The sequence below is a fragment of the Notothenia rossii genome (genome assembly GCF_949606895.1).
Source record: "Notothenia rossii genome assembly, chromosome: 2".
Lineage (NCBI taxonomy): Eukaryota > Metazoa > Chordata > Actinopteri > Perciformes > Nototheniidae > Notothenia > Notothenia rossii.
This window is the reverse complement of record NC_136904.1, coordinates 95,728,957-95,801,045: the sequence shown is the minus strand read 5'-3', so window position 1 is coordinate 95,801,045 and position 72,089 is coordinate 95,728,957. Positions and strand designations below refer to the sequence as shown.

Genomic DNA, 72,089 nt, shown 5'->3' with positions numbered 1-72,089 from the left:
TAAAGGTGTTTGTCTTTGTTTGTTTTTGTACTCCACATAGACAGGCAGGTGTTCAGCACCGCGGGCCCGCTGCTGCTGCTGCTGCTGCTGGAAGGTGGAACACTTTGAGTCTTTTTATTTTCTCTTTTCTCCCTGCTCCTGCACACACCTTTTGTTCCCCTCCTCTGCCTTACACATCCTCCCACGCTCGAGCACTCCTCACTCGGACTAAACCCCTCCATGCACACCGCCAGAACCAGAACCTCACGACCCTGGTGACCTTAAAGGTGTTTGTCTTTGTTTGTTTTTGTATTCCACATAGACAGGCTGGGGTTCAGCACCACGCACAGAGCCTACCCGCTACCTCCAGGGCGCATCACCACATTTTACAAGCCAGGAAAGGTGCATGGATCCTGGGTAAACATTGATTAAGTGTTTTTAAATGTGTGGAACAGTGTTTTGTCACTTTCAAAACTCTCCTGTCATTGACCGGAGAATTTGGGTCGATTTTGTATTCAATCTGGCCATTAATATTCCAGTGAGACGAAGTACGTACATTGACCGGAGTGATCCCATGTTAATGTTGTCCAAATACCGGAACATTCCCTAACTCCAGTGCGGTGTTGCGGCCATGCGCCTCCGGGTACCAGACTCCCCTGCCTCCTCCGTGTTGCGTGGGCTGCGTGGGGGTAACCCTGCGTGTCCGTTACCCTGCGTGTCTCTTACCTCCCAGGCCGACCGATATGAAGCGTTTCCAAGACGAACCGTCTGACTCAGGGGTCCCACCACAGGTTCCGTAGCGGGGTGGAAGTTCCACCTCCCCTCTTTGCCGCGGAATGCAAAACAAACACCTGTTTCTCTCATCCTCCACTGTGGCATAGCGGCCTTAGTCGGCTGCGGCATTCAGCAATTGGCCTTGCTCCGGGCACAGGACCCTACTTCATCAAACTACCTATTTGATCCTGCGTAACAACCACATATATGCTTGTCTGCAAAGACATTGATCGAATGGCAAACGTGACCCGCCATCGGAGGGCCTCCGCCGGCCCGGCCTCGTGCCGGTGCTCTGGCGGTCGGTTCCTCCGAACTGCGGGTTCGACTCTGATGGCCGGGAGGGACGAGGGAAACGTCGGGGGGGGTCTGCTGGAGGCTCCTGCTGGAGTCTTGCGTTCACTGGGACCTGGCTCGAAAAACTCGAAACCCTGACTCCAGTGCGGTGTTGCGGCCATGCGCCTCCGGGTACCAGACTCCCCTGCCTCCTCCGTGTTGCGTGGGCTGCGTGGGGGTAACCCTGCGTGTCCGTTACCCTGCGTGTCTCTTACCTCCCAGGCCGACCGATATGAAGCGTTTCCAAGACGAACCGTCTGACTCAGGGGTCCCACCACAGGTTCCGTAGCGGGGTGGAAGTTCCACCTCCCCTCTTTGCCGCGGAATGCAAAACAAACACCTGTTTCTCTCATCCTCCACTGTGGCATAGCGGCCTTAGTCGGCTGCGGCATTCAGCAATTGGCCTTGCTCCGGGCACAGGACCCTACTTCATCAAACTACCTATTTGATCCTGCGTAACAACCACATATATGCTTGTCTGCAAAGACATTGATCGAATGGCAAACGTGACCCGCCATCGGAAGGCCTCCGCCGGCCCGGCTTCGTGCCGGTGCTCTGGCGGTCGGTTCTTCCAAACTGCGGGTTTGACTCTGCTCCTGGGAGCACATATGCTTGTCTGCAAAGAGGGACATGCCTGGTCCCGCCCAGGTGTTCTTCTACGGCTAGTGTCCAGCCAGCTGCGGTATCATCAACTTTGACCCGCCATCGGAGGGCCTCCTCCCCGGGTCCAGCTTCCGGTGCTAGGCGGTCGGTTCCTCCGAACTGTGTGATTGACTCTGCTCCTGGGAGCACATATGCTTGTCTGCAAAGAGGGACATGCCTGGTCCCGCCCAGGTGTTCTTCTACGGCTAGTGTCCAGCCAGCTGCGGTATCATCAACTTTGACCCGCCATCGGAGGGCCTCCTCCCCGGGTCCAGCTTCCGGTGCTAGGCGGTCGGTTCCTCCAAACTGTGTGATTGACTCTGCTCCTGGGAGCACATATGCTTGTCTGCAAAGAGGGACATGCCTGGTCCCGCCCAGGTGTTCTTCTACGGCTAGTGTCCAGCCAGCTGCGGTATCATCAACTTTGACCCGCCATCGGAGGGCCTCCTCCCCGGGTCCAGCTTCCGGTGCTTGGCGGTCGGTTCATCCAAACTACGGGTAATCCTGGAGCGGACATAAACAAAGAATGATATTTTACAGGACATGATGGATATGTGTTTTTTCCAGGCTTTTTGGAAATAAACCAAATGTGATTTTGCAGTGCATGATATAGCTCATTTTACCCATGTGATGTTGTGCAGTACATTACTGAGCTCATTTAACGATATTGGTCTACCAGGTGAAGTGGGATGCTGCCATTTCCCAACTGGTCTCCGGAGGAATATAAGGAGAGTTGACAGGGGACTCTGCCCAGTGCTCATGAACCAAATGAGGGGTGTGTTAGAGGGGAAAGGCTCTGGCTGTTTCTGCAGCCTCTGCATCTACCTTCTCTCCCCACCCCGATACCAGCGCGTGCCTGCTGTAAAAGGCAGGTGCACGGGCTCTCACTTCCACTAACTCTGAGCCTGGCTCCCGAGCAGCACGTTCTCCCCGGCAGTCCGCCAGCAGATGAAAAACACCCACCTCTCCGCCTCTTCCGAGGGACGAGGGAACCGCGCGGGGGGGTCTGCTGGAGGTTCCTGCCGGGTGCTCCGTACTGCGTTTCACCGGGACCTGGCTCGAAAAACTCGGAACTCTGACTCCAGTGCGGTGTGGCGGTCTCGCCCTGGCCGTCCACCGTGCGCCTCCGGGTACCTGACTCCCCTGCCTCCTCCGGGGGCAGGTGCGAGGGGTTCAATGCCTCCTCCCCCCGCTGCGGCGAAAGCCGGAGCGGGACGGAGCGCCCGGAGGTACTGTTACCCCCACGTTTTGTACCCAAAACTGTCTTGTGAGTTCGTGGCAGAACCATGAAACAAAAAACAATCAATGTATCGGACCCATCGCCAGTCGCGTTGGTGCGGAGGTGGGACCATTTTAACCAGGTGGTAACCCAAGTCCTCCCCTTGGTCCGTGTTCCCTGCATTGAAGCATCGGACCCATGGTTGCAATCAGCAGTTGGCTAACGCATATAAACGGAGAAACAGAAAACCATTTAAATATAATTCATTGTGTGTGTTTTTGGAAGGATGTTGACCGAATGCCCGGTGTGCAGCCTCCGCTATCTGGCTTTGAATAAGCACCTTAAGCACAAACATGCAGTGCGGAACCTGGATGAAAGAGGCATCATTCTTAAAATGGCCAGTGGTAGAATAAATGTTCGGACCAAACCCTGTCCCATCACAGGGTGTTCGTATGCTGGGAGGAAACTACACCGTCATGTAACTCGTGACCACCCTGAGTTCTCCCGAGATGAGGCACATCAGGTCATGGCAAGGCTGAAGCATAGTGTGGCCCTGCAGTTGCTCCATGACCTCCGAGAGACTAATCCCATCATTGGAATGGCTACATCATTGGATATAGACAATGAGGAGGAATACCCGGTGCACCCTCCACCCTTCTCCCCACATACCGAGTGTGACGAAGAGGACTGCATGCAGGTGAGGCTGGACAATGTGGCATTGAGGGCTCAGAAGGATGCCCTCATTGATGAGGTGAAGACCCTGCGCTCCAGGCTAAAACAGGGTCTAAAACCCAGGAAGCAGAATGCCACTGCTGCTCTGCTTGAGGAAGACGAAGAATGTATACGATTTAAGGGCGTAGCAATCCCAAGTACCCCCGACATGAACTCAGTAGCCTCCGGCAGCAATACCCCTCTCAAGACCCCGGTGAAGACTGTCATGCGGTCCATAGAAGCCTCTGCGAGTGAGACCCCCCTCAAGTCTGTGATGCGGTCCCCAGAAGCCTCCGGAAGCAAGACCCCGGTGAAGACTGTCATGCGGTCCGACAAAGCCTCCGGTAGTGAGACCCCGGTGAACACTGTCATGCGGTCCCCAGAAGCCTCCGGAAGCAAGACCCCGGTGAAGACTGTCATGCGGTCCAACAAAGCCTCCGGTAGAGAGACCCCTCTCAAGTCTGTGATGCGGTCCCCAGAAGCCTCCGGAAGCAAGACCCCAGTGAAGACTGTCATGTGGTCCCCAGAAGCCTCCGGTAGTGAGACCCCAGTGAAGACTGTCATGCGGTCCATAGAAGCCTCTGCGAGTGAGATCCCTCTCAAGTCTGTGATGCGGTCCCCAGAAGCCTCCGGAAGCAAGACCCCGATGCAGACTGTCATGCGGTCCGTAGAAGCCTCCTGTAGTGAGACCCCTGTATGCCAGAAGACCCGTGCGTCTGTCTCCAATAAGCTGAAAGCTAATCTGGCTAAGGACTGGCCCTCTTCCCAAAATCAATGGTGCACTGGGAAGGGACTGCGGAATACCATGCGTGAAATCACGTTGCCTAAAAGCATGGAGACGTACATTCAGACATACAGAGGTCATTGTGAGGGTCTTGCACCGACAGTAAAACGGAAAGAGAATTGTATGTCCAATGTCAGCCGGATAAAGAACTTCATAGTATTCATGGCCCATGGTTTTGACCGGCTGTCAGACTGGCTGTTTCTAAAAGACACAAAGAGGGTCCGTGGCTGGAGCAAGTATATTTCAGAGTCGGGCCGGACAGTCACAACATCGCTGTTGTTCCTGAAGACTGTGAACCATTTCCTGAGGTACTTGTCTGCATCAAAGCTCCGGGGGTGCAGGCTCACCCAGTCTGATATGACCCACATCATCAGAGAGGTGAAAGCCAACATTAACGATTTGAAAAAGTCTGTCACTCTCCACCAGTTTAAGGTGAAGAGGGACAAGCTGGATCGTCTGCCGAGCCAGGCGGAGCTTCTCGCCGCCATGGCGGCCGCTGAGAAGCGCATCCCTGATCTCCTTGACCTGATGGCTAGCAATCCGACCACAATCACCCAGTACCTGCTATATGGCTATCTAACCCTCCATTGGAGCCTCCTGTATGGCCACCGTCCGGGTGTGTATGCAAACATGACCAACACGGAGGTCTTTGAGGCGGACAGAAGGGGCACTGCTGAGGGCTACATCATCCACGTGCAGGATCACAAGACTGCCAAGACATTTGGTGAAGCACAGCTGGTGCTTACAATAAAGGAGTTTAGCTGGGTCATGCGGTGGATGGGGATAAAAGAGGGCTTGTCGGGTCCTCAGAATGAATTCTTCCTTTTCACATCGGGGAAGCAGGCTTCCAAGAACCTGAACGCTCACTTGAAGAGGGCTTGGGCTGATGCTGGGCTAGAAACAGCCGTCACCTTCACCATCTTGCGCACTGCCCTGGCTGACAATATCAAGCATCACCAAGATCCAGAAAGCAGGTCGATTCTGGCTAGGTTTATGTGCCACGACGTAAGCACTGCAGACCGGTTCTACGCGAATACGCCTGGAATAAAGGAGGCATTGAAGATCCGCTCCATGTTCAGGGCGGCGGCAGCAGCTGCAGCAGCATCATCATCAGAAGGAGGTCTACCACCGTCAGCTACCTCCGAAGAGGATTCAGGGGCGGAGAGCAGCGATACCTCTTCTTCAGGACCGATTGGTACTCCTGATGAGGGGAAAGGGGCCGTGGACTCAACCTTTTTTCCCCGGTGCACTGTACAACTTAGACGGCTAATATGGCCCCAAGGCCCCTGTTAATCATGTTGTTATTATGTTTATTTTGTATACTGTTTTTGTAAAATTGGTGTGATAATTAAATAAAAAATAAAAAAAAAACATTAGTATAACCTTGAAGGTTCCCAGGGGCAAATACAGTGCCTGTCATTTTGCAGGATATAATTTAACATGTAACCTCTCCTGGAAATGGACATACTCTGTGCATTTCCAGGAGAGGTTCCATGTTAAATTATATCCTGCAATATCCTCCAAAGAAGGGGTGGTAGTGTCATGAATAAGGCCGAATATGTATGCCGATGTGCGGACGGTAAAGCACCGCAAAATCCACCCCTTTAGGGTAACCAGGGGCATGAAGTTCTGTAGGGTGTGAACATCTGGGTTTAGTCCGAGTGAGGAGTGCTCGAGCGTGGGAGGATGTGTAAGGCAGAGGAGGGTAACAAAAGGTGTGTGCAGGAGCAGGGAGAAAAGAGAAAATAAAAAGACTCAAAGTGTTCCACCTTCCAGCAGCAGCAGCAGCAGCGGGCAGGCTCTGTCCGTGGTGCTGAACACCTGCCTGTCTATGTGGAGTACAAAAACAAACAAAGACAAACACCTTTAAGGTCACCAGGTGCGTGAGGTTCTGGTTCTGGCGGTGTGCATGGAGGGGTTTAGTCCGAGTGAGGAGTGCTCGAGCGTGGGAGGATGTGTAAGGCAGAGGAGGGGAACAAAAAAAAACGAATACAAATAAGTTAAAGTGTGAACCTCCAGCAGGGCAGGTGCTGCTGCTGCTGCTGCTGCTGCTGCTGCTGTGAAGGAGGACGAATATTGATGCTTGTGTTCGGACGGTAAAGCACCGCAAAATCCACCCCCCCTTAAAGGTGACCAGGGGCATGAGATTCTGCAGGGTGTGAACATCTGGGTTTAGTCCGTGGGGGAGTGCTTAAGTCCGGGGGCCCGGGGTCTCACGGTGCACGAGGTTATGGAAGTGCAGCAGGGCAGGTGCTGCTGCTGCTGCTGCTGCTGCTGCTGCTGCTGCTGCTGCTGCTGCTGCTGCTGTGAAGGAGGACGAATATTGATGCTTGTGTTCGGACGGTAAAGCACCGCAAAATCCACCCCCCCTTAAAGGTGACCAGGGGCATGAGATTCTGCAGGGTGTGAACATCTGGGTTTAGTCCGTGGGGGAGTGCTTAAGTCCGGGGGCCCGGGGTCTCACGGTGCACGAGGTTATGGAAGTGCCACTGTTGCCGGAGGTCCTTAGTCCGTCCTTTGGGGCTCTGTCAGGGGCTACAGAGAGGTGGTTTTCCCGGTCCCTCTCCTGGAGGTATGAAATAACCTGAGCTCCATGTGAGGGAGCCGTGCTGGAGCTGCTTAGTCCGTCCTTTGGTGGTCTTTGAGGGGCTAATGAGAGGTGTTTTCCCCGGTCTATTTGATGGAAGTCTGACACGAGCAGAGTGTGCATGCTTTGAAACTAATCCACCCACACTTAGCATGCTATTTTAGGGTATAAATCGTACCTTGTCACCATGTACTGTGCTCCCTGGGACGACGCGCCCTCCTGTGGGGACACATGAGAACTGCACTCAAATCACTTTGTGCTTTTTAAACAGTTTAACATATTTTTTTCCACATTTAAAAAACGCTTTCTGCCCTGGAAATCATTTCTAATCATTATTACCGTTATGGAGGGGCTGCAGGAACACTTTCCCCGCCTTGCAAACATTTATTCCTGGTTCAAATAATCAATTTGTTCCGCCTGCTTTGCGTCAGCACCTCTGCGGCTGTCGGATTAACACAGATGAATGCACTTTTAACACTCACGCAGCCAGAATTCCTGCTCTTTTCCTGGGTTACAAAGTGAGGTGACGCAGCCTGTCCTCTGAGTCTCCCCGCCTCTCATAGACTTATTTCTGGGTAAAAAAAGCCATGTGCTCCGCCCCCTGGATCTCTGCATGTGTGTGTGTGCCTGTGAGTCTGTGGCTACTGTCCACATGCCCGCATTAGGAGGCACTATTTTCGGATACATTTTCTCATTTTCACCACTTTTCATGTTTTTATTATGTATATTGTTATATTATTATTATTATTATTATTGTATATATGTATACTGTGTATACTGTTTTTGTAAAAATCATGTGATTATTAAATAAATAATAAAACATGAATATAACCTTGAAGTTTCCCAGGGGCAAATACAGTGCCAGGTGTCAGACTATTTAAACAATGTTTACCCAGGATTCCGACACCTTCCCTGGCTTGTAAAATGCGGTGATGCGCCCTGGAGGTATCAGAGTATTTTAAACAACTTTTCCCCGCCTTTCAAACACTTTTTCCTGGCTTATAGCCTGTCATTTTGCAGGATATAATTTAACATGGAACCTCTCCCAGGGGCAAATACAGTGCCAGGTGTCAGACTATTTAAACAATGTTTACCCAGGATTCCGACACCTTCCCTGGCTTGTAAAATGCGGTGATGCGCCCTGGAGGTATCAGAGTATTTTAAACAACTTTTCCCCGCCTTTCAAACACTTTTTCCTGGCTTATAGCCTGTCATTTTGCAGGATATAATTTAACATGGAACCTCTCCCAGGGGCAAATACAGTGCCAGGTGTCAGACTATTTAAACAATGTTTACCCAGGATTCCGACACCTTCCCTGGCTTGTAAAATGCGGTGATGCGCCCTGGAGGTATCAGAGTATTTTAAACAACTTTTCCCCGCCTTTCAAACACTTTTTCCTGGCTTATAGCCTGTCATTTTGCAGGATATAATTTAACATGGAACCTCTCCCAGGGGCAAATACAGTGCCAGGTGTCAGACTATTTAAACAATGTTTACCCAGGATTCCGACACCTTCCCTGGCTTGTAAAATGCGGTGATGCGCCCTGGAGGTATCAGAGTATTTTAAACAACTTTTCCCCGCCTTTCAAACACTTTTTCCTGGCTTATAGCCTGTCATTTTGCAGGATATAATTTAACATGGAACCTCTCCTGGAAATGGACATACTCTGCGCATTTCCAGGAGAGGTTCCATGTTAAATTATATCCTGCAAAATGACAGGCAACAACTCTCTTCCAGACGTTTAAAAACACTTTTCCGACTATTTTAAACAACTTTTCCCCGCCTTTCAAACACTTGTTCCTGGCTTATAGCCTGTCATTTAGCAGGATATAATTTAACATGGAACCTCTCCTGGAAATGGACATACTCTGCGCATTTCCAGGAGAGGTTCCATGTTAAATGATATCCTGCAAAATGACAGGCAACAACTCTCTTCCAGACGTTTAAAAACACTTTTCCGACTATTTTAAACAACTTTTCCCCGCCTTTCAAACACTTTTTCCTGGCTTATAGCCTGTCATTTAGCAGGATATAATTTAACATGGAACCTCTCCTGGAAATGGACATACTCTGCGCATTTCCAGGAGAGGTTCCATGTTAAATGATATCCTGCAAAATGACAGGCAACAACTCTCTTCCAGACGTTTAAAAACACTTTTCCGACTATTTTAAACAACTTTTCCCCGCCTTTCAAACACTTTTTCCTGGCTTATAGCCTGTCATTTTGCAGGATATAATTTAACATGGAACCTCTCCTGGAAATGGACATACTCTGCGCATTTCCAGGAGAGGTTACATGTTAAATGATATCCTGCAAAATGACAGGCTACAACTCTCTTCCAGACGTTTAAAAACACTTTCCCCGACCATTTAAACATTATTTATGGCTTGTAAAGTGCGGTGATGAGCCCTGACAGTATCAGACTATTTAAAGGGTTACCAGGAGCATGAGAATATCCTCCACAGAAGGGGTGGTGGTGCCGTGAATAAGGCCGAATATGGATACCGATGTGCCGACGGTAAAGCACCGCAAAATCCACCCCCTTTAGGTTAACCAGGGGCATGGAGTTCTGTAGGGTGTGAACATCTGGGTTTAGTCCGTGGGGGAGTGCTTAAGTCCGGGAGTCCGGGGACTCACGGTGTGCAAGGTTATGGAGGTGCCCATGTCAGGGACACATGCTGGAGGTCTGTGGTCCGTCCTTTGGGGGTCTTGGAGGGGCCACAGAGAGGAGATTTCCCCGGTCTCTGTCCTGGATGAGTGAAATAAACAGAGTCTCCATGTCAGGGACACATGCTGGAGGTCTCTCTCCCGAGAGTGGACGTCCATTGCCTGTAAATTGGTCTAACATTAGGTCTGTCACTTTGGCTAACCGCACCACTGTCTGTCGTCTCCCGCAAGTGGACATCCATTGTCACTTTGGCTAACCGCACCACTGTCTGTCGTCTCCCGCAAGTGGACATCCATTGCGCCTAAATAGGGTGAGGGGGTCTCTACTCAGGGCCATCCAATCTCTGTACTCCCAAAGCGAGAGCTGTGTCCGGGTCCTCGGCAGTAAGTTGGACCCATTTCAGGATAGGGTTGGCCTCCGCCAGGGCTGCGCTTTGTCACCAATCCTGTTTGTAATATACATGGATCGGATTTCGAGGCGTAGTCGTGGGGGAGGGGGTCTGCAGTTCGGTGGACTAAGGATTGCACTACTGCTTTTTGCAGATGATGTGGTTCTGATGGCTTCATCGGTCTGCGACCTTCAGCACTCACTGGATCGGTTCGCAACCGAGTGTGAAGCGGCTGGGATGAGGATCAGCACCTCCAAATCTGAGGCCATGGTTCTCAGCAGGAAACCGATGGACTGTCCACTCCAAGTAGGGAATGAGTCCTTACCCCAAGTGAAGGAGTTCAAGTATCTCGGGGTCTTGTTCTCGAGTGAGGGAACAATGGAGCGTGAGATGGGTCGGAGAATCGGAGCAGCGGGAGCGGTACTGCAGTCGCTTTACCGCACCGTTGTGACGAAAAGGGAGCTGAGCCAGAAGGCAGAGCTCTCTGTCTACCGGGCCATTTTCGTTCCTACCCTCACCTATGGTCATGAAGGATGGGTCATGACCGAAAGAACGAGATCGCGGGTACAAGCGGCCGATATGGGTTTTCTCCGCAGGGTGGCTGGTGTCTCCCTTAGGGATAAGGTGAGAAGTTCGGTCATCCGGGAGGGACTTGGAGTTGAACCGCTCCTCCTTAGCGTCGAAAGGAGCCAGTTGAGGTGGTTCGGGCACCTAGTTAGGATGCCACCTGGGCGCCTCCCTAGGGAGGTGTTCCAGGCACGTCCAGCTGGGAAGAGACCAAGGGGTAGACCTAGAACCAGATGGAGGGATTATATCTCTTCGCTGGCCTGGGAGCGCCTTGGAATCCCCCAGTCAGAGCTGGTTGATGTGGCCAGGGAAAATAAAGTTTGGGTTCTCTCTGCTGGAACTGCTACCTCCGCGACCCGACCACGGATAAGCGGGAGAAGATGAATGGACGGATGGATGGATAATGGGGCTATATAAATCTAATTCCGGGTAATTCGGAGCACAATTGTACCGTTTACTATTTAAATGTATTTGTATTATATATGTTTGGGCTATAAAAGTGACATTTGTGGGTGACTTTGTGAGTTTATGGAGCTTATCCCACAAATCCTGGAGGTTCCAGGCCGAATTTGGGAGCTCATAGGCGGCCTGCCATATGCCCCCACCCGTGGAAAGAAGATAAAATGAAAGAAAACGGTCAATTATATCTTAAAATAATCAAAAATGAAGTTGAAGTGCCAACGGAGAAGGGGCTCCGAAATGTTCAACCCTTCGGCGCTTTGGGCCGAAGCCGCGGACACTTTTCCACCCCAAATTACAACGGAGAGGGGAAACCAAGCCTCCCCTACTCTGTTAAAAAAAATTAATTCATCATTTTCAGACTAGTGTCTGCACGAAATCGGAAACCCAGTTTTTCAGAGGACTCAGAAAAAAAACGGCTGTGTAACTTCATGGAGGAATTCATCCACTACATGTGCACTCTGGCTCGGATACATTTTGTTGCCCGGAAACCCCCAGCATGGTTCTTACCAAACTTTAAGTTTTTGAACTGGTCTCTGGAGGAATGCAAGGAGAGTTTTCACGCATTATGAGGCACTATTTTCGGATCCTTTTTTTCATTTTCACCCCTTTTCTATGGATCTCCAAAAAGTTAACTCTGACTTTTGTGACTCTTGAGAAATGCAAGGGGAGTTATCAGGGGACTCTTGCGGGCATATGAGGCACTATCTTCGGATACATTTGTTGCCCGGAGACCCCCCAATCATGGTTCTTACTCAACTTTAAGTATTTGAAATGGTCTCTGGAGGAATGCAATGGGAGTTTGATGGGACTCTACCTGCATTATGAGGCACTATTTTTGGATACTTTTTTTCCATTTTCACCCCTTTTCTATGGATCTCCAAAAAGTAAACTCATACTTTTTTCTGATTTCTCACTGATCGAATGGCAAAACGTGAACCGACATCGGAGGGCCTCCGCCGGCCCGGCCTTGTGCCGGTGCTCTGGTGGTCGGTTCCTCCGAACTGCGGGTTTGACTCTGATGGCCGAGAGGGTGTGCTGTGTGGGGGCAACCCCGCGTGTCTCTTCCCTCCCGGGCCGACCGATATGAAGCGTGACCAAGACGAACCGTCTGACTCAGGGGTTCCACCACGGGTCCCGCAGCGGGGTGGATGTTCCGGGCTGGAACCTCCCCATCTCCGCCGCAGTGCGCCTGGCAAACACTGTTGTTTCTTGAACCCTCCACTGTTGCATTGCGGCCTTCGTCGGCTGCGGCATTCAGCAATTGGCCTTGCTCCGGGCAACGGTTCCCCCGGGGACCGGTGTTCGGTGGCTTCACATGATATAGGATCGACCCTACTTCATCACAGGCTACTTATTTGATCCTGCTTAACCACATATGCTTGTCTCAAAGGAGTAATGGCCTGGTCCAGCCCGGGTGTTTCTCTACAGCTTTTCCAGCCTTAAACTCTGATAGGAGCAATTGGTCCTGCGGAAGCTGAAGATGACGGCAAACTGAAACTTCAAGGAATTGACGGAAACGCACCACCAGGAGTGGAGCCTGCGGCTTAATTTGACTCAACACGGGCCACCTCACCCAGCCCAGACACGGAAAGGATTGACAGAGACCATCTTCTAACTGACATTGCTTCTAATAATAGCGCACCACCAGGAGTGGAGCCTGTGGCTTAATTTGACTCAACACAGGCATGACCTCACCTGGCCCGGACACGGAAATGACTGACAGACCATGGGACTCTACCCAGTGCTTGTCTGTAAACATCCAAATGAGGGGTGGGTCTGAGGTGAGGGCTCTGGCTGTTTCTGCAGCCTCCGCTTCTCTCTTCTCTCCCCCCCGAGAGGTGAGCTCGTGCTCCCGCTGTAAAAGGCGGTTGCGCGGGCACCCACTGTCACTCACTCTGAGCCTGGCTCCTGAGCAGCTCGTTCTCCCCGGCAGTCCGCCAGCAGATGGAAAACACCCACCTCTCCACCTCTTCCGAGGGATGGGGGGTCTGCTGGAGGCTCCTGCCGGGTGCTCCGTGCTGCGTTTCACCGGGACATGGCTCGAAAAACTCGGAACCCTTACTCCAGTGCGGTGTGGGGGCTTCGCCCTGGCCGTCCACCGTGCACCTCCGGGTACCTGACTCCCCTGTCTCCTCCGCGGGCAGGTGCGAGGGTTTCAATGCCTCCTCCCCCCGCTGCGGCGAAGGCCGGAGCGGGATGGAGCGCCCGGAGGTACCGTTGTCCCCACGTTGTCATGTTGTCTGGAGGATAGAACCTATAGATGACATACTCTCTACCCGGGTTACAAGTCACTATTTTCGGACTCTTTCTTTGCTTTACCCCCGGTATGGATCAACTCTCCTCAACTCAATCTTCTTCCCCAGCCCCCCGGTTCTCCCTACTGACGCCCGGTTACGCGTCAGTTTGTGAGTCATTTGCTGGGTGAGTAACATGAATTGATGGCTCGTATATGAGTGTCGGCCTTGTACTTCGGGGCACTCTATAGCTCAGTGTTGATATTGGAGTCGGAGCCCCCCTACTCCGGGTAAATATGATTTACCCAGCAATGTTGAACGCAGATGGAGCCTCCCATCTTCCGAAATAGCGTACTTTTCAATTGATTTTAATCGATTTCAATCTGCTTGGGTCTCAAAAGGTTCGGCTAATATGACTTCCAAGATGCGGTCCAAGATGCAGTCCAAGATGACGACAGAATGCCCGCTCACCTGAAATACCGCTCTCTCCCAAGACACTTGGTGTTCCGGCACCTAGTCCGCAACAAAACTGAACGCAGCATTCTCCTACGCATGGCCAATGGAAGAATAAACATTCGCCTGGAGCCCTGCTCTGTTGTTGGTTGTGCATACCATGGCACAAGGCTGGACCGGCATCTCGAAACTGAGCACCCGGAGCTCAGCCAACAAGAAGCAGACAAATGAAACGCATGGTGGGGCTTAAAATGCTGAGGGAGCTCCGGCGGATTGACCCCCCAGTACACATGACAACGACACTTGATGTGGAATATGGTGCTTATGATGAACACCCAGACTCATTTTCCGGGGAAATTGACCTCGACTCCAATGAGGGAACAACACACAGACTGTTAAAACTGGAAAACGTTGCACTGAAGGCTCAAAAAGAGGCCCTCAATAAGGAGGTGTGATTTCTACGAAATAAGCTGAAGCAGTTGAAGGCTTCCAGTTCTACGGTAACAAAAGGATAGGAATGTGATGGTAAGGTGCTCTGCTGCAAAACACAACAACATCAATCCTCTCCAAGCACCTGCAGAGGCAACATGCTAACACCAACTAGTAGCCAAAGACCCCGAACCCACAGTGATGATGATGAGTGAGTGCAGACTCCGAACATCCAGCAAAAACTAGAATCTTTACCGTTATTAACTTGTGTGATGTCTTCCTTATTACAATAGTAATTGTTATATGTGTGCACATGTAGGCCTACATTTTTTATTTTGGCTAGGCTGTTGCTGAGTAACGCAAAAGTAATATAAGGAGTAACGAGTTACTTTATGTAGAGAGTAACGAAGTAAAGTCATATATTACTTTTTTAGAGTAACGACCCCATCTCTGCCTGGGGCCCCCACCTACTCTAGGATCGCCACTGAACATTTCTACAGTAGAAAAGACAATATCACAAATAACACACAATATTAAAAATACTGGAAAAATGTAAATGTTGTATAAAAGACATTTATTGTTTATGTACTCTTTACATGTGGAACCTTTGTCCTTTGTTAGGCGGGTTAACTGAATCCCTGCTCCACTTTACTGTCTCTCTACAGGTCAGGACAATCTGAGGTCACAGGCTCCTGAGCAACACAATAAAACAGATACACAGAAAAAAATAGAGCAAGTCAATACAAAAAGTATAATAATAAAATAGTGCAATAAGAGTATATATACATGTGATTGGAATATGATATATTAGATCAATAATTTCTAAGTTGCAACCAGATTAATGTTATGGATGCTGTTTCAAAGTGCAGGTGTCTAACAGTCTTATGGCCTGTGGGATGAAGCTGTCCCTGAGTCTGGAGGTTTTAGTTCGACATGTTTTAGAGAGTTTCAGTAAGTTTGGAGCATTTTTTACATTTATAAGAGGAGAGGAAGTACATTAGCTCCATGAAGATGACTTTGCACTTTAGTTACAGTGAGATATAAACTCAAACAATCTGCATTTGATAAAGAAACAATGAATGCAGCTGCACTTCCTAATATGAGATGTTATAGTCATATGTCCTCCTGCAGTCACTAACAGAGGATGCTATAAGCCATCTGATCAACTCAGTGTAGCTGTGAATGATCTCTAATACAACTCACTATTTACAAAGCTGCTAGAGCAAAACCAGAAGAACTATCACATGGCTGAGCTGTCCTCCCTGCTGTACCACAGCTCCTTCAGTGAGGCTGCTGCTCCACGGTGTTTCAGAGAGAGATACCACAGCTCCTTCAGTGAGGCTGCTGCTCCACGGTGTTTCAGAGAGAGATACCACAGGCCCTTCAGTGAGGCTGCTGCTCCACGGTGTTTCAGAGAGAGATACCACAGGCCCTTCAGTGAGGCTGCTGCACCACGGTGTTTCAGAGAGAGATACCACAGGCCCTTCAGTGAGGCTGCTGCACCACAGTGTTTCAGAGAGAGATACCACAGGCCCTTCAGTGAGGCTGCTGCACCACGGTGTTTCAGAGAGAGATACCACAGGCCCTTCAGTGAGGCTGCTGCTCCACGGTGTTTCAGAGAGAGATACCACAGGCCCTTCAGTGAGGCTGCTGCACCACGGTGTTTCAGAGAGAGATACCACAGGCCCTTCAGTGAGGCTGCTGCACCACGGTGTTTCAGAGAGAGATACCACAGCTCCTTCAGTGAGGCTGCTGCTCCACGGTGTTTCAGAGAGAGATACCACATCTCCTTCAGTGAGGCTGCTGCTCCACGGTGTTTCAGAGAGAGATACCACAGGTCCTTCAGTGAGGCTGCTGCTCCACGGTGTTTCATGGAGAGATACCACAGGTCCTTCAGTGAGGCTGCTGCTCCACGGTGTTTCATGGAGAGATACCACAGCTCCTTCAGTGAGGCTGCTGCTGCACGGTGTTTCAGAGAGATACCACAGCTCCTTCAGTGAGGCTGCTGCTCCACGGTGTTTCAGAGAGATACCACAGCTCCTTCAGTGAGGTTGCTGCTCCACGGTGTTTCAGAGAGATACCACAGCTCCTTCAGTGAGGCTGCTGCTCCACGGTGTTTCAGAGAGATACCACAGCTCCTTCAGTGAGGCTGCTGCACCACGGTGTTTCACGGAGAGATACCACAGCTCCTTCAGTGAGGCTGCTGCTCCACGGTGTTTCACGGAGAGATACCACAGCTCCTTCAGTGAGGCTGCTGCTCCACGGTGTTTCACGGAGAGATACCACAGCTCCTTCAGTGAGGCTGCTGCTCCACGGTGTTTCACGGAGAGATACCACAGCTCCTTCAGTGAGGCTGCTGCTCCACGGTGTTTCACGGAGAGATACCACAGCTCCTTCAGTGAGGCTGCTGCTCCACGGTGTTTCACGGAGAGATACCACAGCTCCTTCAGTGAGGCTGCTGCTCCACGGTGTTTCACGGAGAGATACCACAGCTCCTTCAGTGAGGCTGCTGCTCCACGGTGTTTCACGGAGAGATACCACAGCTCCTTCAGTGAGGCTGCTGCTCCACGGTGTTTCAGAGAGAGATACCACAGCTCCTTCAGTGAGGCTGCTGCTCCACGGTGTTTCAGAGAGATACCACAGCTCCTTCAGTGAGGCTGCTGCACCACGGTGTTTCACGGAGAGATACCACAGCTCCTTCAGTGAGGCTGCTGCTCCACGGTGTTTCAGAGAGAGATACCACAGCTCTTTCAGTGAGGCTGCTGCACCACGGTGTTTCAGAGAGATACCACAGCTCCTTCAGTGAGGCTGCTGCTCCACGGTGTTTCAGAGAGAGATACCACAGCTCCTTCAGTGAGGCTGCTGCTCCACGGTGTTTCAGAGAGAGATACCACAGCTCCTTCCTTCCTGCAGCGGTCGGACTGTACAACCACCACGGCCCCTAGTAGACCACCTCAAATGCTGGAATACCCCTGATGGGGAATGTCACTGTCTGTAACAATATTTGAGGAACAGACTAAATATGTTTGAAGAATTCTGGGAACCTTTTCCTTAGAAATGCAAACCTCAAATATACGTTTAACATAAGTAAACAATCTTCTAGTACCTTAAACATATTATGCACCGGAACGGTATTGACAGTATTCTTAATATTTTGTTTCCGTATTTATACTTTTTGATTTCTAGTTTTTGTATTTGTTCATACATTTTGGTACTTTCTTTAATGTCACCTATTCATATTTGATTAGATATAGAAGTTGACAGGACCCTCTAGGGGAGGACGGGGACGGGACCCTCTAGGGGAGGACGGAGACGGGACCCCCTAGGGGAGGATGGAGACGGGACCTTCTTGGAGAGGACGGAGACGGGACCCTCTAGGGGAGGATGGAGACGGGACCCTCTAGGGGAGGACGGAGACGGGACCCTCTAGGGGAGGACGGAGATGGGACCCTCTTGGAGAGGACGGAGACGGGACATTCATGGAGAGGACGGAGACGGGACCCTCTAGGGGAGGATGGAGACGGGACCCTCTTGGGGATGGCCCATGGGGACGTGGAGCCGAGAAGGAGGCCTAGAAAATGTTTCCCGCTCTCAGTTATGTTCGTGGTGATCAACTGAATATGGGCCGCACTGTTTCCCCTGATGTGCACCAAGTGCTTCTGTCTACATGGACCTTTGTGTGGGGCAATCAAACAGTGTTGGGATCAGCTGTCTCTGCGGCAGCTCAGCAGCCTCTTCACATGCGTTAACACCTCCTTTAACTTCAGTCCGTACACCACCGGGTCCAGTACAGTGGGTATTATCAGGATCACAATGGAGGGGATGATGGTGGTGTCAGATTCTCTGTTGCTCTCCAGGCGGCGAAGCATCAGATCTAAGTAGACACTGATGGAATAGTTAAAGAAGACGAGCAGGTGAGGAAGACAGGTTTGTAGAGCTTTGCTGCTGAAGCTACGTGAGCGCCGCAGACAGATGAAGAGGATCCTAGCGTAGGAGAAGAGCATGAAGGCGGCAGGCAGGAATATGATAACTGCTGTGTTCAGCAGACTGTATATTCCACTCAGCTGCGCTTCAGCACCACCGCAGCTCAGGCTCACAATGCTGTAGATGTCGCAGTAGGCCCTGTTGAGCTGCGCCCTGCAGAGCGGTAAGCGGCTAGCCAGCAGCGTTGAGACTACTCCTAGAATAACAGGCAGCATCCAGCAGAGAAGCAGCATCAGAACCACCTTGGCAGGAGTTACCAGCACTGCGTAGTGCATTGGGTGGCAGATGGACAGGTAGCGGTCAAAGGCCATGGCCGACAACAGCATGAAGCTAGCTCCACCAAGAGAGGAAACAAAGAAACCCTGGCACAGACACAAAGTCCGGGAGACCTGCACCAAGCCGGAGCCGGACAGCAACAGGTCTGACAGAAGTTTAGGATAAATCAGTGTGCCGGCTGTGAGAGAGTTCAGCAGAAGTGATGCCACGAAGGCAAACATGGGCCGGTGAAGAGCTCGCTGCGAACAGATGATATAAATCACCAGAGAGTCACTGAACAACACGAAGAGGTACAGCAACAAAAACACGAAGAAAAAGAGCGAGCTGTGGCCAGACAGCGAGGAGAAACCGACCAGCGTCAGGGACGAGGTCACGTTAAACCCTGCTGACGTCATGAGGAGACCCCAACAAACAACACGCTGTGACCTCAGGTCAACAACAACAACAGTAACAACAACAGAGCTCACCAACCTGTTAACATGTAAATAAAGGATATAACATTAGTTTATATCACATTGACATATACAGCAGTAATAAGGAAACTGGAATATTTAGAACACACATTTATTTAACATTCATATTTAAAACGTGTATTCATAGAATATGAATTCACAGATAATTAATCAGATACTAAAATATCTGCTTTAACATTAATGTATAAGTCAATGATAAATATCTATCATGAATCAGAAACAGGCAAAAGCATCATCGCAATGAACACGAAAAATGAGAAACATGAGATTAATATGTGAAATTAGTCATAAACCAGCAGAACAATCACAAGGAACACGAAACATGAGGAGAAACTGACCTGAGACCACCTGTTAAAATATTAATACATAAAACATTATGCATCACCACAGTGAACCATTGAATGTATGTGAACACGAAACATGAGGAGAAACAGACCTGAGACCAGCTGTTAAAACATTAACGTGAATATGTAACAATAATGTAAGAAACATTTATGATTTCAAAATAACATTTATAAGTGAAATATTAAACTAACGTTAGCACAAGGAACACGAAACCTGAGGAGAAACTGACCTGAATCCACCTGTTTAAACATTAACTTCAATTTATATAACATTAATATATACAGCATTAATATAAAGTACATATTTAGTTTCATAATGAATCAGGAAAAGACAGAAAGATTATCACGTGAACCCGAGACCTGAGGAGAAACTGACCTGAGTCCAGCTGGTGAAACATTAATATAACATTAATGTAGATATGATGAAGCACGTACAGACAGAGACAGCCTCTCAGTGAACCTGAGGAGAAACTGACCTGAGTCCAGCTGGTGAAACATTAATATAACATTAATGTAGATATGATGAAGCACGTACAGACAGAGACAGCCTCTCAGTGAACATGAGGAGAAACTGACCTGAGACCAGCTGGTGAAACATTAATATAACATAAATGTAGATATGATGAAGCACGTACAGACAGAGACAGCCTCTCAGTGAACCTGAGGAGAAACTGACCTGAGACCAGCTGGTGAAACATTAATATAACATTAATGTAGATATGATGAAGCACGTACAGACAGAGACAGCCTCTCAGTGAACATGAGGAGAAACTGACCTGAGTCCAGCTGGTGAAACATTAATATAACATTAATGTAGATATGATGAAGCACGTACAGACAGAGACAGCCTCTCAGTGAACCTGAGGAGAAACTGACCTGAGACCAGCTGGTGAAACATTAATATAACATTAATGTAGATATGATGAAGCACGTACAGACAGAGACAGCCTCTCAGTGAACCTGAAGCTGTGTTACTGCTTTTATCACCATCCTTCTTCCTCCGTGGAGATCATTATATATTCATTAAAGGTCATCGGCCAATCACAAATATCTTGTTGTTTGGAATGGCAGGTTCTGAGAAGGCAATGTCAAGTTAATGTAAAACAGACAAACATCTTAAAATAGTAAATATTGAAAGTGTTCCTTTGATTAGTTCAGTGCTTTGTTTGATGTTAGTAATATGTTCAGGTATCAGATACACACAGGGGTTAAGTTGGGCCCCGGCTCATCGGACGATGCTCTGACTTCCTCACCCTCACATATTTGTCATATGTTTACTAAAAACTACATATATGTTAAAACCTTTCTCTTTCTTAACATAGACTCTATTTAGGGTCGATATGGGTTGAACTGAGATTTCCACACACACATTTTAAGATGTTCTGATACGCCCGACCAATACAAAGCACGGCTTTGAAGGAAAGGATAAAGTCACTAATCATGTAGTTGCTTTGAACTGTTCTTTGGTAAGTGTGCAGAGCAATGCTGATTTAAAATGGTAATTTGAAGGTTGAATATTTGTGTATATGTTAATAATTAATGTAAATGAATTCCAGTTAAATGTAACTATTAAGAAGATGGTTCTGTTTGTAATACTTTCTATTTTCATTGTGTTATTTGGTGGCATCAATGTGTGCATTTGATACAGGAGCAGTGTCTTTAGGGCCTCGCAGCCCTTAAGGTCAGAATAAACAGATCCTCGACCACGCACCGCATAGAAAGGTTCAAACTGTCTGGGAATGGATGCAAAACATCTATTGTCTCATTATCCATCTATTTGCTGGATGATGTTTGGTTTTGAGTCTAAACGTGTTAAAGGAGGAACACGTGCAGCGCTGTGGGCCGCTGGTTAGCATCTGTTCCCTTCATGAGCACATCCAGTGTGACTGACATCCAATTAACATTCATGACAGAGCACACATTTAATTAACCAGAAAAACACAATCTTTCACTTATTCGGGATGGACATGATCCTCAGAGACATTTTATTATATTTCAATCATCCGTCTTTCTTGGTCATTGTGCAATATTACTCATGATGAATAAAACACACCAGGAGACAGCTCTTCGTGTCCCGCAGGGAAATACCCGTTGTGTCCTCGTTACGGCCTCTGATGTAATCTGACTGGCAGCTCAACCCCCTCTCTCCATCACTGTGCTGGACAAAGACGACAACTCCACTCATTTAATACAAAAAAGCCAAAGTTAGACAGCTAATTAGAAATGCTTCTACGACAAAATACGTTGGTGAATTTACTTTTTACGTTTCCTCTGGTTTGACCGGTATGATGCACCATCCAGTACTGAGAGTGCATTTTAACATACTACATATTGGCCCTCATGCTCTCAGACAGTACACGTACATACTAAAGTACTGAGATGTCACTCACATAAAGTGAGAAGCCTGCAGGGCAGAGGTCAGGGCGGTAAAACTACTTTTTTTAACGTCATACGTTAAACGCGTCATATTACCTCGCATGGGGGAGCAACTTTCTCGGACTCGTTCTCTGCCCAATCCGCGGTAGTTGTTTGTAGTTGGTTTGAGCGGTTGTGATTTAGTGAGCTGGTATTTTTTCGGTATTTCTACATTGCATTTCACCATTTATAATCATGGAGAGCTTTTGTTTGTGCAGGTTGCACAAACTCCAGCCTGTCAGGACATCGAGTCCACGGTTTCTTTAACAGGAAAAGGACCAGAGCTAGCTTTCGTTCCTGGGTGCGTTGTGCATCCACCTCCCTGCAGCACATACTCTCTACAGCGGAAGCTTATCAAACAAAACGTTTATCAAGAAACCGTATTACATCCCTCTCCCCCCCTTCGCTCCTCTCTCTCCCCCATTCGCTCCTCTCTCCCGGTACAGCACCGTAAGACGTAGTGTGGAGTTGCATTAGGTAACGCGAGATACGGCGGATACTTGCGCATTAGTTTCTGTTATGGATCAGTATCAACAGTCCTGCCAGTAACGTTACTATATTATCAATGCTACTTTAGTTATAGCCTGATATATGATAGCTAACTTTACAATGTTGTGATTTGACTGACGTTAGCTAACATTAACTGTCTGTAGCTAACGCCGGTCACTCACCAAGACAGCTGCTCTGTTCGCCACTGGTTCTCCTCACACCACAGCTCCATTTCTCTCTGATGGCCGTTATTTATTCTAATCCTTGGCTGCTCCTGGTCTCTTGGACGCCTAGCAGGCTCATACTTATAATAATATGCATTCGAATATATATTTTCAACCTCTTATGTGTCAAAACAAGCATTGTGATCCATGTTTATTCATACGTTAGACCGGCCGCTCTCCCCCATGTTACGTCACACGTGGGAGTTCACGTGCGGAGGCTTTTTTATGCGGAAGTAAAAATGTCTTTCGAAAACGATGCCAGATATCACTGTAGAGCAGGGGTGGGGAACTTTTTTCCTCTCAAGGGCCATTTCAATTCAATTTCAACATCCTCCGAGGGCCGTGCAAGTTATTGACCTCTGCTTAAAAAAACTAAAATCACAGCCCATTCATTTGGCCTTTCCTTCATGCTGTGCAAAGAAAAAGCAACCTCTTAGTCCAGATATCTAACCATGACTCACGCATTCACGTGCACGGTTGTGGCATGACCACCAAAACAGAAAGATATGGACACAAGATGTGTGCAAATGTATTTAGTTTCCTATCCATGTGAACATGATTTAAGTGAGTGAGTGGGTGGGGGGGGACCTAACCTCCTCTAGGGGGGTCCGGGGGCATGCTCCCAAGGGAAGATTTTTTTTTTAAATATTGAAGTTGAAAGCATAGAGAGCAACATGAAGAGATCTATGGATACATCTCTCAACATCCATATGAAACTGAACTGTAAGCAGATTTATTTTTTCTTTATGGATATTTTACAAATCACTCCCCTTTCAAACTGTATTCTTGTTTATTAATAACAACTTGTTTTACTGTCATATAGTATTTTATACCTGTTTACTTTATAACTATAATGATCATATAAAGATGTGCCTTTACCTCACTGGTTGTATAAAAAGCTTCTTATATTCGTTAGCATAGCTAGCTAACCAGATGCTAATAATAACAAATTATTGACTGTATGATCAGTTTGACAGATGAACAGATCGCCACTGGGCTTTCAACTAAAGACAGCCACGCACAAACAGCGGCATGTGTACCGCTCCTTATGGGTACTGCAATTTTTGGAAGTGCCGGAGCGGCGTTCTGGTGCTCTCCATCAGAACTGCACCCCTCTCAGACGAGACATAAGCCACGTGATGACATGTTAGACTCGTGTTGTGTTCAAGGACCCTGTCCTTTGCTAGGAAAAACAGGCACTCGCTTGTTTAATTTTTTTGCGGTCTAGATTTCTTACATTTTTTTTCTTTTTTGGTTGTGTTTATAAATGACCTCGAGGGCTGTACCAAATTGTCTCGCGGGCCGTATACGGCCCGGGGATCGGAGGTTCCCCACCCCTGCTGCAGAGTATATGTATGTATATTTCTTTTAGAAAATCTAGTGTATTCATCATTTTCCTACACTTTTATTCACTGGTGTGTCTAAACTGCAAGTTGCTCTTCAATAAGCGGAGCCTGTCTCTCTCTCTCCTGACAGCCCGTCTGTCAGGAGAGCAGCTCGCTGATCCAGTAATGAGTGACCCGACATGACAGTACATGATAGACATTTATAACTAGTTTAGCTAGTTCCGGGGGTAGATAAGATTGGTAAATGTGATGGTCTAACTTTTAACATTTTAAATATTTCAAGTCACGAGAGGGATTTCCACCGCAGGTTTATATTTGCGTAACAGTTGCGCGACTTGTCCACATGCAGCTGTCTCAGGGGTTGAGCTGCAGACTGAGACAGAGACATCAACAGGTATAACTTTCGAGGGGTGGAGGTATGCCCATTATTTTTTATTTGTAAGAAGAAAGGTTTCACGATCTGTCTTTTGTTTTCTGTCTGCGTTGTGTTTTGTCTTGTTTAGATCTGTCCTTTGTTTCCTGTCTGTGTGTGTTCCCTCCTACCTGTTCCCTCCTACCTGTTTACTTGATTGTGTTCACCTGGTGCCCCTTTGTTTTCTCCTCCCTCCTCACCTGTCTCTTGTTTCGTTGATTAGTCTGTGTGTATTTAAGTTCTGTTTTTGCTGTCTGTCTTTGTTGGTTCCTCGTTTGTCTGTGATTGTGTTCACAGAGGAGTGTTCTGTCTGTCTGAGTTATCCTTGAAATAAAGGTATTTTCAGTTTAATCTGCATTTGGGTCCTGCTTGGTTCACTCTACCGTAACAGAAGGAACCAACCAAGATGGACCCAGCAGATCCATTTGAGTAGGAATTGTTGGATTTTCCCTTTTCTTTGGCTTACTGCTCTGATCGATGGAGGGGAGCGTCCGGTGTTCAGCAGCGAGAAGCTGCTCTGGCAGAGGCGCGTCAGATGGCTACGGAGAAACCAGGCTTGGTGAAATTCTTACCTGGCTGGATTTTGAATTTCCTCTCGGTGTGTGATTCCCGGCCTGCTAGCCCCAGGCATGCTAGCTCCCTGCCTCCCAATTCACAAAATGACACCATACGCCTCGGTGTGTTCCGTCTGGAGTCAACCCTTGTTTCTGCCCCAGTTCCTGCTCCTGTCCAGGAGCCGTTCTCTGGAACCCGTCTGGCTTTTGGAGGTCCACGGAGCGTCCAAACGACCCCTAAGAGAACGAGTCGCAAGTCCAGGCTAGCAGCCCGAGTCCCAATAGCCATGGTTCCGGCCCCAGTTCTGGCCCCAGCAGCCATGGTTCCGGCCCCAGCAGCCATGGTTCCAGCCCCAGCAGCCATGGTTCCAGCCTCAGTCCTGGCCCCAGCAGCCATGGTTCCGGCCCCAGCAGCCATGGTTCCAGCCTCAGTCCTGGCCCCAGCAGCCATGGTTCCGGCCCCAGTTCTGGCCCCAGCAGCCATGGTTCCAGCCTCAGTCCTGGCCCCAGCAGCCATGGTTCCGGCCCCAGTTCTGGCCCTAGCAGCCAGGGTTCTGGCCCTGGTTCCAGCCCCAGCGGCCATAGTCCTTCCTCTGGTCCCTTCTCTAGTCCCTCCTCTAGTCCCTCCTTTAGTCCCTTCTCTAGTCCCCTCTCTAGTCCCTTCTCTAGTCAAATCTCTAGTCCCCGCTCGAGTTCCCTCTCGAGTCCCATCTCGAGCCCCCTCTCCAGTTTCCTTTCAAGTCCCCTCTCACTTCAAATCTGAAGTCTTCTCTCGAGTCCCCTCTCGAGTCACCTCTCGAGTCTCCTCTCGAGTTCTCTCTCCAGTTCCATCTCAAGTCCCCTCTCCTGTCTCCACTCAAGTCCCTACTCAAGTGCCGTTGGAGATTCCGCTGGGGGTCCTGCCAACTCTATGTCCTGTCCTGTTGGGGGTCCCACCGACTAGTCTTCTGCCGGGGGTCCTGCCAACCCTATGTCCTATGCCATTGGAGGTTCCGCTGGGGGTCCTGCCAGCTCCATGTCCTGTCCCGTTGGGGGTCCCGCCGACTAGTCTTCTGCCGGGGGTCCTGCCAACCCTATGTCCCGTGCCGTTGGAGGTCCCGCCGACGATTCTTCTGCCGGGGGTCCTGCCTACCCTATGTCCTGTGCCGTTGGAGGTTCCGCTGGGGGTCCTGCCAGCTCCATGTCCTGTCCCGTTAGGGGGCCCGCCGACTACTCTTCTGCAGGGGGTCCTGCCAATTCCTAGTCCTCTTCCGTGGGGGATCCTGCCGAAGCCTGTCCCACCGGCTCCGGTTCCTGCCCGGCCTCCGGAGCTGTCCCGTCAGCGCCTTCCTGCCCGTTCTCCGGAGTTGTTCCGTCACCGCCTGCTTCGCCCTCAAGCCCGGCCCCCTGACTTTCCCGGCCATGGTCCTCGCCCTCGGGCCCGGCCCCCTGACTCTTCCTGCCGCTGCCTTCGCCCTCATGCTCGGCCCCCTGAGTTCGCCCGCTGTGGCCTTCGCCCCTCAATGGACTCTGCCTTGCCCCCGGGCCGTCCGCCCGAGACCCCCACCATGGACTCTGCCTTGCCCCGGGGCCATCCGCCCGAGACCCCCACCATGGACTCTGCCTTGCCCCCGGGCCGTCCTCCCGAGACCCCACCTTGGACTTTGCCTTTGCCCCCAGGCCATCCGCCCGAGTCCCCCTTCTCGGCTTCTGCCTTGCCCCCCGGGCCGTCCGCCCGAGATCCCTTCTGGGCCCTCCGCTGTGCTCCTGGTCTGTCAGCCCAAAACCCGTCCGCCAGACCCCCTCCACCCACCCTGCTGGACGTTGTTTTTTTGGACGTTTGTTGGATCTTTTTAATTTATTTTGGGACGTCTGGGATCCGTCCCTTGAAGGTGAGGGAATGCTCCGGTTTCGGTCAATTTACGTACTTCGTCTCACTGGAATATTAACGGCCAGACTGAATACAACATCGACCCAATTTCTCCGGTCAATGACGGGAGAGTTTTGAAAGTGACAAAACACTGTTCCACACATTTAAAAACAATTAAAAAATGTTTACCCAGGATTCAGGCACCTTCCCTTGCTTGTAAAATGTGGTGATGCGCCCTGGAGGTATCCTACTATCTAAAACATGTATACCCAGGATTCAATCACTTTTCCTGGCTGTGAAGCATTCTGTTCTCTGGGTGCAGTCTGGGTGCAAGAGCCATGTGCTGCGAGGAGCTCTCTGGGTGCGCTCTGTAGGGTCTAGCAGCCCGCTCCTCTCTGGCTCTGCTCCACGCCTCTATTCACAGCACTTTCCGCAGGTTTCAGAGACTTATTGCTGGGTAAAAAAGCCATGTGCACCGCCCTGGATCTCTGCATGTGTGTGTGCCTGTGAGTCTGAGACCCTAACAGCAAACTCTGCCGTTTATACCTGCTTGTCCATTTCGTGAGTCAAATGTTAACGAAACGGACAGACTTCCGTGCAGATCAGCGGCTATCAGATTAAAACAGTTTAATGCACTTTTAACACTCATGTTCCCAGGATTCCTGCTCCTTTCCTGGGTTACAAAGTGAGGTGACGCAGCCTGTCCTCTGGGTGTGCTCTGTGGGGGGTTATCGCAGCCTGCTTCTCCGGGGTGCTGCAGAGTCATTTTCAGGCTCCTCTCCACAGTTGTCCCCCTAAAAATGATTTTTAATCATTATTTTTGCATTTAAATGATTTATTTTATCATTAATATGGTTCCCTAACACAATGCACATAGTCTGGAGCTCAACAGGCGTTTTAACACTTTCTTCCATAGAAATGATTTTTATTCACTATCATGGGGCTCTCTGAAGAACCAGCACCTTACCGTGGTAGAGAGGTTTGTCTGCCCTGATGAACCTGGGGGCTGTGTTGTCTGGAACCTTGTGTTCCTGGGTCTCCCATGGCAAATTGGTCTTAGGCAAGGGGCCAGACTAAGATTGGTTCACAAGACCTCATGAAAGATGACACACGAAGTGAGGATACCCGGTCCGGAGGAAGCCCGGGGTCCCCTTCTGGAGCTAGGCCCAGAATGAGGACTCGTCGGCGAGCGTCTGGTGGCCGGGCTTGCCACGGAACCCGGCCGGGCACAGCCCAAAAAGGCGACGTGGGCAACACCTCCGCTTCTCCGTCCTGCGGGCCCACCACCTACGGGAAACAGCGATGGGGTCGGGTGCGCTGCCAGAAGGAAGGCAGTGAAGGCAGAGGGTCTCGACGGACCAGACCCGGGCGACAGAAGCTGGCTTTGGGGACGTGGAACGTCACCTCTCTGGGGGGGAAGGAGTCGGAGCTTGTGCGGGAGGTGGAGCGTTACCAGTTGGATCTGGTTGGGCTCATCTCTACGCACAGCGTCGGCTCTGGAACCTTACTTCTGGATAGGGGTTGGACTTTATTCTTCTCCGGAGTTGCTCAAGGTGTGAGGCGCTGGGCGGGTGTGGGGATACTCACAAGTCTCCGGTTGGGTGCTTCGTTGTTGGAGTCTACCCCAGTGGACGAGAGGGTTGCCTCCCTACGCCTGCGGGTTATGGGGGGAAAACTCTGACTGTTGTGTGTGCTTATGCACCCAACAGCAGTTGAGAGTATATGGCCTTCTTGGAGACCCTGGAAATAGTCCTGTATGGGGCTCCTGAAGGGGACTCTTTAATCTTGCTGGGAGACTTCAACGCACATGTGGGCAATGATGGAGACACTTGGAGGGGAGTGATTGGGAGGAACGGCCCCCCTGATCTGAACCGGAGTGGTGGTTTGTTACTGGACTTCTGTGCTAGTCATGGATTGGCCATAACAAACACCATGTTCGAACATAAGGATGCTCATAAGTGTACGTGGTACCAGAGCACCCTAGGCAGAAGGTCCATGATCGATTTCGTTATCGTATCATCGGACCTGAGGCCGTATGTTTTGGACACTCGGGTAAAGAGAGGGGCGGAGTTGTCAACTGACCCCCATCTGGTGGTGAGTTGGGTCGAGTGGCGGGGGAAGCCTCTGGATAGACCTGGTAAGCCCAAACGTGTAGTTTGGGTGAACTGGGAAAGTCTGGAGGAGGCTCAAGTTCAGGAGGCCTTCAACTCACACCTCCGGCGGAGCTTTTCAGGCATTCCCGTAGAGGTTGGGGACATTGAACCAGAGTGGTTGGTGTTCAAAGCCTCTATTGCCGAAGCCGCGGCGGGAAGCTGTGGTCTCAAGGTCCTAGGTGCCTCAAGGGACGGTAACCCTCGAACCTCCTGGTGGACACCGGTGGTCAGGGAAGCCGTCCGACTGAAGAAGGAGGCCTTCAGGGATTTGTTATCCCGGGGGACACCCGAGGCAGTTGCAAGGTACCGACTGGCCCGAAGGGCAGCAGCCTCAGCCGTGGCCGAGGCAAAGCAGCGGGTGTTGGAGAAGTTCGGAGAAGACATGGAAAAGGACTTTCGGGCGGCACCAAAGTTGTTCTGGAAAACTGTCCGACACCTCAGGAGGGGGAAGCAGGGAACCATCCAAGCTGTGTACAGTAAGGATGGGACGTTGTTGACCTCAACTGATGGAGTGTTAGGGCGTTGGAAGGAGCACTTTGAGGAACTCTTGAACCCGACAACTCCGCCCTCTATGTTAGAGGCAAAGCTGGAGTATGACGGGGGATCGACACCAATCTCCCGGGGGGAGGTCACTGAGGTCGTCAAACAACTTCACAGTGGCAAAGCCCCGGGGGTGGATGAGATCCGCCCAGAAATGCTGAAAGCTCTGGGTGTTGAGGGACTGTCATGGTTGACACGTCTCATCAACGTTGCGTGGAAGTACCGAAGGAGTGGCAGACCGGGGGGGTGGTTCCCCTTTTTAAAAAGGGGGATCAGAGGGTGTGTGCCAATTACAGAGGCATCACACTACTCAGCCTCCCCGGGAAAGTTTACTCTAAGGTTCTCGAAAGGAGGGTCAGGCCGATTGTCGAACCTCAGATTGAGGAGGAACAATGCGGATTCCGTCCTGGTCGTGGAATGACGGATCAGCTTTTTACTCTCGCAAGGATCCTGGAGGGGGCCTGGGAGTACGCTTATCCAGTCTACATGTGTTTTGTAGACTTGGAGAAGGCGTATGACCGGGTTCCCAGGGAGTCACTGTGGGAGGTGCTGCGGGAGTATGGGGTGAGGGGGTCTCTACTCAGGGCCATCCAATCTCTGTACTCCCAAAGCGAGAGCTGTGTCCGGGTTCTCGGCAGTAAGTCGGACCCATTTCAGGATAGGGTTGGCCTCCGCCAGGGCTGCGCTTTGTCACCAATCCTGTTTGTAATATACATGGATCGGATTTCGAGGCGTAGTCGTGGGGGAGGGGGTCTGCAGTTCGGTGGACTAAGGATTGCACTACTGCTTTTTGCAGATGATGTGGTTCTGATGGCTTCATCGGTCTGCGACCTTCAGCACTCACTGGATCGGTTCGCAACCGAGTGTGAAGCGGCTGGGATGAGGATCAGCACCTCCAAATCTGAGGCCATGGTTCTCAGCAGGAAACCGATGGACTGTCCACTCCAAGTAGGGAATGAGTCCTTACCCCAAGTGAAGGAGTTCAAGTATCTCGGGGTCTTGTTCTCGAGTGAGGGAACAATGGAGCGTGAGATGGGTCGGAGAATCGGAGCAGCGGGAGCGGTACTGCAGTCGCTTTACCGCACCGTTGTGACGAAAAGGGAGCTGAGCCAGAAGGCAGAGCTCTCTGTCTACCGGGCCATTTTCGTTCCTACCCTCACCTATGGTCATGAAGGATGGGTCATGACCGAAAGAACGAGATCGCGGGTACAAGCGGCCGAGATGGGTTTTCTCCGCAGGGTGGCTGGTGTCTCCCTTAGGGATAAGGTGAGAAGTTCGGTCATCCGGGAGGGACTTGGAGTTGAACCGCTCCTCCTTAGCGTCGAAAGGAGCCAGTTGAGGTGGTTCGGGCACCTAGTTAGGATCCTACGTGGGCGCCTCCCTAGGGAGGTGTTCCAGGCACGTCCAGCTGGGAAGAGACCAAGGGGTAGACCTAGAACCAGATGGAGGGATTATATCTCTTCGCTGGCCTGGGAGCGCCTTGGAATCCCCCAGTCAGAGCTGGTTGATGTGGCCAGGGAAAAGAAAGTTTGGGTTCTCTCTGCTGGAACTGCTACCTCCGCGACCCGACCACGGATAAGCGGGAGAAGATGAATGGACGGATGGATGGATAATGGGGCTATATAAATCTAATTCCGGGTAATTCGGAGCACAATTGTACCGTTTACTATTTAAATGTATTTGTATTATATATGTTTGGGCTATAAAAGTGACATTTATGGGTGACTTTGTGAGTTTATGGAGCTTATCCCACAAATCCTGGAGGTTCCAGGCCGAATTTGGGAGCTCATAGGCGGCCTGCCATATGCCCCCACCCGTGGAAAGAAGATAAAATGAAAGAAAACGGTCAATTATATCTTAAAATTATCAAAAATGAAGTTGAAGTGCCAACGGAGAAGGGGCTCCGAAATGTTCAACCCTTCGGCGCTTTGGGCCGAAGCCCCGGACACTTTTCCACCCCAAATTACAACGGAGAGGGGAAACCAAGCCTCCCCTACTCTGTTAAAAAAAATTAATTCATCATTTTCAGACTAGTGTCTGCACGAAATCGGAAACCCAGTTTTTCAGAGGACTCAGAAAAAAAACGGCTGTGTAACTTCATGGAGGAATTCATCCACTACATGTGCACTCTGGCTCGGATACATTTTGTTGCCCGGAAACCCCCAGCATGGTTCTTACCAAACTTTAAGTTTTTGAACTGGTCTCTGGAGGAATGCAAGGAGAGTTTTCACGCATTATGAGGCACTATTTTCGGATCCTTTTTTTCATTTTCACCCCTTTTCTATGGATCTCCAAAAAGTTAACTCTGACTTTTGTGACTCTTGAGAAATGCAAGGGGAGTTATCAGGGGACTCTTGCGGGCATATGAGGCACTATCTTCGGATACATTTGTTGCCCGGAGACCCCCCAATCATGGTTCTTACTCAACTTTAAGTATTTGAAATGGTCTCTGGAGGAATGCAATGGGAGTTTGATGGGACTCTACCTGCATTATGAGGCACTATTTTTGGATACTTTTTTTCCATTTTCACCCCTTTTCTATGGATCTCCAAAAAGTAAACTCATACTTTTTTCTGATTTCTCACTGATCGAATGGCAAAACGTGAACCGACATCGGAGGGCCTCCGCCGGCCCGGCCTTGTGCCGGTGCTCTGGTGGTCGGTTCCTCCGAACTGCGGGTTTGACTCTGATGGCCGAGAGGGTGTGCTGTGTGGGGGCAACCCCGCGTGTCTCTTCCCTCCCGGGCCGACCGATATGAAGCGTGACCAAGACGAACCATCTGACTCAGGGGTTCCACCACGGGTCCCGCAGCGGGGTGGATGTTCCGGGCTGGAACCTCCCCATCTCCGCCGCAGTGCGCCTGGCAAACACTGTTGTTTCTTGAACCCTCCACTGTTGCATTGCGGCCTTCGTCGGCTGCGGCATTCAGCAATTGGCCTTGCTCCGGGCAACGGTTCCCCCGGGGACCGGTGTTCGGTGGCTTCACATGATATAGGATCGACCCTACTTCATCACAGGCTACTTATTTGATCCTGCTTAACCACATATGCTTGTCTCAAAGGAGTAATGGCCTGGTCCAGCCCGGGTGTTTCTCTACAGCTTTTCCAGCCTTAAACTCTGATAGGAGCAATTGGTCCTGCGGAAGCTGAAGATGACGGCAAACTGAAACTTCAAGGAATTGACGGAAACGCACCACCAGGAGTGGAGCCTGCGGCTTAATTTGACTCAACACGGGCCACCTCACCCAGCCCAGACACGGAAAGGATTGACAGAGACCATCTTCTAACTGACATTGCTTCTAATAATAGCGCACCACCAGGAGTGGAGCCTGTGGCTTAATTTGACTCAACACAGGCATGACCTCACCCGGCCCGGACACGGAAATGACTGACAGACCATGGGACTCTACCCAGTGCTTGTCTGTAAACATCCAAATGAGGGGTGGGTCTGAGGTGAGGGCTCTGGCTGTTTCTGCAGCCTCCGCTTCTCTCTTCTCTCCCCCCCCAGAGGTGAGCTCGTGCTCCCGCTGTAAAAGGCGGTTGCGCGGGCACCCACTGTCACTCACTCTGAGCCTGGCTCCTGAGCAGCTCGTTCTCCCCGGCAGTCCGCCAGCAGATGGAAAACACCCACCTCTCCACCTCTTCCGAGGGATGGGGGGTCTGCTGGAGGCTCCTGCCGGGTGCTCCGTGCTGCGTTTCACCGGGACATGGCTCGAAAAACTCGGAACCCTTACTCCAGTGCGGTGTGGGGGCTTCGCCCTGGCCGTCCACCGTGCACCTCCGGGTACCTGACTCCCCTGTCTCCTCCGCGGGCAGGTGCGAGGGTTTCAATGCCTCCTCCCCCCGCTGCGGCGAAGGCCGGAGCGGGATGGAGCGCCCGGAGGTACCGTTGTCCCCACGTTGTCATGTTGTCTGGAGGATAGAACCTATAGATGACATACTCTCTACCCGGGTTACAAGTCACTATTTGCGGACTCTTTCTTTGCTTTACCCCCGGTATGGATCAACTCTCCTCAACTCAATCTTCTTCCCCAGCCCCCCGGTTCTCCCTACTGACGCCCGGTTACGCGTCAGTTTGTGAGTCATTTGCTGGGTGAGTAACATGAATTGATGGCTCGTATATGAGTGTCGGCCTTGTACTTCGGGGCACTCTATAGCTCAGTGTTGATATTGGAGTCGGAGCCCCCCTACTCCGGGTAAATATGATCTACCCAGCAATGTTGAACGCAGATGGAGCCTCCCATCTTCCGAAATAGCGTACTTTTCAATTGATTTTAATCGATTTCAATCTGCTTGGGTCTCAAAAGGTTCGGCTAATATGACTTCCAAGATGCGGTCCAAGATGCAGTCCAAGATGACGACAGAATGCCCGCTGTGTCACCTGAAATACCGCTCTCTCCCAAGACACTTGGTGTTCCGGCACCTAGTCCGCAACAAAACTGAACGCAGCATTCTCCTACGCATGGCCAATGGAAGAATAAACATTCGCCTGGAGCCCTGCTCTGTTGTTGGTTGTGCATACCATGGCACAAGGCTGGACCGGCATCTCGAAACTGAGCACCCGGAGCTCAGCCAACAAGAAGCAGACAAATGAAACGCATGGTGGGGCTTAAAATGCTGAGGGAGCTCCGGCGGATTGACCCCCCAGTACACATGACAACGACACTTGATGTGGAATTAGGTGCTTATGATGAACACCCAGACTCATTTTCCGGGGAAATTGACCTCGACTCCAATGAGGGAACAACACACAGACTGTTAAAACTGGAAAACGTTGCACTGAAGGCTCAAAAAGAGGCCCTCAATAAGGAGGTGTGATTTCTACGAAATAAGCTGAAGCAGTTGAAGGCTTCCAGTTCTACGGTAACAAAAGGATAGGAATGTGATGGTAAGGTGCTCTGCTGCAAAACACAACAACATCAATCCTCTCCAAGCACCTGCAGAGGCAACATGCTAACACCAACTAGTAGCTAAAGACCCCGAACCCACAGTGATGATGATGAGTGAGTGCAGACTCCGAACATCCAGCAAAAACTAGAATCTTTACCGTTATTAACTTGTGTGATGTCTTCCTTATTACAATAGTAATTGTTATATGTGTGCACATGTAGGCCTACATTTTTTGTTTTGGCTAGGCTGTTGCTGAGTAACGCAAAAGTAATATAAGGAGTAACGAGTTACTTTATGTAGAGAGTAACGAAGTAAAGTCATATATTACTTTTTTAGAGTAACGACCCCATCTCTGCCTGGGGCCCCCACCGACTCTAGGATCGCCACTGAACATTTCTACAGTAGAAAAGACAATATCACAAATAACACACAATATTAAAAATACTGGAAATATTTAAATGTTGTATAAAAGACATTTATTGTTTATGTACTCTTTACATGTGGAACCTTTGTCCTTTGTTAGGCGGGTTAACTGAATCCCTGCTCCACTTTACTGTCTCTCTACAGGTCAGGACAATCTGAGGTCACAGGCTCCTGAGCAACACAATAAAACAGATACACAGAAAAAAATAGAGCAAGTCAATGCAAAAAGTAAAATAATAAAATAGTGCAATAAGAGTATATATACATGTGATTGGAATATGATATATTAGATCAATAATTTCTAAGTTGCAGCCAGATTAATGTTATGGATGCTGTTTCAAAGTGCAGGTGTCTAACAGTCTTATGGCCTGTGGGATGAAGCTGTCCCTGAGTCTGGAGGTTTTAGTTCGACATGTTTTAGAGAGTTTCAGTAAGTTTGGAGCATTTTTTACATTTATAAGAGTAGAGGTAGTACATTAGCTCCATGAAGATGACTTTGCACTTTAGTTACAGTGAGATATAAACTCAAACAATCTGCATTTGATAAAGAAACAATGAATGCAGCTGCACTTCCTAATATGAGATGTTATAGTCATATGTCCTCCTGCAGTCACTAACAGAGGATGCTATAAGCCATCTGATCAACTCAGTGTAGCTGTGAATGATCTCTAATACAACTCACTATTTACAAAGCTGCGAGAGCAAAACCAGAAGAACTATCACATGGCTGAGCTGTCCTCCCTGCTGGACCACAGGTCCTTCAGTGAGGCTGCTGCTCTACGGTGTTTCAGAGAGAGATACCACAGCTCCTTCAGTGAGGCTGCTGCTCCACGGTGTTTCAGAGAGAGATACCACAGGCCCTTCAGTGAGGCTGCTGCTCCACGGTGTTTCAGAGAGAGATACCACAGCTCCTTCAGTGAGGCTGCTGCACCACGGTGTTTCAGAGAGATACCACAGGTCCTTCAGAGAGGCTGCTGCTCCACGGTGTTTCAGAGAGAGATACCACAGGTCCTTCAGAGAGGCTGCTGCTCCACGGTGTTTCAGAGAGAGATACCACAGCTCCTTCAGTGAGGCTGCTGCACCACGGTGTTTCAGAGAGAGATACCACAGCTCCTTCAGTGAGGCTGCTGCTCCACGGTGTTTCACGGAGAGATACCACAGCTCCTTCAGAGAGGCTGCTGCTCCACGGTGTTTCACGGAGAGATACCACAGCTCCTTCAGTGAGGCTGCTGCTCCACGGTGTTTCAGAGAGAGATACCACAGCTCCTTCAGTGAGGCTGCTGCTCCACGGTGTTTCAGAGAGAGATACCACAGCTCCTTCAGAGAGGCTGCTGCTCCACGGTGTTTCAGAGAGATACCACAGCTCCTTCAGAGAGGCTGCTGCACCACGGTGTTTCAGAGAGAGATACCACAGCTCCTTCAGAGAGGCTGCTGCTCCACGGTGTTTCAGAGAGATACCACAGCTCCTTCAGAGAGGCTGCTGCACCACGGTGTTTCAGAGAGATACCACAGCTCCTTCAGTGAGGCTGCTGCTCCACGGTGTTTCAGAGAGATACCACAGCTCCTTCAGAGAGGCTGCTGCACCACGGTGTTTCAGAGAGATACCACAGCTCCTTCAGAGAGGCTGCTGCACCACGGTGTTTCAGAGAGATACCACAGCTCCTTCAGTGAGGCTGCTGCTCCACGGTGTTTCAGAGAGATACCACAGCTCCTTCAGAGAGGCTGCTGCACCACGGTGTTTCAGAGAGATACCACAGCTCCTTCAGTGAGGCTGCTGCACAACGGTGTTTCAGAGAGATACCACAGCTCCTTCAGTGAGGCTGCTGCTCCACGGTGTTTCAGAGAGAGATACCACAGCTCCTTCAGTGAGGCTGCTGCTCCACGGTGTTTCAGAGAGAGATACCACAGCTCCTTCAGTGAGGCTGCTGCTCCATGGTGTTTCAGAGAGATATACCACAGCTCTTTCAGAGAGGCTGCTGCTCCACGGTGTTTCAGAGAGATATACCACAGCTCTTTCAGTGAGGCTGCTGCACCACGGTGTTTCAGAGAGAGATACCACAGCTCCTTCAGTGAGGCTGCTGCTCCACGGTGTTTCAGAGAGAGATACCACAGCTCCTTCAGTGAGGCTGCTGCTCCATGGTGTTTCAGAGAGATATACCACAGCTCTTTCAGTGAGGCTGCTGCACCACAGTGTTTCAGAGAGAGATACCACAGCTCCTTCAGAGAGGCTGCTGCTCCACGGTGTTTCAGAGAGAGATACCACAGCTCCTTCAGTGAGGCTGCTGCTCCACGGTGTTTCAGAGAGAGATACCACAGCTCCTTCAGTGAGGCTGCTGCTCCATGGTGTTTCAGAGAGATATACCACAGCTCTTTCAGTGAGGCTGCTGCACCACAGTGTTTCAGAGAGAGATACCACAGCTCCTTCAGAGAGGCTGCTGCTCCACGGTGTTTCAGAGAGAGATACCACAGCTCCTTCAGTGAGGCTGCTGCTCCACGGTGTTTCAGAGAGAGATACCACAGGCCCTTCCTTCCTGCAGTGGTCGGACTGTACAGCCACCACGGCCCCTAGTAGACCACCTCAAATGCTGGAATACCCCTGATGGGGAATGTCACTGTCTGTAAAAATATTTGAGGAACAGACTAAATACGTTTGAAGAATTCTGGGAACCTTTTCCTTAGAAATGCAAACCTCAAATATACGTTTAACATAAGTAAACAATCTTCTAGTACCTTAAACATATTATGCACCGGAACGGTACTGACGGTATTCTTAATATTTTGTTTCCGTATTTATACTTTTTGATTTTTAGTTTTTGTATTTGTTCATACATTTTGGTACTTTCTTTAATGTCACCTATTCATATTTGATTAGATATAGAAGTTGACAGGACCCTCTAGGGGAGGACGGGGACGGGACCCTCTAGGGGAGGACGGAGACGGGACCCCCTAGGGGAGGATGGAGACGGGACCTTCTTGGAGAGGACGGAGACGGGACCCTCTAGGGGAGGATGGAGACGGGACCCTCTAGGGGAGGACGGAGACGGGACCCTCTAGGGGAGGACGGAGACGGGACCCTCTTGGAGAGGACGGAGACGGGACATTCATGGAGAGGACGGAGACGGGACCCTCTAGGGGAGGATGGAGACGGGACCCTCTTGGGGATGGCCCATGGGGACGTGGAGCCGAGAAGGAGGCCTAGAAAATGTTTCCCGCTCTCAGTTATGTTCGTGGTGATCAACTGAATATGGGCCGCACTGTTTCTCCTGATGTGCACCAAGTGCTTCTGTCTACATGGACCTTTGTGTGGGGCAATCAAACCTTGTTGGGATCAGCTGTCTCTGTGGCAGCTCAGCAGCCTCTTCACATGCGTGAACACCTCCTTTAACTTCAGTCCGTACACCACCGGGTCCAGTACAGTGGGTATTATCAGGATCACAATGGAGGGGATGATGGTGGTGTCAGATTCTCTGTTGCTCTGCAGGCGGCGAAGCATCAGATCTAAGTAGACACTGATGGAATAGTTAAAGAAGACGAGCAGGTGAGGAAGACAGGTTTGTAGAGCTTTGCTGCTGAAGCTACGTGAGCGCCGCAGACAGATGAAGAGGATCCTAGCGTAGGAGAAGAGCATGAAGGCGGCAGGCAGGAATATGATAACTGCTGTGTTCAGCAGACTGTATATTCCACTCAGCTGCGCTTCAGCACCACCGCAGCTCAGGCTCACAATGCTGTAGATGTCGCAGTAGGCCCTGTTGAGCTGTGCCCTGCAGAGCGGTAAGCGGCTAGCCAGCAGCGTTGAGACTACTCCTAGAATAACAGGCAGCATCCAGCAGAGAAGCAGCATCAGCACCACCTTGGCAGGAGTTACCAGCACAGCGTAGTGCATTGGGTGGCAGATGGACAGGTAGCTGTCAAAGGCCATGGCCGACAACAGCATGAAGCTAGCTCCACCAAGAGAGGAAACAAAGAAACCCTGGCACAGACACAAAGTCCGGGAGACCTGCACCAAGCCGGAGCCGGACAGCAACAGGTCTGACAGAAGTTTAGGATAAATCAGTGTGCCGGCTGTTAGAGAGTTCAGCAGAAGTGATGCCACGAAGGCAAACATGGGCCGGTGAAGAGCTCTCTGCGAACAGATGATATAAATCACCAGAGAGTCACTGAACAACACGAAGAGGTACAGCAACAAAAACACGAAGAATAAGAGCGAGCTGTGGCCAGACAGCGAGGAGAAACCGACCAGCGTCAGGGACGAGGTCACGTTAAACCCTGCTGACGTCATGAGGAGACCCCAACAAACAACACGCTGTGACCTCAGGTCAACAACAACAACAGTAACAACAACAGAGCTCACCAACCTGTTAACATCTAAATAAAGGATATGACATTAGTTTATATCACATTGACATATACAGCAGTAATAACTAAACTGGAATATTTAGAACACACATTTATTTAACATTCATATTTAAAACGTGTCTTCATAGAATATGAATTCACAGATAATTAATCAGATACTAAAATATCTGCTTTAACATTAATGTATAAGTCAATGATAAATATCTATCATGAATCAGAAACAGGCAAAAGCATCATCGCAATGAACACGAAAAATGAGAAACATGAGATTAATATGTGAAATTAGTCATAAACCAGCAGAACAATCACAAGGAACACGAAACATGAGGAGAAACTGACCTGAGACCACCTGTTAAAATATTAATACATAAAACATTATGCATCACCACAGTGAACCATTGAATGTATGTGAACACGAAACATGAGGAGAAACAGACCTGAGACCAGCTGTTAAAACATTAACGTGAATATATAACAATAATGTAAGAAACATTTATGATTTCAAAATAACATTTATAAGTGAAATATTAAACTAACGTTAGCACAAGGAACACGAGACCTGAGGAGAAACTGACCTGAATCCACCTGTTTAAACATTAACTTCAATTTATATAACATTAATATATACAGCATTAATAAAAAGTACATATTTAGTTTCATAATGAATCAGGAAAAGACAGAAAGATTATCACGTGAACATGAGACCTGAGGAGAAACTGACCTGAGTCCAGCTGGTGAAACATGAATATAACATTAATGTAGATATGATGAAGCACGTACAGACAGAGACAGCCTCTCAGTGAACATGAGGAGAAACTGACCTGAGACCAGCTGGTGAAACATTAATATAACATTAATGTAGATATGATGAAGCACGTACAGACAGAGACAGCCTCTCAGTGAACATGAGGAGAAACTGACCTGAGACCAGCTGGTGAAACATTAATATAACATTAATGTAGATATGATGAAGCACGTACAGACAGAGACAGCCTCTCAGTGAACATGAGGAGAAACTGACCTGAGACCAGCTGGTGAAACATTAATATAACATTAATGTAGATATGATGAAGCACGTACAGACATAGACAGCCTCTCAGTGAACATGAGGAGAAACTGACCTGAGACCAGCTGGTGAAACATTAATATAACATTAATGTAGATATGATGAAGCACGTACAGACAGAGACAGCCTCTCAGTGAACATGAGGAGAAACTGACCTGAGACCAGCTGGTGAAACATTAATATAACATTAATGTAGATATGATGAAGCACGTACAGACAGAGACAGCCTCTCAGTGAACCTGAAGCTGTGTTGCTGCTTTTATCTCCATCCTTCTTCCTCCGTGGAGATCATTATATATTCATTAAAGGTCATCGGCCAATCACAAATATCTTGTTGTTTGGAATGGCAGGTTCTGAGAAGGCAATGTCAAGTTAATGTAAAACAGACAAACATCTTAAAATAGTAAATATTGAAAGCGTCCCTTTGATTAGTTCAGTGCTTTGTTTGATGTTAGTAATATGTTCAGGTATCAGATACACACAGGGGTTAAGTTGGGCCCCGGCTCATCGGACGATGCTCTGACTTCCTCACCCTCACATATTTGTCATATGTTTACTAAAAACTACATATATGTTAAAACCTTTCTCGTTCTTAACATAGACTCTATTTAGGGTCGATATGGGTTGAACTGAGATTTCCACACACACATTTTAAGATGTTCTGATACGCCCGACCAATACAAAGCACGGCTTTGAAGGAAAGGATAAAGTCACTAATCATGTAGTTGCTTTGAACTGTTCTTTGGTAAGTGTGCAGAGCAATGCTGATTTAAAATGGTAATTTGAAGGTTGAATATTTGTGTATATGTTAATAATTAATGTAAATGAATTCCAGTTAAATGTAACTATTAAGAAGACGGTTCTGTTTGTAATACTTTCTATTTTCATTGTGTTATTTGGTGGCATCAATGTGTGCATTTGATAAAGGAGCAGTGTCTTTAGGGCCTCGCAGCCCTTAAGGTCAGAATAAACAGATCCTCGACCACGCACCGCATAGAAAGGTTCAAACTGTCTGGGAATGGATGCAAAACATCTATTGTCTCATTATCCATCTATTTGCTAGATGATGTTTGGTTTTGAGTCTAAACGTGTTAAAGGAGGAACACGTGCAGCGCTGTGGGCCGCTGGTTAGCATCTGTTCCCCTCATGAGCACATCCAGTGTGACTGACATCCAATTAACATTCATGACAGAGCACACATTTAATTAACCAGAAAAACACAATCTTTCACTTATTCGGGATGGACATGATCCTCAGAGACATTTTATTATATTTCAATCATCCGTCTTTCTTGGTCATTGTGCAATATTACTCATTATGAATAAAACACACCAGGAGACAGCTCTTCGTGTCCCGCGGGGAAATACCCGTTGTGTCCTCGTTACGGCCTCTGATGTAATCTGACTGGCAGCTCAACCCCCTCTCTCCATCACTGTGCTGGACAAAGACGACAACTCCACTCATTTAATACAAAAAAGCCAAAGTTAGACAGCTAATTAGAAATGCTTCTACGACAAAATACGTTGGTGAATTTACTTTTTACGTTTCCTCTGGTTTGACCGGTATGATGCACCATCCAGTACTGAGAGTGCATTTTAACATACTACATATTGGCCCTCATGCTCTCAGACAGTACACGTACATACTAAAGTACTGAGATGTCACTCACATAAAGTGAGAAGCCTGCAGGGCAGAGGTCAGGGCGGTAAAACTACTTTTTTTAACGTCATACGTTAAACGCGTCATATTACCTCGCATGGGGGAGCAACTTTCTCGGACTCGTTCTCTGCCCAATCCGCGGTAGTTGTTTGTAGTTGGTTTGAGCGGTTGTGATTTAGTGAGCTGGTATTTTTTCGGTATTTCTACATTGCATTTCACCATTTATAATCATGGAGAGCTTTTGTTTGTGCAGGTTGCACAAACTCCAGCCTGTCAGGACATCGAGTCCACGGTTTCTTTAACAGGAAAAGGACCAGAGCTAGCTTTCGTTCCTGGGTGCGTTGTGCATCCACCTCCCTGCAGTACATACTCTCTACAGCGGAAGCTTATCAAACAAAACGTTTATCAAGAAACCGTATTACATCCCTCTCCCCCCCTTCGCTCCTCTCTCTCCCCCATTCGCTCCTCTCTCCCGGTACAGCACCGTAAGACGTAGTGTGGAGTTGCATTAGGTAACGCGAGATACGGCGGATACTTGCGCATTAGTTTCTGTTATGGATCAGTATCAACAGTCCTGCCAGTAACGTTACTATATTATCAATGCTACTTTAGTTATAGCCTGATATATGATAGCTAACTTTACAATGTTGTGATTTGACTGACGTTAGCTAACATTAACTGTCTGTAGCTAACGCCGGTCACTCACCAAGACAGCTGCTCTGTTCGCCACTGGTTCTCCTCACACCACAGCTCCATTTCTCTCTGATGGCCGTTATTTTTTCTAATCCTTGGCTGCTCCTGGTCTCTTGGACGCCTAGCAGGCTCATACTTATAATAATATGCATTCGAATATATATTTTCAACCTCTTATGTGTCAAAACAAGCATTGTGATCCATGTTTATTCATACGTTAGACCGGCCGCTCTCCCCCATGTTACGTCACACGTGGGAGTTCACGTGCGGAGGCTTTTTTATGCGGAAGTAAAAATGTCTTTCGAAAACGATGCCAGATATCACTGTAGAGCAGGGGTGGGGAACCTTTTTCCTCTCAAGGGCCATTTCAATTCAATTTCAACATCCTCCGAGGGCCGTGCAAGTTATTGACCTCTGCTTAAAAAAACTAAAATCACAGCCCATTCATTTGGCCTTTCCTTCATGCTGTGCAAAGAAAAAGCAACCTCTTAGTCCAGATATCTAACCATGACTCACGCATTCACGTGCACGGTTGTGGCATGACCACCAAAACAGAAAGATATGGACACAAGATGTGTGCAAATGTATTTAGTTTCCTATCCATGTGAACATGATTTAAGTGAGTGAGTGGGTGGGGGTGACCTAACCTCCTCTAGGGGGGTCCGGGGGCATGCTCCCAAGGGAAGATTTTTTTTTAAATATTGAAGTTGAAAGCATAGAGAGCAACATGAAGAGATCTATGGATACATCTCTCAACATCCATATGAAACTGAACTGTAAGCAGATTTATTTTTTCTTTATGGATATTTTACAAATCACTCCCCTTTCAAACTGTATTCTTGTTTATTAATAACAACTTGTTTTACTGTCATATAGTATTTTATACCTGTTTACTTTATAACTATAATGATCATATAAAGATGTGCCTTTACCTCACTGGTTGTATAAAAAGCTTCTTATATTTGTTAGCATAGCTAGCTAACCAGATGCTAATAATAACAAATTATTGACTGTATGATCAGTTTGACAGATGAACAGATCGCCACTGGGCTTTCAACTAAAGACAGCCATGCACAAACAGCGGCATGTGTACCGCTCCTTATGGGCACTGCAATTTTTGGAAGTGCCGGAGCGGCGTTCTGGTGCTCTCCATCAGAACTGCACCCCTCTCAGACGAGACATAAGCCACGTGATGACATGTTAGACTCGTGTTGTGTTCAAGGACCCTGACCTTGGCTAGGAAAAACAGGCACTCGCTTGTTTAATTTTTTTGCGGTCTAGATTTCTTACATTTTTTTTCTTTTTTGGTTGTGTTTATAAATGACCTCGAGGGCTGTACCAAATTGTCTCGCGGGCCGTATACGGCCCGGGGATCGGAGGTTCCCCACCCCTGCTGCAGAGTATATGTATGTATATTTCTTTTAGAAAATCTAGTGTATTCATCATTTTCCTACACTTTTATTCACTGGTGTGTCTAAACTGGAAGTTGCTCTTCAATAAGCGGAGCCTGTCTCTCTCTCTCCTGACAGCCCGTCTGTCAGGAGAGCAGCTCGCTGATCCAGTAATGAGTGACCCGACATGACAGTACATGATAGACATTTATAACTAGTTTAGCTAGTTCCGGGGGTAGATAAGATTGGTAAATGTGATGGTCTAACTTTTAACATTTTAAATATTTCAAGTCACGAGAGGGATTTCCACCGCAGGTTTATATTTGCGTAACAGTTGCGCGACTTGTCCACATGCAGCTGTCTCAGGGGTTGAGCTGCAGACTGAGACAGAGACATCAACAGGTATAACTTTCGAGGGGTGGAGGTATGCCCATTATTTTTTATTTGTAAGAAGAAAGGTTTCACGATCTGTCTTTTGTTTTCTGTCTGCGTTGTGTTTTGTCTTGTTTAGATCTGTCCTTTGTTTCCTGTCTGTGTGTGTTCCCTCCTACCTGTTCCCTCCTACCTGTTTACTTGATTGTGTTCACCTGGTGCCCCTTTGTTTTCTCCTCCCTCCTCACCTGTCTCTTGTTTCGTTGATTAGTCTGTGTGTATTTAAGTTCTGTTTTTGCTGTCTGTCTTTGTTGGTTCCTCGTTTGTCTGTGATTGTGTTCACAGAGGAGTGTTCTGTCTGTCTGAGTTATCCTTGAAATAAAGGTATTTTCAGTTTAATCTGCATTTGGGTCCTGCTTGGTTCACTCTACCGTAACAGAAGGAACCAACCAAGATGGACCCAGCAGATCCATTTGAGTAGGAATTGTTGGATTTTCCCTTTTCTTTGGCTTACTGCTCTGATCGATGGAGGGGAGCGTCCGGTGTTCAGCAGCGAGAAGCTGCTCTGGCAGAGGCGCGTCAGATGGCTACGGAGAAACCAGGCTTGGTGAAATTCTTACCTGGCTGGATTTTGAATTTCCTCTCGGTGTGTGATTCCCGGCCTGCTAGCCCCAGGCATGCTAGCTCCCTGCCTCCCAATTCACAAAATGACACCATACGCCTCGGTGTGTTCCGTCTGGAGTCAACCCTTGTTTCTGCCCCAGTTCCTGCTCCTGTCCAGGAGCCGTTCTCTGGAACCCGTCTGGCTTTTGGAGGTCCACGGAGCGTCCAAACGACCCCTAAGAGAACGAGTCGCAAGTCCAGGCTAGCAGCCCGAGTCCCAATAGCCATGGTTCCGGCCCCAGTTCTGGCCCCAGCAGCCATGGTTCCGGCCCCAGCAGCCATGGTTCCAGCCCCAGCAGCCATGGTTCCAGCCTCAGTCCTGGCCCCAGCAGCCATGGTTCCGGCCCCAGTTCTGGCCCCAGCAGCCATGGTTCCAGCCTCAGTCCTGGCCCCAGCAGCCATGGTTCCGGCCCCAGTTCTGGTCCTAGCAGCCAGGGTTCTGGCCCTGGTTCCGGCCCCAGCGGCCATAGTCCTTCCTCTGGTCCCTTCTCTAGTCCCTCCTCTAGTCCCTCCTTTAGTCCCTTCTCTAGTCCCCTCTCTAGTCCCTTCTCTAGTCAAATCTCTAGTCCCCGCTCGAGTTCCCTCTCGAGTCCCATCTCGAGCCCCCTCTCCAGTTTCCTTTCAAGTCCCCTCTCACTTCAAATCTGAAGTCTTCTCTCGAGTCCCCTCTCGAGTCACCTCTCGAGTCTCCTCTCGAGTTCTCTCTCCAGTTCCATCTCAAGTCCCCTCTCCTGTCTCCACTCAAGTCCCTACTCAAGTGCCGTTGGAGATTCCGCTGGGGGTCCTGCCAACTCTATGTCCTGTCCTGTTGGGGGTCCCACCGACTAGTCTTCTGCCGGGGGTCCTGCCAACCCTATGTCCTATGCCATTGGAGGTTCCGCTGGGGGTCCTGCCAGCTCCATGTCCTGTCCCGTTGGGGGTCCCGCCGACTAGTCTTCTGCCGGGGGTCCTGCCAACCCTATGTCCCGTGCCGTTGGAGGTCCCGCCGACGATTCTTCTGCCGGGGGTCCTGCCTATCCTATGTCCTGTGCCGTTGGAGGTTCCGCTGGGGGTCCTGCCAGCTCCATGTCCTGTCCCGTTAGGGGGCCCGCCGACTACTCTTCTGCAGGGGGTCCTGCCAATTCCTAGTCCTCTTCCGTGGGGGATCCTGCCGAAGCCTGTCCCACCGGCTCCGGTTCCTGCCCGGCCTCCGGAGCTGTCCCGTCAGCGCCTTCCTGCCCGTTCTCCGGAGTTGTTCCGTCACCGCCTGCTTCGCCCTCAAGCCCGGCCCCCTGACTTTCCCGGCCATGGTCCTCGCCCTCGGGCCCGGCCCCCTGACTCTTCCTGCCGCTGCCTTCGCCCTCAAGCTCGGCCCCCTGAGTTCGCCCGCTGTGGCCTTCGCCCCTCAATGGACTCTGCCTTGCCCCCGGGCCGTCCGCCCGAGACCCCCACCATGGACTCTGCCTTGCCCCGGGGCCGTCCGCCCGAGACCCCCACCATGGACTCTGCTTTGCCCCCGGGCCGTCCTCCCGAGACCCCACCTTGGACTTTGCCTTTGCCCCCAGGCCATCCGCCCGAGTCCCCCTTCTCGGCTTCTGCCTTGCCCCCCAGGCCGTCCGCCCGAGATCCCTTCTGGGCCCTCCGCTGTGCTCCTGGTCTGTCAGCCCAAAACCCGTCCGCCAGACCCCCTCCACCCACCCTGCTGGACATTGTTTTTTTGGACGTTTGTTGGATCTTTTTAATTTATTTTGGGACGTCTGGGATCCGTCCCTTGAAGGTGAGGGAATGCTCCGGTTTCGGTCAATTTACGTACTTCGTCTCACTGGAATATTAACGGCCAGACTGAATACAACATCGACCCAATTTCTCCGGTCAATGACGGGAGAGTTTTGAAAGTGACAAAACACTGTTCCACACATTTAAAAACAATTAAAAAATGTTTACCCAGGATTCAGGCACCTTCCCTTGCTTGTAAAATGTGGTGATGCGCCCTGGAGGTATCCTACTATCTAAAACATGTATACCCAGGATTCAATCACTTTTCCTGGCTGTGAAGCATTCTGTTCTCTGGGTGCAGTCTGGGTGCAAGAGCCATGTGCTGCGAGGAGCTCTCTGGGTGCGCTCTGTAGGGTCTCGCAGCCCGCTCCTCTCTGGCTCTGCTCCACGCCTCTATTCACAACACTTTCCGCAGGTTTCAGAGACTTATTGCTGGGTGAAAAAGCCATGTGCACCGCCCTGGATCTCTGCATGTGTGTGTGCCTGTGAGTCTGAGACCCTAACAGCAGCGACTCTGCCGTTTATACCTGCTTGTCCATTTCGTGAGTCAAATGTTAACGAAACGGACAGACTTCCGTGCAGATCAGCGGCTATCAGATTAAAACAGTTTAATGCACTTTTAACACTCATGTTCCCAGGATTCCTGCTCCTTTCCTGGGTTAGAAAGTGAGGTGACGCAGCCTGTCCTCTGGGTGTGCTCTGTGGGGGGTTATCGCAGCCTGCTTCTCCGGGGTGCTGCAGAGTCATTTTCAGGCTCCTCTCCACAGTTGTCCCCCTAAAAATGATTTTTAATCATTATTTTTGCATTTAAATGATTTATTTTATCATTAATATGGTTCCCTAACACAATGCACATAGTCTGGAGCTCAACAGGCGTTTTAACACTTTCTTCCATGGAAATGATTTTTATTCACTATCATGGGGCTCTCTGAAGAACCAGCACCTTACCGTGGTAGAGAGGTTTGTCTGCCCTGATGAACCTGGGGGCTGTGTTGTCTGGAACCTTGTGTTCCTGGTAGGGTCTCCCATGGCAAATTGGTCTTAGGCAAGGGGCCAGACTAAGATTGGTTCACAAGACCTCATGAAAGATGACACACGAAGTGAGGATACCCGGTCCGGAGGAAGCCCGGGGTCCCCTTCTGGAGCTAGGCCCAGAATGAGGACTCGTCGGCGAGCGTCTGGTGGCCGGGCTTGCCACGGAACCCGGCCGGGCACAGCCCAAAAAGGCGACGTGGGCAACACCTCCGCTTCTCCGTCCCGCGGGCCCACCACCTACGGGAAACAGCGATGGGGTCGGGTGCGCTGCCAGAAGGAAGGCAGTGAAGGCAGAGGGTCTCGACGGACCAGACCCGGGCGACAGAAGCTGGCTTTGGGGACGTGGAACGTCACCTCTCTGGGGGGGAAGGAGTCGGAGCTTGTGCGGGAGGTGGAGCGTTACCAGTTGGATCTGGTTGGGCTCATCTCTACGCACAGCGTCGGCTCTGGAACCTTACTTCTGGATAGGGGTTGGACTTTATTCTTCTCCGGAGTTGCTCAAGGTGTGAGGCGCTGGGCGGGTGTGGGGATACTCACAAGTCTCCGGTTGGGTGCTTCGTTGTTGGAGTCTACCCCAGAGGACGAGAGGGTTGCCTCCCTACGCCTGCGGGTTATGGGGGGGAAAACTCTGACTGTTGTGTGTGCTTATGCACCCAACAGCAGTTGAGAGTATATGGCCTTCTTGGAGACCCTGGAAAGAGTCCTGTATGGGGCTCCTGAAGGGGACTCTTTAATCTTGCTGGGAGACTTCAACGCACATGTGGGCAATGATGGAGACACTTGGAGGGGAGTGATTGGGAGGAACGGCCCCCCTGATCTGAACCGGAGTGGTGGTTTGTTACTGGACTTCTGTGCTAGTCATGGATTGGCCATAACAGACACCATGTTCGAACATAAGGATGCTCATAAGTGTACGTGGTACCAGAGCACCCTAGGCAGAAGGTCCATGATCGATTTCGTTATCGTATCATCGGACCTGAGGCCGTATGTTTTGGACACTCGGGTAAAGAGAGGGGCGGAGTTGTCAACTGATCCCCTTCTGGTGGTGAGTTGGGTCGAGTGGCGGGGGAAGCCTCTGGATAGACCTGGTAAGCCCAAACGTGTAGTTTGGGTGAACTGGGAAAGTCTGGAGGAGGCTCAAGTTCAGGAGGCCTTCAACTCACACCTCCGGCGGAGCTTTTCGGGCATTCCTGTAGAGGTTGGGGACATTGAACCAGAGTGGTTGGTGTTCAAAGCCTCTATTGCCGAAGCCGCGGCGGGAAGCTGTGGTCTCAAGGTCCTAGGTGCCTCAAGGGGCGGTAACCCTCGAACCTCCTGGTGGACACCGGTGATCAGGGAAGCCGTCCGACTGAAGAAGGAGGCCTTCAGGGATTTGTTATCCCGGGGGACACCCGAGGCAGTTGCAAGGAACCGACTGGCCCGAAGGGCAGCAGCCTCAGCCGTGGCCGAGGCAAAGCAGCGGGTGTTGGAGAAGTTCGGAGAAGACATGGAAAAGGACTTTCGGGCGGCACCAAAGTTGTTCTGGAAAACTGTCCGACACCTCAGGAGGGGGAAGCAGGGAACCATCCAAGCTGTGTACAGTAAGGATGGGACGTTGTTGACCTCAACTGATGGAGTGTTAGGGCGTTGGAAGGAGCACTTTGAGGAACTCCTGAACCCGACAACTCCGCCCTCTATGTTAGAGGCAAAGCTGGAGTATGACGGGGGATCGACACCAATCTCCCGGGGGGAGGTCACTGAGGTCGTCAAACAACTTCACAGTGGCAAAGCCCCGGGGGTGGATGAGATCCGCCCAGAAATGCTGAAAGCTCTGGGTCTTGAGGGACTGTCATGGTTGATACGTCTCATCAACGTTGCGTGGAAGTACCGAAGGAGTGGCAGACCGGGGGGGTGGTTCCCCTTTTTAAAAAGGGGGATCAGAGGGTGTGTGCCAATTACAGAGGCATCACACTACTCAGCCTCCCCGGGAAAGTTTACTCTAAGGTACTCGAAAGGAGGGTCAGGCCGATTGTCGAACCTCAGATTGAGGAGGAACAATGCGGATTCCGTCCTGGTCGTGGAACGACGGATCAGCTTTTTACTCTCGCAAGGATCCTGGAGGGGGCCTGGGAGTACCCTTATCCAGTCTACATGTGTTTTGTAGACTTGGAGAAGGCGTATGACCGGGTTCCCAGGGAGTCACTGTGGGAGGTGCTGCGGGAGTATGGGGTGAGGGGGTCTCTACTCAGGGCCATCCAATCTCTGTACTCCCAAAGCGAGAGCTGTGTCCGGGTCCTCGGCAGTAAGTCGGACCCATTTCAGGTGAGGGTTGGCCTCCGCCAGGGCTGCGCTTTGTCACCAATCCTGTTTGCAATATACATGGATCGGATTTCGAGGCGTAGTCGTGGGGGAGGGGGTCTGCAGTTCGGTGGACTAAGGATTGCACTACTGCTTTTTGCAGAAGATGTGGTTCTGATGGCTTCATCGGTCTGCGACCTTCAGCACTCACTGGATCGGTTCGCAACCGAGTGTGAAGCGGCTGGGATGAGGATCAGCACCTCCAAATCTGAGGCCATGGTTCTCAGCAGGAAACCGATGGACTGTCCACTCCAAGTAGGGAATGAGTCCTTACCCCAAGTGAAGGAGTTCAAGTATCTCGGGGTCTTGTTCTCGAGTGAGGGAACAATGGAGCGTGAGATGGGTCGGAGAATCGGAGCAGCGGGAGCGGTACTGCAGTCGCTTTACTGCACCGTTGTGACGAAAAGGGAGCTGAGCCAGAAGGCAGAGCTCTCTGTCTACCGGGCCATTTTCGTTCCTACCCTCACCTATGGTCATGAAGGATGGGTCATGACCGAAAGAACGAGATCGCGAGTACAAGCGGTCGAGATGGGTTTTCTCCGCAGGGTGGCTGGTGTCTCCCTTAGGGATAAGGTGAGAAGTTCGGTCATCCGGGAGGGACTTGGAGTTGAACCGCTCCTCCTTAGCGTCGAAAGGAGCCAGTTGAGGTGGTTCGGGCACCTAGTTAGGATGCCACCTGGGCGCCTCCCTAGGGAGGTGTTCCAGGCACGTCCAGCTGGGAAGAGACCAAGGGGTAGACCTAGAACCAGATGGAGGGATTATATCTCTTCGCTGGCCTGGGAGCGCCTTGGAATCCCCCAGTCAGAGCTGGTTGATGTGGCCAGGGAAAATAAAGTTTGGGTTCTCTCTGCTGGAACTGCTACCTCCGCGACCCGACCACGGATAAGCGGGAGAAGATGAATGGACGGATGGATGGATAATGGGGCTATATAAATCTAATTCCGGGTAATTCGGAGCACAATTGTACCGTTTACTATTTAAATGTATTTGTATTATATATGTTTGGGCTATAAAAGTGACATTTGTGGGTGACTTTGTGAGTTTATGGAGCTTATCCCACAAATCCTGGAGGTTCCAGGCCGAATTTGGGAGCTCATAGGCGGCCTGCCATATGCCCCCACCCGTGGAAAGAAGATAAAATGAAAGAAAACGGTCAATTATATCTTAAAATAATCAAAAATGAAGTTGAAGTGCCAACGGAGAAGGGGCTCCGAAATGTTCAACCCTTCGGCGCTTTGGGCCGAAGCCCCGGACACTTTTTCCACCCCAAATTACAACGGAGAGGGGAAACCAAGCCTCCCCTACTCTGTTAAAAAAAATTAATTCATCATTTTCAGACTAGTGTCTGCACGAAATCGGAAACCCAGTTTTTCAGAGGACTCAGAAAAAAAACGGCTGTGTAACTTCATGGAGGAATTCATCCACTACATGTGCACTCTGGCTCGGATACATTTTGTTGCCCGGAAACCCCCAGCATGGTTCTTACCAAACTTTAAGTTTTTGAACTGGTCTCTGGAGGAATGCAAGGAGAGTTTTCACGCATTATGAGGCACTATTTTCGGATCCTTTTTTTCATTTTCACCCCTTTTCTATGGATCTCCAAAAAGTTAACTCTGACTTTTGTGACTCTTGAGAAATGCAAGGGGAGTTATCAGGGGACTCTTGCGGGCATATGAGGCACTATCTTCGGATACATTTGTTGCCCGGAGACCCCCCAATCATGGTTCTTACTCAACTTTAAGTATTTGAAATGGTCTCTGGAGGAATGCAATGGGAGTTTGATGGGACTCTACCTGCATTATGAGGCACTATTTTTGGATACTTTTTTTCCATTTTCACCCCTTTTCTATGGATCTCCAAAAAGTAAACTCATACTTTTTTCTGATTTCTCACTGATCGAATGGCAAAACGTGAACCGACATCGGAGGGCCTCCGCCGGCCCGGCCTTGTGCCGGTGCTCTGGTGGTCGGTTCCTCCGAACTGCGGGTTTGACTCTGATGGCCGAGAGGGTGTGCTGTGTGGGGGAAACCCCGCGTGTCTCTTCCCTCCCGGGCCGACCGATATGAAGCGTGACCAAGACGAACCATCTGACTCAGGGGTTCCACCACGGGTCCCGCAGCGGGGTGGATGTTCCGGGCTGGAACCTCCCCATCTCCGCCGCAGTGCGCCTGGCAAACACTGTTGTTTCTTGAACCCTCCACTGTTGCATTGCGGCCTTCGTCGGCTGCGGCATTCAGCAATTGGCCTTGCTCCGGGCAACGGTTCCCCCGGGGACCGGTGTTCGGTGGCTTCACATGATATAGGATCGACCCTACTTCATCACAGGCTACTTATTTGATCCTGCTTAACCACATATGCTTGTCTCAAAGGAGCAATGGCCTGGTCCAGCCCGGGTGTTTCTCTACAGCTTTTCCAGCCTTAAACTCTGATAGGAGCAATTGGTCCTGCGGAAGCTGAAGATGACGGCAAACTGAAACTTCAAGGAATTGACGGAAACGCACCACCAGGAGTGGAGCCTGCGGCTTAATTTGACTCAACACGGGCCACCTCACCCAGCCCAGACACGGAAAGGATTGACAGAGACCATCTTCTAACTGACATTGCTTCTAATAATAGCGCACCACCAGGAGTGGAGCCTGTGGCTTAATTTGACTCAACACAGGCATGACCTCACCCGGCCCGGACACGGAAATGACTGACAGACCATGGGACTCTACCCAGTGCTTGTCTGTAAACATCCAAATGAGGGGTGGGTCTGAGGTGAGGGCTCTGGCTGTTTCTGCAGCCTCCGCTTCTCTCTTCTCTCCCCCCCCAGAGGTGAGCTCGTGCTCCCGCTGTAAAAGGCGGTTGCGCGGGCACCCACTGTCACTCACTCTGAGCCTGGCTCCTGAGCAGCTCGTTCTCCCCGGCAGTCCGCCAGCAGATGGAAAACACCCACCTCTCCACCTCTTCCGAGGGATGGGGGGTCTGCTGGAGGCTCCTGCCGGGTGCTCCGTGCTGCGTTTCACCGGGACATGGCTCGAAAAACTCGGAACCCTTACTCCAGTGCGGTGTGGGGGCTTCGCCCTGGCCGTCCACCGTGCACCTCCGGGTACCTGACTCCCCTGTCTCCTCCGCGGGCAGGTGCGAGGGTTTCAATGCCTCCTCCCCCCGCTGCGGCGAAGGCCGGAGCGGGATGGAGCGCCCGGAGGTACCGTTGTCCCCACGTTGTCATGTTGTCTGGAGGATAGAACCTATAGATGACATACTCTCTACCCGGGTTACAAGTCACTATTTTCGGACTCTTTCTTTGCTTTACCCCCGGTATGGATCAACTCTCCTCAACTCAATCTTCTTCCCCAGCCCCCCGGTTCTCCCTACTGACGCCCGGTTACGCGTCAGTTTGTGAGTCATTTGCTGGGTGAGTAACATGAATTGATGGCTCGTATATGAGTGTCGGCCTTGTACTTCGGGGCACTCTATAGCTCAGTGTTGATATTGGAGTCGGAGCCCCCCTACTCCGGGTAAATATGATCTACCCAGCAATGTTGAACGCAGATGGAGCCTCCCATCTTCCGAAATAGCGTACTTTTCAATTGATTTTAATCGATTTCAATCTGCTTGGGTCTCAAAAGGTTCGGCTAATATGACTTCCAAGATGCGGTCCAAGATGCAGTCCAAGATGACGACAGAATGCCCGCTGTGTCACCTGAAATACCGCTCTCTCCCAAGACACTTGGTGTTCCGGCACCTAGTCCGCAACAAAACTGAACGCAGCATTCTCCTACGCATGGCCAATGGAAGAATAAACATTCGCCTGGAGCCCTGCTCTGTTGTTGGTTGTGCATACCATGGCACAAGGCTGGACCGGCATCTCGAAACTGAGCACCCGGAGCTCAGCCAACAAGAAGCAGACAAATGAAACGCATGGTGGGGCTTAAAATGCTGAGGGAGCTCCGGCGGATTGACCCCCCAGTACACATGACAACGACACTTGATGTGGAATATGGTGCTTATGATGAACACCCAGACTCATTTTCCGGGGAAATTGACCTCGACTCCAATGAGGGAACAACACACAGACTGTTAAAACTGGAAAACGTTGCACTGAAGGCTCAAAAAGAGGCCCTCAATAAGGAGGTGTGATTTCTACGAAATAAGCTGAAGCAGTTGAAGGCTTCCAGTTCTACGGTAACAAAAGGATAGGAATGTGATGGTAAGGTGCTCTGCTGCAAAACACAACAACATCAATCCTCTCCAAGCACCTGCAGAGGCAACATGCTAACACCAACTAGTAGCTAAAGACCCCGAACCCACAGTGATGATGATGAGTGAGTGCAGACTCCGAACATCCAGCAAAAACTAGAATCTTTACCGTTATTAACTTGTGTGATGTCTTCCTTATTACAATAGTAATTGTTATATGTGTGCACATGTAGGCCTACATTTTTTGTTTTGGCTAGGCTGTTGCTGAGTAACGCAAAAGTAATATAAGGAGTAACGAGTTACTTTATGTAGAGAGTAACGAAGTAAAGTCATATATTACTTTTTTAGAGTAACGACCCCATCTCTGCCTGGGGCCCCCACCGACTCTAGGATCGCCACTGAACATTTCTACAGTAGAAAAGACAATATCACAAATAACACACAATATTAAAAATACTGGAAATATTTAAATGTTGTATAAAAGACATTTATTGTTTATGTACTCTTTACATGTGGAACCTTTGTCCTTTGTTAGGCGGGTTAACTGAATCCCTGCTCCACTTTACTGTCTCTCTACAGGTCAGGACAATCTGAGGTCACAGGCTCCTGAGCAACACAATAAAACAGATACACAGAAAAAAATAGAGCAAGTCAATGCAAAAAGTAAAATAATAAAATAGTGCAATAAGAGTATATATACATGTGATTGGAATATGATATATTAGATCAATAATTTCTAAGTTGCAGCCAGATTAATGTTATGGATGCTGTTTCAAAGTGCAGGTGTCTAACAGTCTTATGGCCTGTGGGATGAAGCTGTCCCTGAGTCTGGAGGTTTTAGTTCGACATGTTTTAGAGAGTTTCAGTAAGTTTGGAGCATTTTTTACATTTATAAGAGGAGAGGTAGTACATTAGCTCCATGAAGATGACTTTGCACTTTAGTTACAGTGAGATATAAACTCAAACAATCTGAATTTGATAAAGAAACAATGAATGCAGCTGCACTTCCTAATATGAGATGTTATAGTCATATGTCACCCTGCAGTCACTAACAGAGGATGCTATAAGCCATCTGATCAACTCAGTGTAGCTGTGAATGATCTCTAATACAACTCACTATTTACAAAGCTGCTAGAGCTAAACCAGAAGAACTATCACATGGCTGAGCTGTCCTCCCTGCTGGACCACAGCTCCTTCAGTGAGGCTGCTGCTCCACGGTGTTTCAGAGAGAGATACCACAGGTCCTTCAGTGAGGCTGCTGCTCCACGGTGTTTCAGAGAGAGATACCACAGGTCCTTCAGTGAGGCTGCTGCACCACGGTGTTTCAGAGAGAGATACCACAGCTCCTTCAGTGAGGCTGCTGCACCACGGTGTTTCAGAGAGAGATACCACAGCTCCTTCAGTGAGGCTGCTGCTCCACGGTGTTTCAGAGAGATACCACAGCTCCTTCAGTGAGGCTGCTGCTCCACGGTGTTTCAGAGAGAGATACCACAGCTCCTTCAGTGAGGCTGCTGCACCACGGTGTTTCAGAGAGAGATACCACAGCTCCTTCAGTGAGGCTGCTGCTCCACGGTGTTTCAGAGAGAGATACCACAGCTCCTTCAGTGAGGCTGCTGCACCACGGTGTTTCAGAGAGAGATACCACAGCTCCTTCAGTGAGGCTGCTGCTCCACGGTGTTTCAGAGAGAGATACCACAGCTCCTTCAGTGAGGCTGCTGCACCACGGTGTTTCAGAGAGAGATACCACAGCTCCTTCAGAGAGGCTGCTGCTCCACAGTGTTTCAGAGAGATACCACAGCTCCTTCAGTGGGGCTGCTGCTCCACGGTGTTTCAGAGAGAGATACCACAGGCCCTTCCTTCCTGCAGCGGTCGGACTGTACAACCACCACGGCCCCTAGTAGACCACCTCACACGCTGGAATACCCCTGATGGGGAATGTCACTGTCTGTAACAATATTTGAGGAACAGACTAAATATGTTTGAAGAATTCTGGGAACCTTTTCCTTAGAAATGCAAATCTCAAATATACGTTTAACATAAGTAAACAATATGCTAGTACCTTAAACATATTATGCACCGGAACAGTATTGACGGTATTCTTAATATTTTGTTTCCGTAATTATACTTTTTATTTTCTAGTTTTTGTATTTGTTCATACATTTTGGCTCTTTTATTTTATGTCACCTATTCATATTTGATCAGAAATAGAAGTTGACAGGACCCTCTAGGAGAGGACGGAGACGGGACCCTCTTGGCGAGGACGGAGACGGGACCCTCTTGGGGATGGCCCATGGGGACGTGGAGCCGAGAAGGAGGCCTAGAAAATGTTTCCCGCTCTCAGTTATGTTCATGGTGATCAACTGAATATGGGCCGCACTGTTTCCCCTGATGTGCAGCAAATGCTTCTGTCTACATGGACCTTTGTGTGGGGCAATCAAACAGTGTTGGGATCAGCTGTCTCTGCGGCAGCTCAGCAGCCTCTTCACATGCGTGAACACCTCCTTTAACTTCAGTCCGTACACCACTGGGTTCAGTACAGTAGGTACTAGAATCATCAGCATGGAGATAATAAGGGTGGAGTCAGATTCTCTGTTGCTCTGCAGGCGGCGAAGCATCAGATCTAAGTAGACGCTGATGGAATAGTTAAAGAAGACGAGCAGGTGAGGAAGACAGGTTTGTAGAGCTTTGCTGCTGAAGCTACGTGAGCGCCGCAGACAGATGAAGAGGATCCTAGCGTAGGAGAAGAGCATGAAGGTGGCAGGCAGGAAGACGGTAGCTGTGACGATCAGCAGAATGTAAATTCCACTCAGCTGCGCTTCAGCACCACCGCAGCTCAGGGTGAAATAGCTGTCGATGTCGCAGTAGGCCCTGTTGAGCTGCGCCCTGCAGAGCGGTAAGCGGCTAGCCAGCAGCGTTGTGACTCCCCCTAGAATAACAGGCAGCATCCAGCAGAGAAGCAGCATCAGCACCACCTTGGCAGGAGTTACCAGCACAGTGTAGTGCATCGGGTGGCAGATGGACAGGTAGCGGTCAAAGGCCATGGCCGACAACAGCATGAAGCTAGCTCCACCAAGAGAGGAAACAAAGAAACCCTGGAACAGACAAAAAGTCCGGGACACCTGCACCAAGCCGGAGCCGGACAGCAACAGGTCTGACAGAAGTTTAGGATAAGTCAGTGTGCTGGCTGTTAGAGAGTTCAGCAGAAATGATGCCACGAAGGCAAACATGGGCCGGTGAAGAGCTCTCTGCGAACAGATGATATAAATCACCAGAGAGTCACTGAACAACACGAAGAGGTACAGCAACAAAAACACGAAGAAAAAGAGCAAGCTGTGGCCAGACAGCGAGGAGAAACCGACCAGCGTCAGGGACGAGGTCACGTTAAACCCTGCTGACGTCATGAGGAGACCCCAACAAACAACACGCTGTGACCTCAGGTCAACAACAACAACAGTAATAACAACAGAGCTCACCAACCTGTTAACATCTAAATAAAGGATATAACATTAGTTTATATCACATTGACATATACAGCAGTAATAAGGAAACTGGAATATTTAGAACACACATTTATTTAACATTCATATTTAAAACGTGTCTTCATAGAATATGAATTCACAGATAATTAATCAGATACTAAAATATCTGCTTTAACATTAATGTATAAGTCAATGATAAATATCTATCATGAATCAGAAACAGGCAAAAGCATCATCGCAATGAACACGAAAAATGAGAAACATGAGATTAATATGTGAAATTAGTCATAAACCAGCAGAACAATCACAAGGAACACGAAACATGAGGAGAAACTGACCTGAGTCCACCTGTTAAAATATTAATACATAAAACATTATGCATCACCACAGTGAACCATTGAATGTATGTGAACACGAAACGTGAGAAACATGAGGAGAAACTGACCTGAGACCAGCTGTTTCAACAATTATGTTAATATATACACAGAACATTAATAGTTATAATATTCATTTAAAGAATGTTAATATATGATTAATCATGAAAACAGAGAAACATAATCTCAGTGAACCTGAGGAGAAACTGACCTGAGACCAGCTGGTGAAACATTAATATAATATTAATGTAGATATGATGAAGCACGTACAGACAGAGACAGCCTCTCAGTGAACCTGAGGAGAAACTGACCTGAGACCAGCTGGTGAAACATTAATATAACATTAATGTAGATATGATGAAGCACGTACAGACAGAGACAGCCTCTCAGTGAACCTGAGGAGAAACTGACCTGAGACCAGCTGTTAAAACATTAACGTGAATATATAACAATAATGTAAGAAACATTTATGATTTCAAAATAACATTTATAAGTGAAATATTAAACTAACGTTAGCACAAGGAACACGAGACCTGAGGAGAAACTGACCTGAATCCACCTGTTTAAACATTAACTTCAATTTATATAACATTAATATATACAGCATTAATATAAAGTACATATTTAGTTTCATAATGAATCAGGAAAAGACAGAAAGATTATCACGTGAACACGAAACCTGAGGAGAAACTGACCTGAAACCAGCTGGTGAAACATTAATATAACATTAATGTAGATATGATGAAGCACGTACAGACAGAGACAGCCTCTCAGTGAACATGAGGAGAAACTGACCTGAGACCAGCTGGTGAAACATTAATATAACATTAATGTAGATATTATGAAGCACGTACAGACAGAGACAGCCTCTCAGTGAACATGAGGAGAAACTGACCTGAGACCAGCTGGTGAAACATTAATATAACATTAATGTAGATATTATGAAGCACGTACAGACAGAGACAGCCTCTCAGTGAACATGAGGAGAAACTGACCTGAGACCAGCTGGTGAAACATTAATATAACATTAATGTAGATATGATGAAGCACGTACAGACAGAGACAGCCTCTCAGTGAACATGAGGAGAAACTGACCTGAGACCAGCTGGTGAAACATTAATATAACATTAATGTAGATATGATGAAGCACGTACAGACAGAGACAGCCTCTCAGTGAACATGAGGAGAAACTGACCTGAGACCAGCTGGTGAAACATTAATATAACATTAATGTAGATATGATGAAGCACGTACAGACAGAGACAGCCTCTCAGTGAACATTAGGAGAAACTGACCTGAGACCAGCTGTTGAAACATTAATATAACATTAATGTAGATATGATGAAGCACGTACAGACAGAGACAGCCTCTCAGTGAACATGAGGAGAAACTGACCTGAGACCAGCTGGTGAAACATTAATATAACATTAATGTAGATATGATGAAGCACGTACAGACAGAGACAGCCTCTCAGTGAACCTGAGGAGAAACTGACCTGAGTCCAGCTGGTGAAACATTAATATAACATTAATGTAGATATGATGAAGCACGTACAGACAGAGACAGCCTCTCAGTGAACATGAGGAGAAACTGACCTGAGACCAGCTGGTGAAACATTAATATAACATTAATGTAGATATGATGAAGCACGTACAGACAGAGACAGCCTCTCAGTGAACATTAGGAGAAACTGACCTGAGACCAGCTGTTGAAACATTAATATAACATTAATGTAGATATGATGAAGCACGTACAGACAGAGACAGCCTCTCAGTGAACATGAGGAGAAACTGACCTGAGACCAGCTGGTGAAACATTAATATAACATTAATGTATATATGATGAAGCACGTACAGACAGAGACAGCCTCTCAGTGAACATTAGGAGAAACTGACCTGAGACCAGCTGTTGAAACATTAATATAACATTAATGTAGATATGATGAAGCACGTACAGACAGAGACAGCCTCTCAGTGAACCTGAGGAGAAACTGACCTGAGACCAGCTGGTGAAACATTAATATAACATTAATGTAGATATGATGAAGCACGTACAGACAGAGACAGCCTCTCAGTGAACCTGAGGAGAAACTGACCTGAGACCAGCTGGTGAAACATTAATATAACATTAATGTAGATATGATGAAGCACGTACAGACAGAGACAGCCTCTCAGTGAACATGAGGAGAAACTGACCTGAGACCAGCTGGTGAAACATTAATATAACATTAATGTAGATATGATGAAGCACGTACAGAAAGAGACAGCATCTCAGTGAACATGAGGAGAAACTGACCTGAGACCAGCTGGTGAAACATTAATATAACATTAATGTAGATATGATGAAGCACGTACAGACAGAGACAGCCTCTCAGTGAACCTGAGGAGAAACTGACCTGAGACCAGCTGGTGAAACATTAATATAACATTAATGTAGATATGATGAAGCACGTACAGACAGAGACAGCCTCTCAGTGAACATGAGGAGAAACTGACCTGGGACCAGCTGGTGAAACATTAATATAACATTAATGTAGATATGATGAAGCACGTACAGACAGAGACAGCCTCTCAGTGAACATGAGGAGAAACTGACCTGAGACCAGCTGGTGAAACATTAATATAACATTAATGTAGATATGATGAAGCACTTACAGACAGAGACAGCCTCTCAGTGAACCTGAGGAGAAACTGACCTGAGTCCAGCTGGTGAAACATTAATATAACATTAATGTAGATATGATGAAGCACGTACAGCCAGAGACAGCCTCTCAGTGAACCTGAGGAGAAACTGACCTGAGACCAGCTGGTGAAACATTAATATAACATTAATGTAGATATGATGAAGTACGTACAGACAGAGACAGCCTCTCAGTGAACCTGAAGCTGTGTTGCTGCTTTTATCTCCATCCTTCTTCCTCCGTGGAGATCATTATATATTCATTAAAGGTCATCGGCCAATCACAAATATCTTGTTGTTTGGAATGGCAGGTTCTGAGAAGGCAATGTCAAGTTAATGTAAAACAGACAAACATCTTAAAATAGTAAATATTGAAAGCGTCCCCTTGATTAGTTCAGTGCTTTGTTTGATGTTAGTAATATGTTCAGGTATCAGATACACACAGGGGTTAAGTTGGGCCCCGGCTCATCGGACGATGCCCTGACTTCCTCACCCTCACATATTTGTCATATGTTTACTAAAAACTACATATATGTTAAAACCTTTCTCTTTCTTAACATAGACTCTATTTAGGGTCGATATGGGTTGAACTGAGATTTCCACACACACATTTTAAGATGTTCTGATACGCCCGACCAATACAAAGCACGGCTTTGAAGGAAAGGATAAAGTCACTAATCATGTAGTTGCTTTGAACTGTTCTTTGGTAAGTGTGCAGAGCAATGCTGATTTAAAATGGTAATTTGAAGGTTGAATATTTGTGTATATCTTAATAATTAATGTAAATTAATTCCAGTTAAATGTAACTATTAAGAAGACGGTTCTGTTTGTAATACTTTCTATTTTCATTGTGTTATTTGGTGGCATCAATGTGTGCATTTGATACAGGAGCAGTGTCTTTAGGGCCTCACAGCCCTTAAGGTCAGAATAAACAGATCCTCGACCACGCACCGCATAGAAAGGTTCAAACTGTCTGGGAATGGATGCAAAACATCTATTGTCTCATTATCCATCTATTTGCTGGATGATGTTTGGTTTTGAGGCTAAACGTGTTAAAGGAGGAACACGTGCAGCGCTGTGGGCCGCTGGTTAGCATCTGTTCCCTTCATGAGCACATCCAGTGTGACTGACATCCAATTAACATTCATGACAGAGCACACATTTAATTAACCAGAAAAACACAATCTTTCACTTATTCGGGATGGACATGATCCTCAGAGACATTTTATTATATTTCAATCATCCGTCTTTCTTGGTCATTGTGCAATATTACTCATTATGAATAAAACACACCAGGAGACAGCTCTTCGTGTCCCGCGGGGAAATACCCGTTGTGTCCTCGTTACGGCCTCTAATGTAATCTGACTGGCAGCTCAACCCCCTCTCTCCATCACTGTGCTGGACAAAGACGACAACTCCACTCATTTAATACAAAAAAGCCAAAGTTAGACAGCTAGTTAGAAATGCTTCTACGACAAAATACGTTGGTGAATTTACTTTTTACGTTTCCTCTGGTTTGACCGGTATGATGCACCATCCAGTACTGAGAGTACATTTTAACATACTACATATTGGCCCTCATGCTCTCAGACAGTACACGTACATACTAAAGTACTGAGATGTCACTCACATAAAGTGAGAAGCCTGCAGGGCAGAGGTCAGGGCGGTAAAAACATCCTGCAGATGACGAAATGATGTTTGTGGTTAATGAGCTGCAGCTTGGACTCTGTGGACTAACGAGCTCCGGCCTTAATGAGAGCTGTTAACGAGCTGCTCTCAGGTGACCTCATTCACACACTGACCTGTTTGCTTCTTTACATTGTCCCGCTGTAAACATCGTAAGAAATTCAAATCAATGTTTATATGGCGTAATTTAGATTAAATATACTCTTTTAATTATAGCTGTTTTATTCTGAAAAACCGGAAGTTCACACACACTCTTTTAACTTAAACATTTTCATTTCCGGTTAGCATTAGCATGTGGCTAATGTTACGTTTTTAACCTGTTAAGCCCCGAGCCTGTTTTTCAAGCCTCATGCTCGAAAATGACACGCCCAGAACAAATGACAATATCTTCCCTTCAAAAAGGCGTAAATTAATAATCTTTTTTCTCAAAGCAATGATAAACCTGTGAGTTGGATGTAGATGAGTTTTATTTGATTTTAAAGGGGACATATCATGCTATATTTGAACAATATATTGTAGGGCCATACCTTGGGATGGGTATCGTTTGAAATCAATCAATCAATCAATCAATGTTTATTTATATAGCCCAATATCACAAATGTTACATTTGTCTCAGTGGACTTCACAGTTTGTACAGAATATCAGTATGACAATACGACACCCTCTGTCCTTAGACCCTCTGTCCTCCGACCCTCACATCGTACAAGGAAAAACTTCCAGAGAAAGATGGCGCCTGCCCATTAAGGGCTTTGTAGGCGAGAAGAAGAATTTTAAATTATATCCTGTGTTCTATAGGGAGCCAGTGTAAGGCAGCCAGAACAGGAGTAATGTGGTCCCTTTTCCTAACTCTGGTTAGTACACGAGCTGCAGCATTTTGAATCAGCTGAAGAGACTTGACTGACTTCTTGGTACACCCTGATAATAAGGAGTTACAATAATCCAGCCTTGAAGTAACAAATGCATGGACTAGTTTCTCTGCATCGTTTTGAGGCAAGATATGCCTGATTTTTGCAATGTTACGTAGATGGAAGTAGGCGGTCCTTGAAATTGATTTTATGTGGATGTTAAAGGATAAATCCTGGTAAAATATAACACCAAGATTCCTTACAGTCTCACTGGAGGCCAAATTAATGCCATCCATAGTTAATATATTTTTAGATAATTTGTTTCGTAGATTCTTCGGGCCAAGTACAATAACTTCAGTTTTGGTCGTGTTTAACATCAAAAAATTTAAGGTCATCCACGTTTTTAAGTCCTTGAGGCAGTCTTGAATTTTATTTAGATGATTAATTTCATCAGGCTTGATTGATAAATATAGTTGAGTATCATCCGCATAACAATGAAAGTTTACAGAATGATTCCTTATAATATTGCCTAACGGAAGCATATATAGGGTGAACAAAATAGGTCCAAGCACTGAGCCCTGTGGCACTTCATCGTTGACACGTACAAACTGAGAGCGTTCAGATAGATAGGACCTAAACCAGCCTAAAGCAGTTCCCTGTATGCCAACTAAGTGCTCTAGTCTTTGCAATAGGATATCGTGGTCGATAGTATCAAATGCAGCACTAAGATCGAGCAAGACAAGAATAGAGACAAGTCCCTTGTCAGAGGCTATTAGAATGTCATTTGTGACTTTAACCAGAGCTGTCTCTGTGCTATGTTGTGTTCTAAAGCCAGACTGAAAATCTTCAAATAAATCATAGTTTTTTAAGTAATCACACAGCTGTTTTGCGACTGCTTTCTCAAGAATCTTTGAGAGGAACGGAAGATTAGAAATAGGTCTGTAGTTGGCTAAAACCTCTGGATCGAGGTTGTGCTTTTTAAGAAGCGGTTTTATCACTGCTACTTTGAATGATTGTGGAACATAGCCTGATCATAAAGACATATTCATAATATTTAATAAAGAAGTGCTAATTAATGGAAAAACTTCTTTTAACAGCTTAGTTGGAATCGGGTCTAAGATACACGTTGATGGTTTAGAAGAGAGAATCATTGAATTTAATTGTTCAAGGTTTATGGCTGAAAAGTATTCTAGTTTACTATCTAGTGTAATATTAGAACTTACGTTTCCGGGAGCTGTTGATAACACTATACTGGTCAAAGGCAAGAGGTCATTGATTTTGTTTCTAAGAGTAACAATTTTATCGTTAAAAAAGCACATAAAATCATTCCTACTGAGTGCTATGGGAATAGAAGGCTCAGTCGAGCTGTGGCTCTCTGTCAGCCGGGCTACAGTGCTGAAAAGAAATATTGCATTATTCTTATTCTCATCTATTAATGAAGAGTAGTATGCTGCTCTCGCTTTACGCAGTGCTTTCTTATATTCATTGAGAGTAATATGCCAAATTAAGCGAGATTCTTCAAGTTTAGTGGAACGCCATATCCTTTCAAGTTGTCTCGACTTTTGCTTTATTTTGCGGGTTTGGGCATTATGCCATGGAGCTAATCTATGTTGTTTTATTTTCTTCTTTTTCAAAGGAGCAACAGAGTCTAATTTTATTCGCAGCGCATCTGTAGCACTATCAACAACATGATCAGTTTGGGGTGGTGTACATTTTGTATAAGTTTCCTCCCCTACATGCAGACATGCTATCGAGTTAAGTATTGGTGGAATCTCTTCCTTAAATGTGGCTATAGCACTAACAGATAGGTTTCTGCTGCAGGAGCTTTTGGCTAATGCTTTGTAGTCTAGTAACAGTACTTCAAAAGTTACTAAGAAATGGTCGGATAAAGCAGGATTATGCGGTTCGACTAATAGTTGCTCAATTTCAATACCATAAGTCAGAACAAGGTCAAGAGTGTGATTATAGCAGTGGGTTGGTTTATTTACACTCTGACAGAAACCAACAGAATCTAATATAGAGTTAAATGCAACAGTAAGGCTATTTTTATCATCGTCAACATGAATATTAAAGTCACCTACGATAATTACTTTATCTGTTTTAAGAACCAAAGCTGATAAAAACTCAGAGAATTCTGATAAGAATTCTGAATAAGGACCTGGTGCACGGTACACTGTAACAAATAAGATTGGCTGCAAAGTTTTCCAGGTCGGATGCGTAAGACTGAAAATGAGGCTTTCAAAGGAGGTATAATTTAATTTTTGTTTAGTATTGATAAGTAAACTTGAGTTTACTTATGTAATGTATTGATTCCGATTCCGCTTATCGATTCCCCGTTTCGATTCCAAAATTGTAAAAGAAAGAGGTCAAATGTTTAGACAACAAAATTATTTTTATTGTTTTAAGCTTTCGCTGAGATTTTTATAAACAAAAAATATACAAGCAAGACAAATGTATTGCACAATAGCTGTGCTTTATTTTAACTGAGCTATGCCTGTGGGGAAACTGTGGACCTCTGTCGCCGCAACTTACATGATGCCGTTTTAAAAAATGAAGGGTGGTGCCGGCCGTCAACGGCCCGCTGACGACTGGCTGTTCTGTGATTCTCCAGAAAATACATAGATGGCCAGTCCGCCCCTACCCCACTTTAGAGGCAATGGACGTCCACTCTCGGGAGACTTCCGAGAGTGGTGCGGTTACCCAAGGTGACAGACCTAATTTTACCCAGGGAGAAGTGGTGAAAATGAGAAAATGTATCCGAAGATAGTGCCTCATAATGCGGGCATGTGGACAGTAGCCAGAGACTCACAGACACACACACATGCAGAGATCCAGGGGGCGGAGCACATGGCTTTTTTTACCCAGCAATAGGTCTCTGAAAGGCGGGGAGACTCCACGGGTGGCGCACACCCAGAGCAGTTTGAAACCATTTGAAATGACTCTGAGACATTACCTGGAAGAATGCTTGCATGTGGATAGTAGCCAGAGAGGAGCAGGCTGCCCCTATTTAGGGGCAATGGACGTCCGGGGCGGGGAGACTCCACGGATGGCGCACACCCAAAGTGACAGACCTAATTTTACCCACGGAAAAGTGGTGAAAATGAGAAAATGTATCCAAAGATAGTGCCTCATAATGCAGGTAAGTGGACAGTAGCCAGAGACTCACAGGCACCCACACATGCAGAGATCCAGGGGGCGGAGCACATGGCTTTTTTTACCCAGCAATAGGCCTCTGTAAGGCGGGGAGACTCCACGGATGGCGCACACCCAGAGCAGTTTGAAACCATTTGAAATGACTCTGAGACATTACCTGGAAGAATGCTTGCATGTGGACAGTAGCCAGAGAGGAGCAGGCTGCCCCTATTTAGAGGCAATGGACGTCCGGGGCGGGGAAACTCCACGGATGGCGCACACCCAAAGTGACAGACCTAATTTTACCCACGGAAAAGTGGTGAAAATGAGAAAATGTATCCAAAAATAGTGCCTCATAATGCGGGTAAGTGGACAGTAGCCAGAGACTCACAGTCACACACACATGCAGAGATCCAGGGGGCGTAGCACATGGCTTTTTTTACCCAGCAATAGGTCTCTGAAAGGCGGGGAGACTCCACGGATGGCGCACACCCAGAGCAGTTTGAAACCATTTGAAATGACTCTGAGACATTACCTGGAAGAATGCTTGCATGTGGATAGTAGCCAGAGAGGAGCAGGCTGCCCCTATTTAGAGGCAATGGACGTCCGGGGCGGGGAAACTCCACGGATGGCGCACACCCAAAGTGACAGACCTAATTTTACCCACGGAAAAGTGGTGAAAATGAGAAAATGTATCCAAAAATAGTGCCTCATAATGCGGGTAAGTGGAAAGTAGCCAGAGACTCACAGTCACACACACATGCAGAGATCCAGGGGGTGGAGCACATGGCTTTTTTTACCCAGCAATAGGTCTCTGAAAGGAGGGGAGACTCCATGGATGGCGCACACCCAGAGCAGTTTGAAACCATTTGAAATGACTCTGAGACATTACCTGGAAGAATGCTTGCATGTGGACAGTAGCCAGAGAGGAGCAGGCTGCCCCTATTTAGAGGCAATGGACGTCCGGGGCGGGGAAACTCCACGGATGGCGCACACCCAAAGTGACAGACCTAATTTTACCCACGGGAAAGTGGTGAAAATGAGAAAATGTATCCAAAAATAGTGCCTCATAATGCGGGTAAGTGGACAGTAGCCAGAGACTCACAGTCACACACACATGCAGAGATCCAGGGGGCGGAGCACATGGCTTTTTTTACCCAGCAATAGGTCTCTGAAAGGCGGGGAGACTCCACGGATGGCGCACACCCAGAGCAGTTTGAAACCATTTGAAATGACTCTGAGACATTACCTGGAAGAATGCTTGCATGTGGACAGTAGCCAGAGAGGAGCAGGCTGCCCCTATTTAGAGGCAATGGACGTCCGGGGTGGGGAAACTCCACGGATGGCGCACACCCAAAGTGACAGACCTAATTTTACCCACGGAAAAGTGGTGAAAATGAGAAAATGTATCCAAAAATAGTGCCTCATAATGCGGGTAAGTGGAAAGTAGCCAGAGACTCACAGTCACACACACATGCAGAGATCCAGGGGGCGGAGCACATGGCTTTTTTTACCCAGCAATAGGTCTCTGAAAGGCGGGGAGACTCCATGGATGGCGCACACCCAGAGCAGTTTGAAACCATTTGAAATGACTCTGAGACATTACCTGGAAGAATGCTTGCATGTGGACAGTAGCCAGAGAGGAGCAGGCTGCCCCTATTTAGAGGCAATGGACGTCCGGGGCGGGGAAACTCCACGGATGGCGCACACCCAAAGTGGCAGACCTAATTTTACCCACGGAAAAGTGGTGAAAATGAGAACATTTATCCAAAAATAGTGCCTCATAATGCGGTTAAGTGGACAGTAGCAAGAGACTCACAGTCACACACACATGCAGAGATCCAGGGGGCATAGCACATGGCTTTTTTACCCAGCAATAGGTCTCTGAAAGGCGGGGAGACTCCACGGATGGCGCACACCCAGAGCAGTTTGAAACCATTTGAAATGACTCTGAGACATTACCTGGAAGAATGCTTGCATGTGGATAGTAGCCAGAGAGGAGCAGGCTGCCCCTATTTAGAGGCAATGGACGTCCGGGGCGGGGAAACTCCACGGATGGCGCACACCCAAAGTGACAGACCTAATTTTACCCACGGAAAAGTGGTGAAAATGAGAAAATGTATCCAAAAATAGTGCCTCATAATGCGGTTAAGTGGACAGTAGCCAGAGACTCACAGTCACACACACATGCAGAGATCCAGGGGGCGTAGCACATGGCTTTTTTACCCAGCAATAGGTCTCTGAAAGGCGGGGAGACTCCACGGATGGCGCACACCCAGAGCAGTTTGAAACCATTTGAAATGACTCTGAGACATTACCTGGAAGAATGCTTGCATGTGGACAGTAGCCAGAGAGGAGCAGGCTGCCCCTATTTAGAGGCAATGGACGTCCGGGGCGGGGAAACTCCACGGATGGCGCACACCCAAAGTGGCAGACCTAATTTTACCCACGGAAAAGTGGTGAAAATGAGAAAATTTATCCAAAAATAGTGCCTCATAATGCGGTTAAGTGGACAGTAGCCAGAGACTCACAGTCACACACACATGCAGAGATCCAGGGGGCATAGCACATGGCTTTTTTACCCAGCAATAGGTCTCTGAAAGGCGGGGAGACTCCACGGATGGCGCACACCCAGAGCAGTTTGAAACCATTTGAAATGACTCTGAGACATTACCTGGAAGAATGCTTGCATGTGGATAGTAGCCAGAGAGGAGCAGGCTGCCCCTATTTAGAGGCAATGGACGTCCGGGGCGGGGAAACTCCACGGATGGCGCACACCCAAAGTGACAGACCTAATTTTACCCACGGAAAAGTGGTGAAAATGAGAAAATGTATCCAAAAATAGTGCCTCATAATGCGGTTAAGTGGACAGTAGCCAGAGACTCACAGTCACACACACATGCAGAGATCCAGGGGGCGTAGCACATGGCTTTTTTACACAGCAATAGGTCTCTGAAAGGCGGGGAGACTCCACGGATGGCGCACACCCAGAGCAGTTTGAAACCATTTGAAATGACTCTGAGACATTACCTGGAAGAATGCTTGCATGTGGATAGTAGCCAGAGAGGAGCAGGCTGCCCCTATTTAGAGGCAATGGACGTCCGGGGCGGGGAAACTCCACGGATGGCGCACACCCAAAGTGACAGACCTATTTTTACCCACGGAAAAGTGGTGAAAATGAGAAAATGTATCCAAAAATAGTGCCTCATAATGCGGGTAAGTGGACAGTAGCCAGAGACTCACAGTCACACACACATGCAGAGATCCAGGGGGCGGAGCACATGGCTTTTTTTACCCAACAATAGGTCTCTGAAAGGCGGGGAGACTCCACGGATGGCGCACACCCAGAGCAGTTTGAAACCATTTGAAATGACTCTGAGACATTACCTGGAAGAATGCTTGCATGTGGATAGTAGCCAGAGAGGAGCAGGCTGCCCCTATTTAGGGGCAATGGACGTCCGGGGCGGAGAGACTCCACGGATGGCGCACACCCAAAGTGACAGACCTAATTTTACCCAGGGAAAAGTGGTGAAAATGAGAAAATGTATCCAAAAATAGTGCCTCATAATGCAGGTAAGTGGACAGTAGCCAGAGACTCACAGGCACACACACATGCAGAGATCCAGGGGGCGGAGCACATGGCTTTTTTTACCCAGCAATAGGCCTCTCTAAGGCGGGGAGACTCCACGGATGGCGCACACCCAGAGCAGTTTGAAACCATTTGAAATGACTCTGAGACATTACCTGGAAGAATGCTTGCATGTGGATAGTAGCCAGAGAGGAGCAGGCTGCCCCTATTTAGAGGCAATGGACGTCCGGGGCGGGGAAACTCCACGGATGGCGCACACCCAAAGTGACAGACCTAATTTTACCCACGGAAAAGTGGTGAAAATGAGAAAATGTATCCAAAAATAGTGCCTCATAATGCGGGTAAGTGAAGAGTAGCCAGAGACTCACATTCACACACACATGCAGAGATCCAGGGGGCGGAGCGCATGGCTTTTTTTACCCAGCAATAGGTCTCTGAAAGGCGGGGAGACTCCACGGATGGCGCACACCCAGAGCAGTTTGAAACCATTTGAAATGACTCTGAGACATTACCTGGAAGAATGCTTGCATGTGGACAGTAGCCAGAGAGGAGCAGGCTGCCCCTATTTAGAGGCAATGGACGTCCGGGGCGGGGAAACTCCACGGATGGCGCACACCCAAAGTGACAGATCTAATTTTACCCACGGAAAAGTGGTGAAAATGAGAAAATGTATCCAAAAATAATGCCTCATAATGCAGGTAAGTGGACAGTAGCCAGAGACTCACAGGCACACACACATGCAGAGATCCAGGGGGCGGAGCACATGGCTTTTTTTACCCAGCAATAGGCCTCTGTAAGGCGGGGAGACTCCACGGATGGCGCACACCCAGAGCAGTTTGAAACCATTTGAAATGACTCTGAGACATTACCTGGAAGAATGCTTGCATGTGGATAGTAGCCAGAGAGGAGCAGGCTGCCCCTATTTAGAGGCAATGGACGTCCGGGGCGGGGAAACTCCACGGATGGCGCACACCCAAAGTGACAGACCTAATTTTACCCACGGAAAAGTGGTGAAAATGAGAAAATAGTGCCTCATAATGCGGTTAAGTGGACAGTAGCCAGAGACTCACAGTCACACACACATGCAGAGATCCAGGGGGCGGAGCACATGGCTTTTTTTACCCAGCAATAGGTCTCTGAAAGGCGGGGAGACTCCACGGATGGCGCACACCCAGAGCAGTTTGAAACCATTTGAAATGACTCTGAGACATTACCTGGAAGAATGCTTGCATGTGGACAGTAGCCAGAGAGGAGCAGGCTGCCCCTATTTAGAGGCAATGGACGTCCGGGGCGGGGAAACTCCACGGATGGCGCACACCCAAAGTGACAGACCTAATTTTACCCACGGAAAAGTGTTGAAAATGAGAAAATGTATCCAAAAATAGTGCCTCATAATGCGGTTAAGTGGACAGTAGCCAGAGACTCACAGTCACACACACATGCAGAGATCCAGGGGGCGGAGCACATGGCTTTTTTTACCCAGCAATAGGTCTCTGAAAGGCAGGGAGACTCCACGGATGGCGCACACCCAGAGCAGTTTGAAACCATTTGAAATGACTCTGAGACATTACCTGGAAGAATGCTTGCATGTGGACAGTAGCCAGAGAGGAGCAGGCTGCCCCTATTTAGAGGCAATGGACGTCCGGGGCGGGGAAACTCCACGGATGGCGCACACCCAAAGTGACAGACCTAATTTTACCCACGGAAAAGTGGTGAAAATTAGAAAATGTATCCAAAAATAGTGCCTCATAATGCGGGTAAGTGGACAGTAGCCAGAGACTCACAGTCACACACACATGCAGAGATCCAGGGTCGGAGCACATGGCTTTTTTTACCCAGCAATAGGTCTCTGAAAGGCGGGGAGACTCCACGGATGGCGCACACCCAGAGCAGTTTGAAACCATTTGAAATGACTCTGAGACATTACCTGGAAGAATGCTTGCATGTGGACAGTAGCCAGAGAGGAGCAGGCTGCCCCTATTTAGAGGCAATGGACGTCCGGGGCGGGGAAACTCCACGGATGGCGCACACCCAAAGTGACAGACCTAATTTTACCCACGGAAAAGTGGTGAAAATGAGAAAATGTATCCAAAAATAGTGCCTCATAATGCGGTTAAGTGGACAGTAGCCAGAGACTCACAGTCACACACACATGCAGAGATCCAGGGGGCGGAGCACATGGCTTTTTT

At 48.5% G+C, this 72,089-nt stretch overlaps 3 protein-coding genes across 3 annotated transcripts; all 3 read right to left on the bottom strand.

Annotated features, from left to right (window-relative positions):
* Window positions 1-17,937: 17,937 nt before the first annotated feature.
* LOC307029797 (olfactory receptor 6N2-like) lies at window positions 17,938-18,888 on the bottom strand (the record flags this gene model as incomplete). Its single annotated transcript, XM_079665881.1, has 1 exon — window positions 17,938-18,888. The coding sequence occupies one exon, from the start codon at window positions 18,886-18,888 to the stop codon at window positions 17,938-17,940; it is 951 nt and encodes a 316-aa protein (XP_079522007.1).
* Window positions 18,889-37,932: 19,044 nt separating this feature from the next.
* Window positions 37,933-38,883, bottom strand: LOC307029796 (olfactory receptor 6N2-like; the record flags this gene model as incomplete). Its single annotated transcript, XM_079665880.1, has 1 exon — window positions 37,933-38,883. One exon carries the CDS (start codon window positions 38,881-38,883, stop codon window positions 37,933-37,935), a length of 951 nt encoding a protein of 316 aa, XP_079522006.1.
* Window positions 38,884-56,566: 17,683 nt separating this feature from the next.
* Window positions 56,567-57,517, bottom strand: LOC307029794 (olfactory receptor 11A1-like; the record flags this gene model as incomplete). Its single annotated transcript, XM_079665877.1, has 1 exon — window positions 56,567-57,517. One exon carries the CDS (start codon window positions 57,515-57,517, stop codon window positions 56,567-56,569), a length of 951 nt encoding a protein of 316 aa, XP_079522003.1.
* Window positions 57,518-72,089: the final 14,572 nt, after the last annotated feature.